At 41.2% G+C, this 64,531-nt stretch overlaps 1 protein-coding gene and 1 long non-coding RNA gene across 2 annotated transcripts; one reads left to right on the top strand and one right to left on the bottom strand.

Moving 5' to 3' along the window:
• Window positions 1-18,998: 18,998 nt before the first annotated feature.
• LOC311126746 lies at window positions 18,999-28,048 on the bottom strand. Its single transcript, XR_014613065.1, has 4 exons — window positions 27,816-28,048; window positions 27,104-27,178; window positions 20,772-20,804; window positions 18,999-20,389 (listed from the first exon to the last, which is right to left on the bottom strand). It is a non-coding gene; the product is annotated as an uncharacterized lncRNA (long non-coding RNA).
• A 415-nt stretch (window positions 28,049-28,463) lies between these two features.
• On the top strand, window positions 28,464-35,814 carry LOC311126748 (nuclear receptor subfamily 2 group F member 1-A-like). Its single transcript, XM_084200733.1, has 3 exons — window positions 28,464-29,420; window positions 30,708-31,235; window positions 34,591-35,814. Exons 1-3 carry the CDS (start codon window positions 28,994-28,996, stop codon window positions 34,863-34,865), a joined length of 1,230 nt encoding a protein of 409 aa, XP_084056859.1. The 5' UTR covers window positions 28,464-28,993; the 3' UTR covers window positions 34,866-35,814.
• The last annotated feature ends 28,717 nt before the right edge of the window (window positions 35,815-64,531 follow it).

Genomic DNA, 64,531 nt, shown 5'->3' with positions numbered 1-64,531 from the left:
AGACTTCAAGACTACTTATTGGACTGGAGTGTATGATCTAAAATCATGTTGAGTCTTAAGCTTGTGTGTTTTCTAATCTGTGGATGTGAGTGTGTGTGTGTGTGTGTGTGTGTGTGTGTGTGTGTGTGTGTGTGTGTGTGTGTGTGTGTGTGTGTGTGTGTGTGCGTGTGTGCGTGTGTGCGTGTGAGTGTGTCAGCTGTCCTCCCTCTTTAGGTGAACACAAAGCGAGCAATAGTCTTGAGTGATTATGTATAGTTTTGTGTGACCCTCTGCCCTTTGTCATGTGTGTACAGGAGCCTCTGGACTCAATACCTCTCTTATTCCCACCTCCCTCTCCTGTCTGAGCTTATCAACGGGGAGAGAAAGGGAGCGGACACGGGTTAGATTACCGCATGGCCTAACTCACTGGAAATGAACTGAGCACACAACCCCACGCCATTGTAGCTAACCGCTTACAATGATGCCATTTAAGAGTGTATTGATTCTGCCTGCACAAGGTCAATCATGGGATCAATGGTGTATGTGCTGGGTGGGGAAGGGGGGAGGTGGTGTCAGGTCTCCTGCTGTGGGATGGTCTGGTGTGAGGTGAAGTGAGGGGGCCAGCCAGGTGTTCGTGACCCTCTTTTGTGTGGGTCAAGGTGCCCAGTGAGGGTTGATGGGGTGAACTCAACGCACCCCTTGTCAGGGGAATCACATTCCTAGCCTCTGCCCAGCCAGCACGAAGCAGAGGGCAAGGTTTCCACTACCAGTCTATGATACGGTAGGGACACAGAAGCTGCTTGATTATGGATATACTGTTGTTTGTGTGACAGGAGAATGCCATTGATATTGGTGTGAGTTGGGACGCTGTTGGTGATGTACGATGTTGATTGCAACCAGCTCTCACAGTCTCACGTCAGAATTAAATGTTCATCCATGTTTCTCAAAGGTCAAATTTCAAAGTTGTTCCAAACGTCAAATTTCAAAGTGTTTAATGTTAAGTTTAGGCATTAACTCCTAATTTTTAAGGTTAGGGTTAGGTATAGGTATTATCTCCGAAATCGTAAGGGTAGGTATTAACTCTGAATGGTTAAGGTAAGGGTTAAGGTTTGGGATAGGCTTAAAACAAAAATCACGCTGGATTCAAGCATGCAACCTTTTGCACCAGATGCAGATGTTTACGCCCATCCACCATCCCTGTCCACAATGCCCTAGCAAAACCCAAACCTACTTGAAGGTAACAGAACTCACTGTTGCCCCTAGTGGCTGGTTTCCACGTCATCTCCCGACGTCCTTAGACATGGATGGACGTTGAATACTGACTTGTATCGCGGGTGACCTGGCTGGTTGATTGACCCAGATATTCTGACTTTGGCAGGGGAATATGGAGCAAAACAACACAATGCAACACACGGAGGTGAACTTGGATCCTTTACACACAAACACTGCACAACCTACTGACACACACCCGCTCACGTTGCCGAGATCAGGGGCCCATAGAGGTCGTACCTCGTGACAGAGCGAGCTCATTTAGAATTCCTTAAGAGATGTCGATTGTGCCCTGTGCATATTTCTACATCATATTTGTAAATAGATCCTTTGTAAATAGCTCCCCTCTTGCCAATCAAGCGGTAGCTCTCTGCACAGCAGCATAAAAAATGTATCCTTAGCAGCACAGGGTGAAGCTCTAACTGACTGATTAATAAGATAGACCTTTCATCTTTGCTTAAAAGTGTTTACTGCCTTGGAATGCCTTCCACCAAGCTTTACCATCTTCCAGAGCTTGGGGGGGTTGGGTGTCGTGGGGTGAGGCGTGGGGTGAGACTGGGGGGGGGGTCACTTAGGGGGAAACGGGGTCACGCTTCGACGAAGACCCCATTGTGGTAAAGTACTGGGATTCGCAGTGTACAGCTGGATTTACAATAGTTCTAACTAATCTAGAATCTGCTTTTTGTAGCCCCACCTTAACCTTAAGCGTTGGGAGGTTAAATATACAATATACAACCACCCACATGGTCAGGAGGTCAAGTGCAGTCCAGTTGACCTGGTTAGATGGAAGAGGTGGCAGATATGCAGGGTTTTTCAGGTTGCTACACAAGAGGACCGCTTCCACAGGTTTCTTCAACGGGAGAAGAAATTCCTCACCATGCAGGAATCTATGGATGCTATGTCAAAACCAGTTGAGAGCTGCACACTCTTGCTGCCTGCAGATGATATTCTGCTGAAACTAGGCTATGTGTGCGGCACGCATGTGAATATATTTCACGTGCTTTGCGATTGAGTAGGCTACGTTGTGCATGATTTCACTATTGTACTACAAAATGTATAAATCGTATACCTCCACTACACTACTTTGATACGTCAGTGGGGATTAAGAAGTGAGTATACGCAATGCCCACTGAAAAAAAAAGTGGGTATACGGCATATAGTTGCTTATACCCTCCACTGCACCACTGACCCTTTGTGGTTTACAAAAAAGTGTGCTCTCCTACATGAGTGCTCTGGTATTTCGGTTGCTGTCCTTTCAGAATCTCGAACCTGTCACACACTGAAGGCCTCGGTCCAATAGGTTAGTCACTGCGCAAACATGTCTATAATAGATATAAAGGCTGTTAAGATGTTAATGTTTCAAGAAAGAAGTGTATATATTTGGCCTGGTGAAGCGGTTATATGCGCTGACTGAATGGAAGCTGATAATTATATGTTTTTTTACTACGCTGGTCTCAGAAATTAGTAGTCCTCACTGTCCGAGACCAAGTCAAGACCGAGTACAAATGTATCCAACACCTAGACAAAACCGAGACACTCAATATGTGGTCTCCAGACCGGACTCGAGACCGGTCTCTACAACACTGGTAGCTAGTATTGAGAGAGTCAGACAGAGAGGGAGAGAGAAGGTAGAGAGAAAGAGAGGCCTAAGTGTCTGGGTTTGAAGGGAAGTCTTGACAGTGCACAGCGGAGATGCCGAAGACTGTGTGTTTTAACTGGTATTGCAGAGAGCAGAGAGGGGAATAAGAAATGTGCACTCACAGAAACCGGAGCTTCAAAGACCACTGCAACTATCCCCCACTGATGGAGCGCACAGCGAAGGAAAACAGCAGTCAAGTAAGACACACTGCCTCCTCACTTAGACACTCTTCCTCAATTGCTCACTTGAAGAGTTGAATTCCAAAATGCTATATATAAACTTAGAGGAATGTTGGTAAATTAGCTTTTATCATTTAAAGAAATTATGAAAGAGATTGGTTGTGTTTTTTCACTGTCTAATCATGTCATAGCGGATAATACAGGACAATTAAAGGTCCAGTGCACTACTTTTTGATTTTTCATGCGGTGCTGCGTCACCTTCAGCACCCCTACATCCCGCGGCTATGGTTCAATGCCATCCAGGACCTCTACATCAGGCGGTGTCAGAGGAAGGCCCGAAAAATGAACGAAGACTCCAGCCTCCCAAGCCATAGACTGTTCACTCTGCTACCATCCGGCAAACGGTACCGGAGCATCGGCTCTCGGACCAACAGGCTCCGAGACAGCTTCTACCCCCCAAGCCATAAGACTGCTAAACAGCCAGACTGCTAAATAGTCAATAAATGGTACCCGAACTATCTGCACTGACTCTGTCTTGCACTGACCCTACGCACACTCACTAGACTATCTACACAAACCATATACACACTCACTCGCACACACTACATTGACACTCCCACACAAAACCCACACACATTCACGTACAATACATACACACACATAAACCGACACAACACAAACACACATCCATACACTTTACACAAACAAACACACACTTTTACACTCATGATTTGCTGCTGCTACTCTGTTCTTTATTTTACTTTTATTATTATCTATCCTGATGCCTAGTCACTTTACCCTGCCTTCATGCACATATCTAACTCAAATACCTTGGACCTCTGCACATTGATCTGGTACTGGTACTCTCTGTATATAGCTCCATTCTTGTGGATTTTATTTATTCCTCTTGTGTTACTATTTTACGGTAAAATATACACCAATTGTATTCGGCGTATGTGACAAATACAATTTTATTTGATTTGATTTGATGACAGACATGCATTTGTTTAAATCTATCACTTGATGGTTTCATTTCAGAGAAATAAGTAGTCCTGCTAGGTTTTATACAGTCAAATGTAACAAATAACTACATTTTTAATAAAGATATGTACAAATGATACATTTATGACATAAAAAACAATCTCAAACAATTATTCAATACAGTGATATGAGATCTGTATGTAAAACATTTACATTTTACATTTTAGTCATTTAGCAGATGTTCTTATCCATAGCGACTTACAGTAAGTAAGTGCATTCATTTTAAGGTAGCTAAGTGAGACAACCAGATATCCCTGTCAAATATACAGGATATGAACATTGCATTCCAGCTAAACAATGGATATATAGCGTTTTGCAAAAAAATACTAATTTTCATACACATCTAAAATATTTTACACACAAGGTACAAATAAGCAATCATTTCTGTTGAAAAAACACAAATGTGAAAATTTGGTGGATATAGTGTTATGGAAAAATAACTTTTTTATTTTATTTTATTTCCTTCACTCACTTTTCACTCTTTGACTCCTTCCTTCAGTCCTTCCATCACTCATCCCCTCGTTCCACAATTTTTTTATATATTAATTTTTGGACCATCACTTTATTCAGTCCATCACCAAAAAAAATTTAACGAAAGGAAAATATATTAATCTCCTTCACACACACACATAGGCACGCAGAAATGCATGAATGGGCGCGCACACACACCCACACAAACATGTACAGAGACACAAACACACACACCCTCCCTCCCCATCTCCCTGTCATTCAGGTGTTTACTGTCATATTTACTAAGGGTTTTTGTCTAATCCTCTCACCTACCCTGTCTGACATACCACTGGCTTTACTCTCTCCTTTTCTTTCTCTCTCTCTCTCTCTCTCTCTCTCTCTCTCTCTCTCTCTCTCTCTCTCTCTCTCTCTCTCTCTCTCTCTCTCTCTCTCTCTCTCTCTCTCTCTCTCTCTCTCTCTCTATATATATATATATATATATTTCTCTCTCTCTCACACACACACACAAACACATTGAAACACACACATTGACACACACAGACATTGACACAGACTCTCATGCAATCACGCCAATATATTTTCATACCATTTTACATGTTTAGTTTAACATTACCATGAATTAGAAATCCTGATTTACTGTAACTCATTGACGCAATTAAGATAGACAAAGTAACATGAATAAACAAACATAATATGAAAATTAGAGAAGCAGGAAATGAAACCTACTGGAAAGCATACATGGGCCAGAATGTATTTCTGCACTACTTTCAGGAGTAAAGGCTGCATTAAGAAGTCTGTTTCCAGTGTGTGTATGTGTGTGTGTGTGTGTGTGTGTGTGTGTGTGTGTGTGTGTGTGTGTGTGTGTGTGTGTGTGTGTGTGTGTGTGTGTGTGTGTGTGTGTGTGTGTGTGTGTGTGTGTGTGTGTGTGTGTGTGTGTGTGTGTGCGTGCGTGCGAACGAGAGAGAGAGAGAGATCTGCTGAATTATTTACATTCCAAATCCCACTTAATTGGTATCAGGTTTTTAAACGGGGTCAAACATTGCGGTGCAGCCTTTCTCTTACTGCATCGCATCTGATGAGGGGCTCAGCCGAGCTCTATTGATCTGTGTCTTAGGCCTTTGACTAGGACGGCCTCTGTGCCAAACTTTGACAAAACACACCCAGCATCACAACAACGACTATAGGCTATAGCTCTCCCCATGGCTAGACTGAATCCTGGACCATTACTCCATTAAATAGAGTACATGCTAGGGGAGATTTGTTGAGTCACAACTCCATTGACATGCTGCCTGAGGCTGTGCAATGAGCGGGTATTCGATTTAAGCGCCTTAATAAATCCAATTAGAATTATACTTGCTCATGAAGGTAACCTTATCATGGCAAGGTAAACTACACCCCACCTTCTTTCGCTTACTTTATCTAGACTGTGTGTGTGTGTGTGTGCATGTGCGTGTGTGCACACTCTCTACATCCCCCAGAACCATGGCTGCAAACAGACCAAGAACCCTGCGGACCACACTGGGGTTGGACTCCACACCCGTTCTCCGGCTGCTCTGCAGTGCTCGTGGGCCCCCGGCCGGCTCGTTTGATGACCAAGGGAAACCAGGGGCCCGAGACAGAAAGCGAGAGGGGCGAGAAAGAGAGGGAGAGAGACAGGGATAAGAGAGAGGGAGACGGACCATTACATGATCCAGCGGTTGCCGGGGCGATGGCTCCATCTGAGACGGACGGGCCAGGAAATGGCTACTCATCAATCAAACGTGGAGAGAGGGATGAAAAGGAGGATGGCAGGTCCGTGGGGCCTTGAGGGGGATGGAGGAGGGGTGAGGTGGGAGAGAGGGCCAGTGTTCAGCTGTCTGGTTCCCCTGGCCAGGTCTGACGGGCCGTCTGGTCTCCACAGACCCAGTACCCTGCTCCCAGCCTCCCACTGCACACAGGACAGCGGTCCTTCAGGAGGCCTGGGGCAGAACAGGTGAGGCCTCCCTACTGACAACCAATAGAGAAGCAGGAGGACAGACACTAGGTTAGAACCAGCACTCACAGTACCTGTGTTGACACTAGTATAAATCTACACTGAGTGTACAAAACATTAAGAACACCTTCCTAATATTGAGTTGCACCCCCTTTTGCCCTCAGAACCGTCTCAATTCGTTGGTGCATGGACTCTACAAGGTGTCGAAAGCGTTCAACAGGGATGCTGGGCCATGTTGACTCCAATGCTTCCCACAGTTGTGTCAAGTTGGATGGATGTCCTTTGGGTGGGGGACCATTCTTTATACACACGGGAAACTGTTGAGCATGAAAACCCCAGCAGTGTTGCAGTTCTTGACACAAACCAGTGCGCCTGCCACCTAATAACATACCCTGTTCATAGACACTTAAATGTTTTGTCTTGCCCATTCACTCTCTGAATGGCACACATACACAATCCATGTCTCAATTGTCTCAAGGCTTAAAAATCCTTCTTTAACCTGTCTCCTCCCCTTAATCTACACTGATTGAAGTGGATTTAACAAGTGACATCAATAATGATCATAGCTTTCACCTGGATTCATCTGGTCAGTCAATGTCATGGAAATGTTGTGTACACTCAGTGTATATGCACATCAGTGTATCTTTAAGCATGTTGTTGTAATTGACTGTTGTTTGTGCATGTGTTTGTGTTTGTGAATTTCTGTGTCGTATTCCCCCTCCACAGATCCACGTGTGTGTCGGCCTGATGATGCTGAAAGGGGTGGTGATGGTAATGGTGTACTAAGCCCCAGAAGCAGAGTTGTCCGGAAGCACACTGGTCCTTAAGCCCAGCCTGGCATGGCTCCCTGTCCCAGCCACACCCACTGCCACAGACCAGGATCCAGCAACTGCAGCCCCTCATGAGTTCAGATCTTTTGTGGCCCACACCCCCATCAAAGTTGCCATTCCCTCCTCCAGAGAGAACAACATCCACAGAAGGGCAGTGTACTCCTCTGGTAGCGCCAGAAAATAAGGGGCCATAGCCACCAAAGCTGTCCTGTCACACAGACGCGGACGCCAGCTCATCCAAAAACAATGACCTCTGACCTTTCAGCAGAACTCAACTCTGTGGAATGGAGGCGGCAGCCATGTGTGGAATCCTCTGGTGTGGCCCAGTGTGAACAGCCACCTCTAGGGTCCATTGTGTTTCCAGGACCACACAGCTGGATGAGTTTTCATTGTTTTGTTTTTTTGTTCTCGTAAAACCAGCCAAAGTTGTTCCTATAGGATTGAATGTTTGTGGTTTTGAAGAAATTTGCGCCACTACAGATCTGAACCTTGCATAAGGCATTTCATGGTGAAGTCTTCTCTGTATTCCTCCATCTCAATCAGTCCCATGTGTCTGCTACAATGCTCACCTGAATGTGAAAAAATTATTTGCTGCAGAGCTAATACAACAGAACATGGTCGCCTTGCTTTCTGCGGAAACATGATTATTACACAAAACAGAGCTTTTTTGGAATCCTCAGGAATTGTTAGGATGTTTTGTTAAAACGCCCAGCTCTTTTTTCATCGTCAGAGGTCCCCCTCAAAGTACAATCTATAGACAGTATAGACTGTGTGTGCGTGTGCGTATGCCCCTTGTGCGTGTGTGTGTGAGTCTATCACTGTCTGTGTAAGTGTGTGTGCGTGCGTGCGTGTGCCCATATGCGTGTGTGAGAGAGAGTCTATCTCTGTTTGTGTAAGAGTCTGTGTGATGCTCCATGCGTGCCCTGCCAATCGATTAAAGGTGAGGCTTGTCGATTAAACAACCAGCACTGTGTTCCATGACCCACCCCAAAGCAGTCCTACCCCATACAGCCCCCCCCCCCCCCCCCCATTCCTCAACCTTACCTGCAGTCTATCAATAACCCCATCAACAGTCCTATTGATCCCCCCCCATCCCCGGCGAGACAGCACGGCGTCTGCACAGGTTTAATTTTTGACAGATTTACAATAACGGTGAAGTTATTATTTAACTCTTCCGGCTGTGGCGTGCTCTCTGATTTAGCACCATGAGAGAGGATGAGTTATAGCCGACGTGGAGAATCTGCCGGTCTAGGATGGTAGGCCTTGTTCATAACTCACTGGCTGAATGTCTAGTTAGTCAATCACTTGATCTGTAATCACAAATGCTGCCAGAAATTACATGAGTGATGAGCTGTAATAAAAGTGCTTACTTTTCCTGCTCTGTCTCTTAAGTGTTATTGGCAGACCCCTCTCTCCCAGGAGGCCGTGGCTGTGAAACAGAATCCCGACATAAACTGGCTCATTGGCTCGGCTAGTGTGTGAGTGTGTTTGTGTGTGCACATGCGTCATTCCTCTATTGTACTGTTTAACTCAAGTCTCTTTAGAGACAGTGTCTTACTCTATTTCTTGAATTGTCACGTGAGACATGAAACCCCAAACTCTCTTTCTGCACAGCCAAAGCTGCAGGTAAGTCCACACTGGATCCATCTTACATTCCCACATAACAATGGCATCCCAAAGTCTTCCACAAAGGATTCAAGACAACTGTTTATTTTCACTGTTGATCTGTTTTTCTGCCTTTCTATAGTATACGTTTTCTATTTTAACTGTAAAATGGTTGTTACATACAGAATCCCATTGATCCCATGAATATTAGACGATGTGTGCTTCTCTGTCTTATTTATGGCAGTAGAGGAAATAGAGCTCGCCTGGCTTATGAAGATGGAGGTTGTGTTTCTAAGAGGTTGACACTCAACTTCAACAGCTCATATCTCAGTCATTCACAGAGCTCTGCTATGGCCAAAAAGCTATGGGATGTAATGGTACAGTACTGATTTGACCTTCCACTCAGGGACTCCAACCCAGTACCCAACAAACCTCTGTGATTCCTCAGCCTCGCAACCTCTGGTGGGTGCATGCTGTGGGGCGTGACAGCTTTATTGATATGCCCGCCGACCATAATAATTACACAACAGCCAGCTTGCACTATCGATCACCCCTATTGATGAAATCACATTTTACTGTAAATGTCTGTTGATTTGGCGCATTACAGCGTAAATCTCTCTGCTCAAGCAGGCCAGCCATGCAGGACCTCCCACTACTGAGTGATGGATGTGAACCAAACACAGATAAATACTGTCTCGCACACAAACACATCTATTCAGATGGAGCCGCGGAATGGGGAGGAATACGGACTGTTTAAGACAGATACAGAAATAATGATATCCATATCGCTATGCTATCCTGTGGGAGTGAGCGTATAGGCATGACAAGTGGGATCTCCTATCCAGATGATGGTATGACGTGATATATACGATGTTGTTTACGGGGCGCCGGCTTCACCTTATCATGATTTGTATTGTCAGTGGTGGTTGAATCTGCATGGTGGTAATGGAGGCTGATGTGGCTCAAGTGCCACATGGTGAACGGGAATAGAGATGAATGTGATGCAACACAGCGAGAACCAGTGTATATAAACTCTGGAGCTGACGTGCTCAGACGGGAGGGAGGGAGGGCAGTAGTCTAATAGAGGGGGGTCATTTCTGGTGTTCAAATGCTCAATCCCTCACAATCCATTCCTCCAAGACACTGGAATCCACCAGCATCATATACAAGAGGGATCATTTAAAGAACAACAATAAGCATAATAGCATTTTATTGTGGTATTTTGTTTTCCCCATGCTTTAGATGGTGTTATCTGATTACTAAGGTGACATATGACAATGGCTCAGCTATAACAGCAACGAAGGGGAAAGGAGGTGCTATGTAATATAGACTCATGTAGCGCATTATCACCCTGTGATCTTCTCATGGAAAAACATAACATGGGCATTAAAAGGAAAGACCAAATTTATTGCTATTGGAGAAAAAGCAAATAGGCCTTTATTGTTCAGGTTAAAATGTGGTCCACTAGACCGTGTTTCCGCTTTGGCGCACAGTTCAAACGTATGTTTTCTTTTTCGTATTTTTCTGGCTGAGCTCTGAACCACTTGGGGGCCGTTCTAAAAGGCCATGGTACAGGCTGGTTTTCCCATTTAAGGGCCAAAAGGATGTGGAGAGCATGTTCCTCTCCTAGAGGCCTGAAAAATGCTTGAAGTCTGGGTGTAGAGTAATTCACTAGCTCAGCCTCGGCTGCCCCAAATGCAGCCACTCCAGAAAGGCAAAACCACGTTTGGCCACTGCACATACAATTCCTTCTGTGGGAGGTTGAAAAAGAGAAATAGATTTTAATCAGTAGTGAATTGTTTTACAAGCTTAGAGTACGCCATAAACTAATCTGCTTGTAACTGTCCAGGTATTTTGATGAAAGGCACAGTGGATCTGGGTCCATTTCCTTCGTTTCCTTTGCCAAGCAAAACCATGTATTCATTTCTTTGGCGTAAGGAGGTAGGACATTAACACAGAATAAAAATGCCGTCCTATGGCACATTCAAATACATTTACAGTAACATACTTTTTTGTGAAAGCTAATTTCAAACAGACTAGAAGATAGTACGTGATACGATGTGACAGTGAATTGAAAGAGTGTATCTATTTTCGATACGATCATATTTACATAGGCTACTTTTCACATTGTTGCACATAAGCTATTCTTACATTGCTATATGAGTCTGTTAATTATGTGAAACCATTGTAGAAGGGAATAACCACGCCAGTCGGTCATATCTATCGGACAATAGATCTACAGCCTCCTGTAGCCCAGTTGGTAGAGCATGGCGCTTGCAACGCCAGGGTTGTGGGTTCGATTCCCACGGGGGGGCCAGTATGAAAAATGTATGCACTCACTAACTGTAAGTCGCTATGGATAAGAGCGTCTGCTAAATGACTAAAATGTAAAAATGTAAACAATACTGCCGGCAGAAAAAAACACACACGTATCACAATTCCTGCTGGTGAAAATGCTAACGTCAAGCCATAAAATGGCTACGATACAAGTTGTCTTCCCCAATGTAGAAAGGAGCCGGTGGGATGAGACAAAGGCTGTTTCTAATCTCAGCAGGAAGCATACAGTGGCGATTCAGTGTGACACAGTGATTGATATGAGTAAGTTGTATATTTACAGAAGCTGACGTGATAGGGGAAATAGAGTGTTTTCTTCCCATCCCTACGCTTATCTCCAGCCATAAATCACTGCCAATGGCATGCATAAATGCGCCCGAGTGCCGTCATATGGCTCCAGCACAGGCAATTCCACTTTGACCTTTACATTTTGCATTGGTCACTCGTGCTTAATGCATGCCGCGACCCCCCTGACCTTGGCCATTCATATTTAATAGTCATACGGACTGATGGTTCTCCAGACAACACACACACAAACATACACATAGGCCTACTATATTACCAAATGGCGGCTAATGCCATGATTAAGATTGTCATCATAACATGGTCACATTTAAATCTATCTAATGATAAAGGTACAGGCTAATGTGAGGTTCCATCTATTGTTTCTCATTAGTCCTTGTCCCTCTAGTTACAGTCCTATGATTCCATTACGGGAGCCCAGCGGCACTTCATATAGTCGTATGGCCATCCTAACCTTTGACTTCAGCCACCGCTTGAAAGGTTTTGCTCTTTGCCCTCTCCCATTTGACCTGTCTGAAGTATACCTTAATAATTGCCGCTGACGCTATCAAATGCACATATGAGAGGGTGGCAGGGCAGGGGCCGAAGTCTGTCCAGTAACCTTTTGGCCTTTCAGTCATCCCCCCCCCCCCACAAACACACACACACACACACTATTCCATACTGTATTTGTCTGCATGTCACAGTTATTGATGGACCTTTGGAAATATTTTATTGGTCAGGGTGACCTTTGACTCAGGCCAGCCAAACTTAACCCCCTGTCCCCCTCAAGCTCCAATTGACCTGATCATATAATCAGATGGCATTTAGATTAGGGAAATACAGTGCCTTGCAAAAGTATTCATCCCCCTTGGACTTTTTCCTATTTTGTTGCATTACAAATTGTAATTTAAATTGATTTTTATTTGGATTTCATGTAATGGACATACACAAAATAGTCAAAATTGGTGAAGTGAAATAAAAAAAAAAAACTTTTTATTTACTAAATAAATAACGGAAAAGTGGTCCGTGTATATGTATTCAACCCCCTTGCTATGAAGCCCCTAAATAAGATCTGGTGCAACCAATTAACTTCAGAAGTCACATAATTAGTTAAATAAAGGCCACCTGTGTGCAATCTAAGTGTCACATAATCTCAGTATATATACACCTGTTCTGAAAGGCCCCAGAGTCTGCAACACCACTAAGCAAGGGGCACCACCAAGCAAGCAGCACCATGAAGACCAAGGAGCTCTCCAAACAGGTCAGGGACAAAGTTGTGGAGAAGTACAGATCAGGGTTCGGTTATAAAAGAATATCAGAAACGTTGAACATCCCACGGAGCACCATTAAATCCATTATTAACAAATGGAAAGAATATGGCACCACAACAAACCTGCCAAGAGAGGGCCGCCCACCAAAACTCACGGACCAGGCAAGGAGGGCATTAATCAGAGAGGCAACAAAGAGACCAAAGATAACCCTGAAGGAGCTGCAAAGCTCCACAGCGGAGATTGGAGTTTCTGTCCATAGGACCACTTTAAGCTGTACACTCCACAGAGCTGGGCTATACGGAAGAGTGGCCAGAAAAAAGCCATTGCTTTAAGAAAAAAATAAGCAAACACGTTTGATGTTCGCCAAAAGGCATGTGGGAGACTCCCCAAACATATGGAAGAAGGTACTCTGGTCAGATGAGACTAAAATTGAGCTTTTTGGCCATCAAGCAAAACGCTATGTCTGGCGCAAACCCAAAACCTCTCATCACCCCGAAAACACCATCCCCACAGTGAAGCATGCTGGTGGCAGCATCATGCTGTGGGGATGTTTTTCATTTGCAGGGACTGGAAAACTGGTCAGAATTGAAGGAATGATAGATGCCGCTAAATACAGGGAAATTATTGAGTGAAACCTGTTTCAGTCTTCCAGAGATTTGAGACTGGGACGGAGGTTCACCTTCCAGCAGGACAATGACCCTAAGCAAACTGCTAAAGCAACACTTGAGTGGTTTAAGGGGTACATTTAAATGTATTGGAATGGCCTAGTCAATGCCCAGACCTCAATCCAATTGAGAATCTGTGATATGACTTAAAGATTGCTGTACACCAGCGGAACCCATCCAACTTGAAGGAGCTGGAGCAGTTTTGCCTTGAAGAATGGGAAAAAATCCCAGTGGCTAGATGTGCCAAGCTTATAGAGACATTCCCCAAGAGACTTGCAGCTGTAATTGCTGCAAAAGGTGGCTCTACAAAATATTGACTTTGGGGGGGGAGGAGGGGGTGAATAGTTATGCACACTCAAGTTTTCAGTTTTTTTGTCTTATTTCTTGTTTGTTTCACAATAAAAAAATATTTTGCATCTTCAAAGTGGTAGGCATGTTGTGTAAATCAAATGATACAACCCCCAAAAATCTATTTTAATTCCAGGTTGTAAGGCAACAAAATAGGAAAAATGCCAAGGGGGGTGAATACTTTCGCAAGCCACTGTATACACTGCTTTCTGTTGGTAGGCTATTTGTAATCATTCGAAAATAGAATGCATACTTCATATAATTACTGTTTCCTCTGTCTTCATCTATCCTTTTCGAGGTTGTGTTGCCCATTTACATCTGGTATTTGCACCAGTTTGCACAGGTACAGGGACCAGTAAGTGAGTAGTCAGTCATTTTGATTATGCCTTAAAAACAGTGTATTATTCATGGTTAGCGACCTGTGGTGAGACTGCATTGTGTAATTTCGTTTGCTTGGGTAGTTTGCTCAATATAATACCACAGGACAACAAATAAGGGAAGGAAAGAATTTTACAAAAAAATACATATTATTCATTTTGAGCGCTTAATATCACACGTGTTAACTCTGCAGTCCAAGGTAGTATATTTTATATTTTAGTCATTTAGCAGACGCTCTTATCCAGAGTGACTTACAGTAAGTGCACTCATCTTAAGTTAGCTATGTGGGACAACCACATATCTCAGTCATAGTAAGGACATTTTCCTCAATAAAATAGCTATCAGCAGTCAGTGCTAGGAGGGGGTAGAAAAGTAAAGTGTTAGTTCACACATGTATTTCTTTATGTTAAAGTTGTGCGGCCTAAAGTTGTACGGCAAAACGTTGTTGGTCACCACGTTGATTAACTCGCATACATTCTTTTGATAACACGCAATTTCGCAATGAAAATGGAATGCCTCTGCCCTAAAATGAAGTCCCTCCCACTCGATGTGGGCACAGTTCAACTGTAAGGTAGGCTAGTCGCCATCAACAGAAATGTAGCCTTGTGTCGACATGTGTTGCAATTCATGGTTATATGTTGTTATTGTAGCTGAATGACTGACCGTCAAGATTAGTGACGTTAATGATATTGGTGGACTTTGAATACATATTCAAACAATGTGTTTGGAACAGTCAGATGATATATAAGGTACAATTATTCCAACAATGTTTTCATCCCCTACTGGCGCAGACCCCTGCATGACTGTTTCCAGGTAGATACCACCATTTGAGTTACATCATTTCTGCTCCAATAGTCTGTGTAACAGTTACATCTACAAAATAGTTAAATCACTGTTGTCATATCAGTTGTCACACCGTGGGGTCGTTGAAACCACTGTGTCAACAAAAAAGCACTGCCATACCAAAAGCACTGCCATACCAACCAACTCTCAAAACATGGTATCCCTCTCTTCACCTCTCCCATCTCCTCCTTTCACTCAAAGTAAGCCTCTTCATCACAGGAAGTATAGCTTGCGTTGAAGCGCCTGCAATTAAGATACGTCTGATCACAGCTGGACAATTACCTGCCAACTAACCTTTTCTGGAGGCACTTTAGGATGTAAGGACCCTGAGGGTAGATGTGCCCTGAGTAGAACAGGCACTTCACCAGGGCAGAGAGAGAGCGAGAGGAAGAGAGAGAGAGAGAGAGAGAGAGAGAGAGAGAGAGAGAGAGAGAGAGAGAGAGAGAGAGAGAGAGAGAGAGAGAGAGAGAGAGAGAGAGAGAGAGAGAGAGAGAGAGAGAGAGAGAGAGAGAGAGAGAGAGAGAGAGAGAGAGAGAGAGAGAGAGAGAGAGAGAGAGAGAGAGAGAGAGAGAGAGAGAGGAGAGAGAGCGAGGAGAGAGAGAGAGAGAGAGAGAGAGAGAGAGAGAGAGAGAGACGGTATCATGGTGAGATTACCTAATCCTCTGAGAGCATCCAAGTTGAAGGGCTTGTTCATGTCAGATGCAAGGGGGGCTTTGGCTAGGTTTACCCCAGAGAGGGCCACAGAGCACACAGGGATCTGTCCCCTCCACAGCACCTCGCCAGTGGCTTGGTAAACAGTGTTAAATTGGTTGCAGGGAGCAGATAATATTTCCCAGCACTTGCATTCATTAGCACAGTGGGTATTATTATTCACCCTCCCTGACAGCACGAAGGTCTACCCTGGAGGTACTGCCCTCTCAGTACACTGGATTAGGTTTCACCGTGCTTGTGTTATTTGAGAGGTAGACCTGAGGGGCAGCCACTGAGAATCAACAGCAGAATCCTGCTTTTGTTTATTGTCATCCATCAAAAAGTGATGGAGAACAATCACCTAGAAGCAGGATGCAGAATCATGCAGGTTGGGGTGAGGTTCTTTGCTTGGCACTGACAGGGCACTGAGGTCATGCCTGGTTATGCTGAGGGGCACAGGTACTTTCACATGTCATATTGAGGGAGATTGCAGATTAAGTAACTTGCATGAGTAGATGAGTGCTATGTGCCCAAAAGATTTCAGATTCCATGCTTTATATTTTCAGTTCTCTAACCACAACAATCTCCTACAGATTTCATGAGTGCAAGACGGATTATCCTTGGATCAGTGAAGAGGTCCCTTTTCTGTATCACTAAACAGGTGTGTGCATGTGCCAGAATTCAGGGGAACACTTGAATATAGAGTGTGAAATAACATGATTTAAAGGGATACTTTGGGATTTTGGCAATGAGGCCCTTAATCTACTTCCCCAGAATCAGATGAACTCATGGATACCATTTGTATGTCTCTGTGTCCAGTATGAAGGGAGTTAGAGGTAGTTACGCAAGCCAATGCTAACTAGCGTTACCGCAATGACTGGAAGTCTACAGTTATCTGATAGCATGCTCATTGCCAAAATCCTGAAGTATCTATTTAACACACTAAGCAGCATGTTGCAGTGAAGTGGTGTAGTAAGACCTTCCATAGATCATGGCGTTAGTAGTTAGCTGATGCTGCAGGTGTGTATGGATTAGGGGAAGGCTGTAAAGGCCTCCATTACAGTGAAAATAGCCCACTCCCACAGCCCCTCCAGACAGCCAGTCATTACCCATCTATTGGGAGGCCTGAGAGAGCGCTGTAAGTATGGGGGAGTATGGCTTTGTTAGAATGCGCCTGGATGTTCTCTGCGGGGTTAATACTACCGGGTCTAGCGGCCGGCGCATCTAGCGCCTCTCCCAAATGTGCTCGTGAGTAGAGTCACGGGTTATTTGGTGCTATTTTTACAAGATACGGGTTGATTTGTCTTAAGTCATTACCGTCTATTACGGCTGGAAGTCTTGGGGAAAAGGTGGGAAGCGGCAGACGCTGGCATTCTGCCTAAAGAGAAATCAATGAAACAAATTAATCCTTTGCAGGCTGCGGTGACACAGTCATCCATCATTCATGGGCGCTTTTACTCAACGAATCAGGGAGCAGGGCAGGGGGAGAGAGCCCCAGGGGACGGGGCGGACAACCACGCAACGCCCAACACTGGGGCAACGGCGAGGAATCATCTCACTCGGAGCTGAGCCCCCTTACATTACAGCTGACTGTCTGTCTACGGAGTGCAGAGCAGGGATAAATACAATCAGGAGAGCAACACCATGAACAGCCATGATTGCACACAGTGTCACTCTCTCTCTCACACACACCAGTCTCTCCTCCCTCCCCCAGCTTGTTCTGCGCCTCCAGGTTGATGGGAAGACTGATAGGTGATCTTTATCATTTATTTACACTGGGCATATAGCCCACGTATTGGTAATTAATTCTCGGACAGAGAGGGCAGAGGAGGGAGGGAGAGAGACGGGGAGAGAGGGAGCGAGAGAGGGATCAGAAAGAGAGGGATAGAGGGAGAACGCGAGCCCCACTGTGGGGGTGGGCATTGAAAACAGATTCCCCTCCAACCAGCACATTGAGCACAACCTCACTATGTGGTTTTGCATTGTTCCAATTCCGCCGCATTCTGTTGCATTGTTCCAATGATGACGCATTCTGTTGGCATTGCAGATTCCCATGGCTCAGCTCCAGTCTGATGAAAAGGCCAGGTGTCACCACCCACAGCATTACGGGGACCATATTTCCCCCGCTCGCAAGTGAAAATGCGAACCACACTACCATCCAACGGTTAGAGCCCCATGCTCGTATAGCCGCTAGATCTGCCATCTTGGTCCACCTCAATTCAGCCACTTAGAGATCTGAGATCTATGCACATGATCACATCACATGACCCACACCAGGAATCGTCAATCCCCTCATAGATACATGCAGTTCTATTCTATTGCAGCTTGTAATACCAGACAACAAAAGAATATCAATGCAAACACCAAAAAGACAAAACATTAAAATACAAGTGAAACGTCTTTGATTATTTTATTCAGACAGTTGTTTTGCTTTCTCTGACAGTAATGCTATTACACATGATCATGATTAAAACTCAGGGTATCCCAGCACATCATTGCATCAGCCTCCTGTATGGTCTGCCTGTGACATGCAATGGCTGCGCTGATGTTCACCTGTGGCGACTGCATGTGTTCTTAAAAAATGTAGCGAGTGGGCAGGACTGGGGGTGGAGGTGGTAGGATCACTCCCTGGGAAAGCATAAATAAATAATGGGGAACCGCGGGACAAGCAGCATCATTACTTGCCTTGTCATTGTAATGGGGGCTGCCACTTACCTTAACCAGCCTCAAAGAGGAATACCAATAGATTCTGTGACTGACACAGGTGGCAGGATTCTGCGGAGGAGCATTCTGGAAAGTCTGAGAGAAACAGGGGAGAGAGGGAGGGAGGGAGCAAGAGATGGAGGGAGGGAGGAAGAGGAAAGAGGAGGTAGGGCTAAAGAAATGGTGGGATATTGCAGGGGGAGGAGGATAGGATGCTACAGCCTACACATCCTGTTTAAACTCAGCACTATATTTTCTCTCAACCTCTACATCACTGATCAAGAAAAGCTTATGATATTAACATCCAAGGGGGTCACTTCTCTTTTTCTACTAACATCAGTCTCTTTTTCCTTTATTCATCTGTAAACATGGCAGAGCTTTGTAGAGCATTGCATTCAAATAGCGCTGTAATGCTTGCCTTCCTCGGAAGTTCATGTTCTGGGAGATTCCCACAACCTCTGCCATCACATACAACATGTTTATGTTTAATTGATAAGTGCATTCGTACAACCTTTGAAGAGATAGATGTTTAGAGGAGAAGTGTAGGGAGGGATAAGTAGAGGAAGGAGAGGAGGAGATGTTGAAGAGGAACATGTTGTGGAATGTTTGCTGTTCAGCCCCAGAACCCATTTGTCACAGCTTGACCTCAGCTCGGACTTCTCGTGTCAGCGGGGTCATCCGAGGTAAACTTGCCATGTGGTCTCTCACACACACACACACACACACACACACACACACACACACACACACACACACACACAGAGAATCACATACACATACACAAATAAAAAGTAAAGGACGGGCACTTGATCAAGTACGTCAAAATCATTTTTGCCCAGCATAATACAGCTAGCTTCACCTTAGATTCTGAATGTAACAATAAGAACACTGACAATAAAACACTAATGGCATCACAAATACATTTGGACTTGAGAATGTTATTATACATGATATACATCTTCATAAAACATTGATTCTGTTTCCATTGACCCTGAGGGCTGTATGGGATACTGGGTAGGGGGGACCGAGGTTAGCTGAGTGAGGAGGAAAGGAGAGCAGCGTGGTGTTAAGGTTAGTACACCCTGTAAATATGTACTCTGGGGTCCAGGCCAGGGCAGTGAGGACACAAGCAAAGGCATGTTGATCATCTCTGACACAGGCATAACTCATAGCACAGTAGATATCTTCAGCTACGGACACAGGCGAAGCTCATATATTCTTAAGGCCAAGACAGACCAGCAGGAACGTCGGCCGCGCACAGCAGGTGTACAGCGGTTGGCCATCACCGCTGACAACAGTACATCGGCCGTAATTTTCGGCTAATTTCCCAACGATTCAACATGTTGAATCGCCACCGTTCGTCGACACCCAGTAGGTGGTCCACTGAGCACAGCCGACATTCGTGTTGGTCTGTCTTGCCCTTTACCTACTGACACAGGCATAATAGCAATCCTTATCCTGTAGACAAATGCATAACTCACAGATTTATTTATTTATTTTATTTCACCTTTATTTAACCAGGTAAGCCACTTGAGAACAAGTTCTCATTTACAACTGCGACCTGGCCAAGATAAAGCACAGATGTACCTACCTAAGCTGGGAGTTCTGATAATCAGTATTTATTATTATTATTATTATTATTATTTCTGAAGACTACATTATTCAGATGTCAAAGGTCAAATAAATCCAGGTTGTGGCCATTGTGAGCCAAACCTTGTGTGACGGTGCTGATGTCATGATGTCATGGATGCTGCTGTAACTAAGCTTATATGAACAGAGACATTTATTTTACACATGACATCACAACCCTCTGTCGATTCTGACTGTGTGACAAGATGATGCTCTTTATTCCAAAGGAGGGGAACTTGCCATGACGTTCCTTTCAGTCTGAGAGAAAAAACAACACAGAGACATTGATGAGAGGGCAAACTGGAGGGAGCTGTTTAAAGACACACATCCAATGCAAGGCAAGCCAGATAAAATTACAAATTGGGTGGCCTCTTGAGGAAGCAGCACTATCATTGGCCCTGTGTGCATCACGCTGCCTTCTGATTGGCTACCTGAGTTAAAAGGAGGACTTTGGCCATGCCCTGTACGCACTATCAAGCTGATATTACGGATCTGATTGTAGGGAGTGTTAGGGTTATACCAAATACAGTAAAGGTGTATTGTTGGTTAATTATTCCATCCTTGAATCGATTAGTGGTAGACTAGCGAGATGTCTCAGTGAATTGGTGAAAGGGGCCTGCGTAGCAGCAGTGGAACTTACATGGCACGATCATGTTGCACAGTCGCTCACTCCCTGTTTGGAGGAAACACAATTACTTCATTATTGATGACGAGAACACACACAAACAAATAAACTTGCTGTATGGATATTGCCATATAGTAATAACATATTGTTTGGTTCAATGTTAAGTTTGGTTTTGAATGTAGATGTTTTCTTCATTTTGACCACCCTGGCTTTCCACCAACAAAGGTATAAATATTTTCTCTGAAGAGTTTCATGGGGAGAGGGAACAACCGACTGATAAGGTCACAATCTGTCAGCTCGAGAATAAAAAATGTGTAGCCTTGTTGCTTTTCAGTTGGTGTGTCCTGTATGTGGGCGGGGTTGGTATTTTAAGTTGCTTATAATAAGTATCCGATGCATCCTGAAGCAAAATGATTGAACCCTTTTACCCAAACTGAAAGGTAAGGAGATATTCTCTGTTTAGTTCAACAGGTGAGGTACCACAGAGGTGCGTTTATCATCATTCGGCAGGGACACCTGACATTGGTTTACTTCAGGGCAAAGGTCCTAGAGTAGCCATATCCAAGATTCAGTGTAGCTTTGATAGTCAATTGAAATAGTGGGGAATAGCTGTGGAATTATTTGATTTCACACACACACACACACACATGCCATTTCCAAATAAATAAGAAAACATTTTAAAAGGACATCTGTGGTCTTTTGTGCTTTTTCATGTATTCTTCTAACAACAAGGTATACTGAACAGTTCAAAGCACCTTACAAAGCCTATCGTGGCCAAAACATTCTCTATTTTGTGTCCTGCAAGCAATTACAGCACTTGGAAAGTGAATAGTGCAGACTCTCTTTCTTCATTTTTATGACTCATCACTGGCCCAGCACTGGTGCCATACTTATGGATGTTCATATGCAGCTAACACCTCTGATCATTTCACAAACTTTGCAGGCATTATATTTCTCTAATGATAATACCCCACCCCCCACCCCATATAAGATGCAAGTATACCGAAGCCCCTGTGTGTGTGTGTGTGTGTGTGTGTGTGTGTGTGTGTGTGTGTGTGTGTGTGTGTGTGTGTGTGTGTGTGTGTGTGTGTGTGTGTGTGTGTGTGTGTGTGTGTGTGTGTGTGTGTGTGTGTGTGTGTGTGTGTGTGTGTGTATTTAAATACTGTCATTACATTATTATTATGATTCTGATTAGTATTATTATTACACGTATCGGCATACTTGATTAGTACTAGCTGTGTAATGATAAGGGGATACAATAATGTTCCATACAGTTTGTGAATGCACTTATATTTAACAAATCTCATTTTCCTACTAGTCTGGTTAATCTTTGATTTTCTAATTAATTTGTTCAGGGATCATGCTTAAACCAGAGCTTATGGCTCACATAACTGTCCACTATTCCCTGGTTGGTAAACTGAATGTCTACATGTAAATGAGTCTATGCAAGCATTTTATCATCAGAAGCAAGTCTTGTAAAATGTGAGAAAAGATCAAAAACGAGGTTGAGAGTGATTTTTTTTTTGTCTTGATGTAACATGTTAGTCTCTGTCTAAGCGTGCTCAGTCATGTCCTATTACAGCATGGTGGCGGTTAAGCCAGACAAAATTCTAATTAAGCGCCCACTGTGTGTTGGTTTAAGAAAAACATTATGGATACTTGAAGAGATGCCACTCATTTAACTACAAAACATGCACAATGACGGGCAAGTTTACATTGGAAATGTAGCTCATATTTTAGTTCACCTCCCAGTTTCAGGGTGGACAAATGAGACAAGCCACTTCTCTGGGCTCTGTCTCTTCCATTCTCTCTTTAGTCCAGTTTTAGTTTAACACTCCTTAAATGGTTATGTGCGGGGTCGCAAATTTGCACGGGAGATAATCTTGTTCTGCCTTTTTGTCGTTGGTCTATCTACAGTGTGTTTTCGGATAATGTGGCGATGGGATGAAAAGTAATCCGCGTGCAGAAATCTAAAAGCTCCTCTATCCTTGTAGAATTTCTCAAGAATTCCACCTTTGCCCTCCGGTTTCCCCGAAATAAATTACTTTAAGGGTGAAACGCTTTCGTCCACTGCATTTGGAACCTGTGTTCATGTTACCTCGGTCCCTGTAGATAGAATCGATGTAGTCGAGAAAATGGAAAACTGTTCAAGCACTATGCGGTAAAGGGTTGTCCTCATATTAAATGGAATGAGGTGATTTAAAACGTCTCAAGACATTGAAACTATCATAATATCCTAAGCGCTTGGCCATTGGTTGCATTAACTAGGCTAATATGATGTCTTCTCCCATTCAATGATACAATTATTATTTGAGTTGTGTTTTGGTAATTGGCTTCTTTGTTAGGTATTAGGCGTAGCCTATACCATATTACGTCAGTATAGGTGTTTTGATTTGGTCGTGTTTTCTCCTTGAATTGCATGCTGCACACTTTAGAGCGTACTAAGCTAGGCCTACTTTACATGTGATTTTGATCACTAATAACAACGTAATTTATGTCATTTATGTCACGTTGCCCGTTTTGCCGGGTTAACAATTCAGAAAAAGATTTTACTTTGATGTCTCTACTGGTGCTTGAAGTTGGGTTTTTGGAGAACTACAAAATTACGGTGTTTGCACTGTAGAACCATCGGGATTTTTGTGCTAATGGATTTATGATCTCGGTCTCTGAGACCATCCAAAGTAATTAGCACATATGCTCTAAATAGATGATGGTTTTGTGAGCAATAAAGCCATTACCCATCGAGTAAACTGACAGTCCCTCTAACTAAACTCCAACCACAAGCTAATTGGAAAAGTCATTTCGGCCTCATTGTCTACAATTATAGCCTTGGCTTTCCCAGCTCGAAAATTCTAATGTGTTGTGCTTTATTCATCATGGTGTATTTAGACCCATGATTAAAACCCTGAAGAAACAAACCCAAATGAACCTTTTAGCTACTTTGACAGTCTGAGGTCGCGTTGGTCTGTCAATCGTGCATGCCACAAAGCAATAGTTGGAGTTAAATCAAGTTGTTAGCTATCTCAGATTATACTTCATCATATTTAGTTCTGAACGAAAGGTGTCACGTTCATGATATAGCTTTGAGTGTATTCTAAAATTCTAGTCCTAAGAGTTTACCTTTCAACTTCTGAAACGCATTTCACTTTATTCCGTTTAGCCATCATTTACGTCAGATAATTTTGTCCATAGGCCTACATGCTGCCTACGCTAAACATAACGATTTTAAGTGGCGAGGCTCTAAAATATTTTCCCTATTTCTCACGAATATCTTTTCCATTAAGAGCGATTAGATTATGTCTATTGAAAGTTGCTGATCCATAGAGAAAATGGCAGCGGATAAAAGGCGATTTCAAGTGACCTTCTCGTCCCTTTCACACCAATCTGAGCCCCGAATAGTTAGGGATCAGATTGGACAAAAGCCCCCTCTTCTTCTCTTTCAACTCATAACGACTCAAAGTGGAGGGGCACACAACAAAACCTCCAACTCACACATTAAAGTATAACGCACAGCTTGGGTCTACAGAAAAGCAGCAGCATTGGCCATCTTAATTTTTTCTTTATGTGGCCTAATTCACTATGCAAAATGTATTTTTCTAAATAATCTGTACATTTGGTTTAAAGATGAGAGACATTTATAACAAAACTAGGATATTAGGCTACACAGAACACACCAAAACAAATCAAAATAGTAAAATTATAACTTGTTTCAATATGCTGTATGATAGGTCTAGCCTTTATACTTCCAGTGATAAGCAATGGGGAAAGTTTTAAAAGGCGCAGAGGAAGGAATTCTTGAGCCATCTGTCTTCAGATGTTTCTCATTTTTAATTATCATAAATCACTCAACTATAGAGTTTTAGTGAAATGTAGTTGCATATGTAACATAGGCTATTACGCATATTAAGGGGGGTGCAATAATTGACAGCATCCCTCATTTGTAGCCTAAATGAAAACACTGATGCAGGCCCCATGCACTTGACACGTCTCTAATACCATTTTCTCATAGTTTTTTAGACTCATATTTTTCTTGGTTGACATATAGGCTATATATTTTTGGAACACCACACCGCAGCCTTTTCTTCATGAAAGTTGGTTCAGTTAGAGGCAGATTCTCAGGCGGGCGCGGGATGGGAACAGCGGAGATCGGATGTGTGTTACCCTCTCTCGCCGTGAAGAAACATAATACCTGTTTTTACAGGAGGCATTTCGACAGAGGCCTCTAAAGCATTAGGTAAAGAAAGCAATGAATGCTCTCTGTCAGCTTGAACGGTGTCGTGACTCATGACTAGATATTAACTGCATTGAAGCGTCTACATAACCTAAACTTAACCAATAGAGATGATATTATTAGCTATATTCCTGCAACGTTGTTAGGTGTTTAAATGATCTGAAATGTCTATATATTTGCCTCCGTGTTCACGAAGTAGGAGGTCTGGCTATCATGGCCTTTTATTGCTTTCACAACTGTTCCACAAGAGTTCATAACGCTCAGTTGACTGCTTGCAGAAGCGAAAAACATGTTTGTGAGGTGAAGTCGGTCTGCAAAATCAGATGTATTTGTTATAAAAACGGATAGAGAGAGACCACATCACTTGGAAATGAGCCTAATGTAGCCTATGTTTTAAAAAATACAGTATCTGAAGTCCACGTAGGCCTATTTATATTGACCTCACCGTAGATGCTCAGAAAACCTATGTATCTCCGGATGCATAGGCTACATGTGCAAATATACTGCACTGTGAAAAGCTTTTGGTATTTTTGGTAATAACATATAACATACCTCAATGTGTAACATATAAATGAATAGTAGGCCTATAAGTTCCTGTTATGGGGAACTTAAAAATTGCATTTATATCATCAACTTAAAATCTGAGACACAAGGGAATCGAAGTTGAATATAGTCTCACCAAACATGTATTTCATAGCCTATGCTTGTATCAATATTGCTCAATGTAAGTTGTGTTAATGGCTCAATTATCTACCGAGCAATAGCGTATTTCTTGTAAATCATTTCATTTACCTTCCCTTAATCGTAAAAATTGCTTTCAAATTGACATTATTTATTCTATTTATCTAACATTGTGTGATTGAAATTGTAACTGCAAACTTTGCAATGAAATAATGATAATTTGATGATCGTGAACCTCCTATATTTTCATATGACCAAGCAAAACAGCCGGAAAGTATTCCAGGAACTCTTCTCATGCATGGCTAGTAGCCTACTATCCCCGACCAGCTCGGTCGAACAACTGTCCTATAATCCGTTGACACTATCTCTGAGACAAACAGGCTGTTATCGATCTTTTCATTATGTGATCAAACAACAAATAGCCATGCACAGGTGAGATGCTCACGACTTGGAAAGGTTTCCCTGAATTGTGGTAACAGCCTCAACGATGCTAGTATATATTGGGAGGACAGCTTAAAACGGAGAAACGGGTCCCCAAACCAGTTAGAATGTAAAGGAAAAGATGCAAAGTACTGCGGTTCAAAAGTTTCGCCCTGGAATGTAACAGTGGTTGTTTGACATTTAGACAGATAGGCTAGATACATGGGTTTGCATGGTCGTGTTGCGAGGCTAGAATGTATTCTTAGCATTTAAAGCTACTTATGAATAGGTGAAACAGAAATTAATTGTGTACTTGCCTGGCTGGTGTTACCCAAATTCAGGTACCGATGTTTCCGGTCCACCATAGCCTAATAGTCGTCGCTAGGTGCTTCTTCTTTTAAAGTCCTGCTGTCCACTTTCTCGTTTTTCTCGCTGTTTTCGTGCTATAGCCTTATTTCCCTCTGCTCTTATTCGCTGTCCCCCCACTCTTTCTCTCTCCGTCCAGCTCTCTTCCCAATCGGTATAGTAAAATCTTAATGATACACTTACAGAATCTTCTTTGTCCGATTTAATCTTATTCGTTTCACCTTTTCAAAGAGCTGGAGACATGACCAGGAGTCTCAGTGCAGTGTCTGAGACGGGGACGGGAAGAGCTCTGTTGTTGAATAGGCTACTTAAAAACACCCATTCCTCCTATGCGTTTGCAAGGGGGGTACTTGCATAATAGCGCTCCATTATATATCTTAATAGCTGACCATACTCGGAAAGACAATAACAAATGTGTTCATAAACGATTCACTTTATTTGAAAATACCCTTTCCTCTATTTAGTGTAGGCTATTATGGATGCATAGCGACGCACCAGGCTTGTAGCCCACTGAACAAAGTTTTGGAGACTTTGGTGACTATGTAGCCTACATGTTTTTGTATCAGTTGTCATATTCACACTACCCGAGTTTGTAAGTTTTATGTCAATGTTATCTGAGCTGAGTTCCACTCATTTCAAGTGATTTTACCTTGAAGGACTTTCCTCAATTTAAAAAAGAAGCAGCAGCTGTTGCGTTTTGGAATCTTCTTCAGGAACACAGCATCTGTAAAAATATAAATAAAAAGAAAGCAATTTTCAGGAGTTTATTTCTTTTTTTATAATTTTACAAAGTTGATAACAGTACATGCATGGTCACAGTGAGTTATTCATTACTATTTGGTTGTAATTGTATACTGTACGCTAGATGGCAGACCGATCCAGACATTTTTTAGTTGGAGGCGCATGCAGGCTTCAGTATCCACATACAAAAAGACGGAATCCCCGTGCAATTTTCAAACAGCTTCACATAATTTTGAATTATTGTCATTATTAAGACATAATATGACACCCGTTTAGTGATTGTGCAGGCCTTAAAACCACAACTGTTACAGAGTATTTTTTATTTGTCGATGTAATTTTGAGATTCGTTGGCGCCATCGCACCCTATCTGTCTATTCTAACACGACTTGTCTAGGCTACTATGCATAATGTCTTACATCGTAATTTTTCCTAATTTGACCCTGCAACTTTGGACCCCAATAATTTTGTTTTTTACAATGGAAATGTAACGTTGACGCGTATCCCACAGTATTACGCATCACCAAATGCTGTAGGCTGCATGTAGCCTATAATAAAATACATCATACATCAATAATTATATCCCCCGCATTTATAATTAAGATAGCAGTCTCAAAACAAACCATTTCAAACTTTGGGGAATTCTATGCGAGTCCTTCTATGCGAGTCCCTTTCGCCTCGCACGTTTGTTTATTTCACGTGCGCAAAGCTTTGTCCCCTCTTTTACCCATCTTTTCGGCTATTCTATCCAGGGTTTCTTCCTCTTTTTGTGACAATAGACGGCCCGTAGGCTAATCAGGTTTCAAAGTAAATAGCAGCGCGAGGCGAGCTCAATGTAAATTGTGCTTGTCAGAGCCCCCAGTCGTAGGTAGCGAGGAACGAGGACTCTAACCAATGGAGAGAAAGAGGCTTGGCTAACCTTAGCCTCCCATTTTCTCTCTCCCCCCTCAATGCAGGGCTCTGGCCAGTCAGTCGCCTTTGATTATCAGTTGCCAGCAGCCCCGCTCTTGGCTCCTTGACACGAGCACCATATAAGGCGCAGCGATCTCCATAGAAACGTGTCAGTTTCAATAGTAGTGTCAAAGTTCACTATATACAGACATTCGCGAAGATCCCGGTTTCGGAAACATTGCTCTGCTGGTCTTCCCGTTTAAACGCATTCATTTTTGGGTCTCTCCGTCTTGCATATTCTATTAGTTGTTTATTTTTTATTTTGTATCTCTTCGTGTTCGTTCCATTCCTGCTGGAGAGGTGAAACTACATGGGCACTACGGCGACGCGGTCTTTTTGCTGGACGATATGAGGTTTATTTAAGAATATAGATGTAAAATCCCGCTCTTCAGTTTTTTCCTCCCCTCCAACAGCGAAGACGGGAGTAAGGAGCAAGGAAGAAAAGAGAAGGGAATTTATTTCTTGCAGCACTTTGGATCGCGTGTCTTTGAAAGATTTTATGTTCATTTCTAGGTCCATGTGAATCGCTCCTGCCTCCTTTCTGGCTATTTTATACCAAACTGCATTTTTGTTACGTCTGGCTCGCTTTTTCTTCAAGATTGGGTACCTGAATGGCTAACTGCAATTTACCTTGGAACTGGCCTCCCGATACTTGCATATCCTGATCGGGTGCTTATTCTATCGTCTCCTGTATTTTAAATGTATTGATCGTGTTCTGCTCCCTTCTTTCTCATATGAGATTGTTTGCTCCGATTTGACTTTGCACTGTCGTATTTGAGATATTTTTTCTCCCCTCGCTTTATAAATCCCAGCGATCAGTTCGCTTTATAGCACTTTTCGGGCCCGAGATATGGCAATGGTAGTTAGCGTCTGGCGAGATCCGCAGGAAGACGTGGTCGGAGGACCTCCAAGCGGCCCCAATCCAGCAACTCAGCCGGCGAGGGAGCAACAGCAGACGGCGTCGGCAGCCCCGCACACTCCGCAGACCCCCAGTCAGCCAGGACCCCCGTCAACACCTGGGACTGCTGGAGACAAGGGGAGTCAGAATTCTGGTCCACAGCATATAGAATGTGTTGTTTGCGGAGACAAATCGAGCGGCAAGCACTATGGTCAGTTCACCTGCGAGGGATGCAAAAGTTTCTTCAAGAGGAGTGTCAGAAGGAACTTAACGTATACATGTCGTGCCAATAGGAACTGTCCCATTGACCAACACCACCGAAATCAGTGCCAATACTGTCGGCTGAAGAAATGTTTGAAAGTGGGAATGCGGCGGGAAGGTGAATATCTTTTTTTAATGCCACATATGATTACGCATACTGAGTTCCATAGACGAGTAGAGCTGCCATGTTGCATAAAGGTCACATACATAAGGCTGAGCACATTGCACATCCATGTTTTTTGCAGGAATGTGCGTGTACGCGTTTAGCCTATAGAGGGTCAAATACAATGCAGCTTCAAAAGATAGGTCGCATAACAAAGCAGCTTTTTATTTGACTGACGTTTTTATGAACGTCAAAACTAAACATAACTATTTGCTATTGTTTTATAGGTTTTTAATAGCACTAGTGTGTGTGTGTGTGTGTGTGTGTGTGTGTGTGTGTGTGTGTGTGTGTGTGTGTGTGTGTGTGTGTGTGTGTGTGTGTGTGTGTGTGTGTGAAAGAGAACATTAAGTGCACTTCCTTACATGTGTAGTGATATAGAAGTGTTTGGTTTGTCTGTGCATTAAAACGAACAGATAACATAACCACATCGCCCTCCCGTTCCATATGCTTAGGCATCTTGCGTAATGCCAGAGAAGTTGTGTGGAGCACGTTGTTTTGCCTCATAATGTATGAGAGGCCGTAACTTTTCCTCTCTTTGGAGCACAAATGATAGCAATACTCGTATTTTAAATAAACCCCCAAAATTACCATACATGTTATTTAATATATCCTCAATAAATAAATAAAAACAAAAACAACTTTTGACCAATTATACTTTTTAAAGCACATTGTTAAACGATTCCTCCTTGACTAAACTATTGCTATGGTAAGAAGGGGTTGACTCTTGTTGTGGTTGATATATTTATGCTATGCCATTCTTCTTTAGTGCAGTATAACACAAGTGTAATGGCGAAATATAGCTTTATGTTGATAAATACAGTAGTAAAATGACACATGGGCTGCATCGAACAATTAGATGTAGCATAGACCTAAATGACACTATAGGCCTGTATTACTGCAATTTAGCAAATGGAAACATCCGTTATGTTCAATATTTAAATTACTGTGTGTGTCTGTGTGTGTGTGTGTTTTAATCTAGATGCATGCATAGTCAATACAAATGTAAACAGTGCAACATTGAGCATGGTGATATTGAAAATAGTATTATTTATTTAAAAAACACACAATCTTACACACTATATAATTTACAGTTTGAGCTAGATTTTGATGGGAAATGGTACTCCCTTATTTTGAGAGCAGAAAACACTAGCTTGCCTTATGCTTCTCAGCATAGGTTGCACATACAACAATGTTTATCAGTTCTGGATGCACATTTCCTCTCCTTCTCTTTCTTTTTGTCAGCGGTTCAGCGAGGACGAATGCCTCCAACCCAACCGAACCCAGGTCAGTACGCGCTGACGAACGGGGACCCTCTGAACGGCCATTGCTATCTCTCCGGATACATCTCCTTATTGCTTCGGGCCGAACCTTACCCGACGTCCCGATATGGAAGCCAGTGCATGCAGCCCAACAATATCATGGGTATCGAGAACATCTGCGAGCTGGCAGCTCGCTTGCTCTTCAGCGCTGTGGAATGGGCTAGGAACATCCCTTTCTTTCCCGATCTGCAGATCACCGACCAGGTGTCCCTTCTCAGGCTGACGTGGAGCGAGCTGTTTGTGTTAAACGCGGCTCAGTGCTCCATGCCTTTGCATGTGGCCCCTCTGCTTGCCGCGGCAGGCCTCCACGCTTCTCCAATGTCTGCAGACCGAGTCGTGGCTTTCATGGATCACATTCGAATCTTCCAGGAGCAGGTTGAGAAGCTCAAGGCCCTCCACGTTGACTCGGCAGAGTACAGCTGCATCAAGGCAATAGTACTCTTCACGTCAGGTGAGTGTTTACCATGCCTCTATGTTAAGGCCTTCTCTCATAGGCGGGCGGTGAGGAGGGAGAAAATCAGACTAGAGGCCATGGCTGTCTAGTGCAGGCTACTCCATGCTGTTTTGTATAATAATTTGCTGCATATATCCACATTTATACATTTTGTGTGTTAGTCAAAGCGAAAAAGAAGTAAACAAACCGACCCACAGACAGTGTCTAATGTATTACTTTTAAAAACGTAATTTAAATGTGTATTTTACCTCGTATAAAAAGATTGAAAGACCATATAATATTTAATAAATGTTGAGAAATTATTAAGCATTATATGTTTTATAAATCTGGAAAGCTATAGATATTTGTTTTGGTCTATGTCGCAGGCGTATTGTTTTATTACATTATATGCGTAAAGAAAAGCATACTTTGAGTATGACACTTCATGTAGGCTATTTATGTTGTGGCATATGTTTTTCATGTTTTGCGTGCACAAAGGCGTATCATTTTAAAACAGGAAATGATCCCTAGCTGCCTGATCAAAGAAAACGATGAAATAGCCTAAAATGTCATTGTATTACTTTGCTCGCGGTAGGCTATGCTTGAGATTGATTGGGAATGTAGACTATTTTGTGTCCTGATATTTCCTCTCACAATTATTGTCTTAAATAATTAGAATCCCACATTTTGAAAAGTAGTCTACATAGGACAGCTCATTACTAGCTATCTGGCTGAGGCAAGTTTACCATTGTTTACCTATAGATATTTAAAGTTTGACTGTGGACACTTGCTCTCATTACCATTTGCAAGTACCGCGTAATAGTGGAGAGTAGGCCTAGTGTATAAAAAAGCCAAAATCGACCGTGGCTCAAAATAGCTCTCATGTGGCTCTTTAAAAGTGAACAAATTCTTATTAAATTGCCTTATTTCAATCAATACATTTCACAATTACGCAACATTTCGCTAATGATTGTGTTTTTTAATATAAGGAAATGTATATATTTTTAATAAACACACTTTCACTCTCGATGTCCTCAAAAAATACTATGCTTACTGACATCACCTACAGCCTACTTTAGCCTAAAGTAACCTAGCATGAGCATCTTACTTGATCTTTATTTTTTAGATCTATATTAAACATATCCACACTACTTTAAATACTAAAATACATTCCTTGCATATTATATTAGGCATATATTATATTACATTATGTGTAGGTAATATATAATGTTATTTATTTTGTAATTATTGAAAAAAAATATGTGGATATACAGACAGGTTGAGTGTTCAGTGAACTTGTTTTGATTGGTGGCCAAAGGGGGATTCAAAGGAAGTGTTTTATTCAATGTCATTAAACCTACCCCAGTGCTCTAGTTTGCCCTCCTCGGTGACATGGAAACCTTTATCAATGCTTTATCTGCTCACAAGGACTTTTCCTGGATTTTGGGATAGTTTATGGGCATTTATGTCCTTAGCATCCAAACTTTGAGTTCTCATTTTGTAGGCCTACATGTGACTTTGCCCTTTTTGAGTCCCACCCTAATATAAAATGATTGCCATCATTGCAAAATAACATTTAAAGACAAACATATATTTATGTGCATTTATATGATCAATCAAGCCAATCTTGTCTACCTATAGACTACCTTTGCTATTGCAATCTTATTTTTGTATCTTTTTTATTAGGCATTAACATAGCATGATGACATTGAGGGCCTTGCACCAAGTTGTTGTTACATTATGATATATAATATAACATAAAATAGCCTAGAACTGAATAGTTAGTTGTTTAAGATGACTAGCTAGCTTTAACCTTGATTTTTGTCAATTTTAGCAAGAGACAACATGTAGGGCCAATGATATACGTAGAAAACTATTGTTGCAGTCCAGGTTTACTCTGTTGAACATTTTAATTGGGTTACTTTTATTTATATTTGCAAACAGGAAACTCATAGGTGGTAGCCTAGTTTAGGTGATTGTCTTCTTATGATTCATATTATGTCCAGTTATCTATTGCGTCTTCATAATTAATTAAATGTTTCTATCTGTGTTCAGATACTTGATGAATGTGAATCTAGAAAATATGTATTTTATGTTTTTTCAGAGTTAGTTCTATGTTTGGGTACTATAGGGTGCCCTTTCACAAGCTTTCTTTTGCTTTTGACTCATGCATTCACTGCTGCTCAGTCGCCGAAATGCTTTGAGCTTAATCATTGTGTTGCGTTTCACAAGTTTATATTTGAAAGAGGTTTTGAAATGTAATTAATTTCTCCCCGATTAATTGTTTTATTTATTGATTAGAGACACTCAAAATTAATCCAAACGGATTTGCATAGGCTACGTGGGGCTGGGCCGCCTATAAGGTCATATATAGTAAATCAACCCGAGATCTCCGAGTTGCCCCCACGCAGTCCGCGAGTTCATAAGGTTATTGTGTCTGGCCATAGTGAGTTATAGCCCTGAGAAATCTAGATGAGGCTTAATGTTTAATCTATTAGAGCTGGAGAATTGAGACTATCTCTCCTGTGCACTTGCTACAAGGCAATGACTTAATACAACATCGTCAGGCCTACACATAACGGTCCATAACCCAGTATGCTTGGCACAACCGTTTACAGCAGATTTTTAAGCACAGCAGTAGGCCTATGCCATGGCGATAAACAGTTTGGTTTGTACTATTCGCAAACACATCTTAAGACATGAACATTAAGTGTATGTATCTATTTAGGCCAATGCAGACTGCAATCCACAACCCCCGACTGTGTTCAAAACACATTTCACATGTGTTGTTGTGCTGGCTCCTTTTCGTATTTCTACGTGTTTTTTGCGTGACTATTGACTTCACCCCTGCTAATAAATTTGATTGCTTCCAGCGGCTTTTCCTAGGCTAAATTGAAAAGCAGGCCAAGCATGGTCTATCAAGAAAAGAGCGGGAAAATGTCATAACAGCTTATTGAGAGTAGCCTAATTAGGTCATATACAGCCATTGCAATTTCAACTTCATCAATGTCTTTTATACATTTCTATATACTTGAGTCCCCTGAGTCAGAAACCACGAGTGGGCCTATACCTTTCCCTCTGCTTCCTCAATTGGAAACGCTATAGGCTTATGCTACACACCATTTTCCATCCCCGTTAGCTGCATATTCTTTGTTTTGATTGGTTTATGAACGTGTAGAGGTATCTGCCGCTGTGTGGCGCGTTCCCCACTTGAACAGATCGCCCTTGTTTATTCTATATGACAGTCCCTCTTACTCAATGTGATGTAGCATGTTTGGGCAGTGTGTTTGTTTATTTCACTTTGTCAATAACACGTAACGCTGATGTTGAATGATAACCAGGGTGCTTTTGTGTTTCTCTTTTGCCTGCACAGACGCCTGCGGCCTGTCAGATGCGGCTCACATCGAAAGCCTGCAGGAGAAGTCTCAGTGCGCCCTGGAGGAATACGTGAGGAGCCAGTACCCTAACCAGCCCAGCCGCTTTGGCAAGCTCTTGCTGCGGCTGCCCTCTCTCCGCACCGTCTCCTCATCGGTAATTGAGCAGCTGTTCTTCGTCCGCTTGGTAGGTAAAACTCCTATTGAAACCCTCATCAGGGATATGCTATTATCCGGGAGCAGCTTCAACTGGCCTTACATGTCCATCCAATGATCCGAATGAGAGTGACAAAAAAGAGAAAAAGGACCAAAATTCAGCATCCCGTACAAGAAGACTATATATAGGACCTTTTTGAACACATTGGAAGACATGACATGCTTTTTTTTTGTCTTCTGGGACTAAGATCTGAGATGGAATACGTTATGTACAGAAAATATGGAACTGGACTTACACCTGTGTAAATCCACTCTCATCTTCAAGAACAGTACTCTTCATTTTGTAAAATACTAGTCTTTATTTTCCTTTTTTGTAAAAAAAAACTAAAAAAACATACAAATAAAATGAAAAACATCATATGCGCAGTAAGAAAAAAAAAGAATCAAGATTTAGCGGGAAAATAATGTTTCCAAGCAATTATAAGAAATGTCCTGTGTCTATGTACCTGTCTGTTTTGTATTTTTTCTGGTTCTAAACCAGCTTTTCTGTGATTCTATACTAATAATTTTTGATATAACCTTTTGCTTCTTATAATGAGTGCGATATATGTTGTCGAAGCTATGTTCTCCAAGAATTAAAATTGAAGTGAGAATTTAAAACAGAAAAATAAAGAAATTTAGACAAATAAGAAACAAGTCTAATCGCTATGACAATATCACAACTGATGGTTGAACTTTTTCCAATTGATACTATGGACCTGCAACTGCAGCATACTGACCTCGTGGACATTTTGAGGAGAGGACATCTGTGGCACCTTTTCCCTGGTCATGAGTGTGTGTGGAGTCGATCATCAGTCAAAGAGGAGAGACATGAAAATCAAAAGCACTTTTAATATATCGTTTCAAATACATTTTGTTTGTTTCGTCTTGAAATTTTCATTGTTTCTTGAATTTTATTGGTTGTTGCCTTCAATTTGCTTACTCCATGATGCAGCTTTTGCAGAAGGGTCGGTTGATGAAGTTGTGTGATGGTGACTGTACTATTAAAAAAGAAATAGGCAACAATGTCTCACTCTCAAGAATGTTCATCTGAAGATCAAGATGCGCTCGCGCTTATTGTGTGGGATAGCATAATGCCAAAACAAATAAGGGGATCCTCATTTTGTCTTTATGCCACTCTTCATACACATGTGTAGGCTACACAATAGTTTTGCCATATATATGCGTTTTCCAGTTTTGTCTTGCATAATTACACTAAAAATGCAAATACATTATTGTCATTTTGCTTCTAGTATGGCCTATTCTTCAATGGAGGGGAGCGATGGAAAAATATGAAATGTAATAGAACAGGCGTTGTTTAGATTGGTTGGCTGGTGTACTCGTTGCATAGCTAGCTATATGTTACTGTTTCACGCACTCACTCACGACTGGGTATGAACACAAAGAAGCACATGTTATGTGCCGAATTAGACCGTAGTGACGCTGCTCGCTGCCTGTGAGCGCATTAATGACTGTTTCATATTTTCACAGACAGCAATGAAAGTATGCGCGCCACCGAGGATTCTCTAACCTACCTCATATGGCTTAATCAAGGTGATTCTCAATTCACCTCACTGCAGAAACAAAACATATGCATTCGCCCCTTCAAAAATATACCGTTGAAAGTATTGTTTCAAAATTGATACGTATCTTGGCTAGGGATTGCGCTCGCTGTAAAACAGATGTGATATGCGTGATCAATCTGGAAAATGTATTTTACAGCATGTCAGCCAGTCGATAGGAACTAACATTGAATGCGGTGCATTGTGATGGAATATAGAGAGTGAATGAGAGCGCGATAAATAGAGTGCACAGTGCAGAGGCAAAGCATTGTGTTTGTGGCCTTGGCTTCCCTATAGCCTACATTTAGAATATAATGAATGCATCGACGAAGTCCTCAACGTGTTGGATTCAGATTTTTGACTGCACAGTACTCTGTGGAGTAGCTTCATGTACAGAGGCTGCATGTCTCTTGCGTGCCATTGTCTCCTTACCCTTTACAAATGGAGATTTGAGAGGAGACCTCTGAGCGTACAGAATAAATCCAGTATAATGTCCATATACCCTACTGCACATATTGTAGCTATTAGACTCAAATAGGGACATATGCCTACGGTGGGAGGAATAAAACAATGGGTCTTGTAGCCCTTGCCTCGCAGTCGAGCTTGGGATAGTAGTAGCATTATGAAAGCTAACGTGAGGATGGAAGCTGAACTAAGACTGCCACAGTAGCCTACAATGTCTTGATTTTATTTATATCTCCATGTTGGGGATGGGGGATTGGTGTGGGTATCATGGCAGTGGTTGATTTGAGTGTGTGTTCCCTGATTCATTCATATACCAGTAACTTATTGTTGCTTAAATGCTAGAGATGTTGTGAAATTTCATAGGCCTAAATGTATCTGTCGTTTCTTCTTACCCCTTGCAAAATATGAGTAGGCTAGGCCTAGTTCTCATGGCCTCATCTGGTCAAAATATGAGCAGGCCTTATTTGATCCCAGTCGACCTGTGGTCATGATTGAAGCGGTGTTCAGGCTTGACACTTTCTGCAAATATTTCAACACGGTATTTCTCAGACCAACGTAACCCTTTAATGTGCTATGTCCTTAATGTGTAATGACATGGCTACCGTTATTAACTAAAAACTGCACCGGCAGTTGGCCGGTTGGCCAGGTCAAAGCTGGAGGATGAGCCCTTGTAGTTTTGCTTTCAATTAATAAGCTTAAACACTCCTTTTAACATATCATAGTCAAGCAGTTTACAGATGACCCATTTTCTCTTATAAGAAAAAGAAAAAGGCTTATGGGCTCATTTGGAAGTTTAGCTTATATCCCAGCCTACTCCACATGTTTTCTTAGAAATACAAAGATTGTATAGCATACTCCCCCTAAACGTGTTCTTTTTAAAATCTGGTTGTATTTCTATTATTTATTTATTCGTGGCTAGTAGTTTATGATTACCCGCATAGGAAGAGATGTTGAATTTGAAAAATACATTGACTGAAAATAGTGTCATTGATGACGAGTCTCGATCAATTCTAGCCTATATTTACTGCTTTAGACTAAATTGTTTATCAGCATATTAAATGCAGCTTTCAACTGGTTGTATGTCTTCACATAATGTATTCTAAACCCCTCTAGAATTCTCACTTTCATCCTTTGCTGAGCGCATTCTGTTATACAATCGCTACACTACCGGCTAAAACAAATTAAAATAACATAATTCGAGCCATGTGTATGAAGCAGTAGGACTAACTACAAACCATAATGATAGGCTACAGTGGTGTGTTGCTTCAATTTCCTAACAATTATGACAATTGAAAGAGCTTGTTATAATCCCAGATATGCAATAATTACATCTAATCTCATAATAGTTTAGTAGTTGGCTTTCCAGTAGCCTAACCTCGTAGACCTAGTGTTTGGGATGATACGCGGTCTTTCATAATTTTAGATCACTCAACGTTCAAATATTTTAGGCTATATAAATGGTCTCTCTAGGTCTTGTATGCTAGTGGTATCTTAGCTGCCATTGTGAAGAAGAAAAACGTGTTACATGTTTGGGATGTTCTGTCATATTGTTACACTTGACTGATGATGGTGGGTAAGGGAAAGGGGTCTGTAACACACTATAGGCCCCATCTCAGTGATTTCGGAAACTCTGGTTACCAAAGTGTTATTCCTAAACGAGTTAAATAACCATTTACCTTTGTCTGGTTTCATTCATCAAACCACAAGTGAAGGACTCCTAACATGGGGCTAGCTATTTGTTTGCTTACACAAGCAGCTGGGTGCGATTTCACGTTTGAGATATCTGTCTGAAAGCGAAACATTTATTATCCGAAGTTGTCAGCGAACCTATTTCCAAAACCTCATGCAACCAATGGTTCCACACGTCTTGAGAGGTCACAAGGCAATAACAAGCTTGTATGGGGTAACACAGTTAATTTCGCCTACGTTAGGCCTAGGCACGTTAAATCACTTTTGACAAATAGTTCGAGAAAATATTTTATAATAGAAGCTTTGGGACGCATGGACGATCCTCTAGAATGGGCTATGACAATGTTATATGCTAAACTTTTATTTTAGGTATTGGTTTATGCAAATGAATACACGACAATTGACTTCAAGTTTTTCAGCATCGCTTGGGAATTCAAACACTTCTGGTGAATGGTTGAAAACAGCACAGTGGGAAATAGCCTATCATTCTAAATATAGTGCATGTCTACTGCGTTTTGTGTATTATAAAATGGCCTAGGTTGCTTTCTAGGTGAAATTGTGACCATATGTAGTCGACCTGGAATTAACAATCTCAATGATCGCAGAATAATTATGTCGTCCGCAGACCTCACACGCAAGCTTTAAGCCATGGATCAAATCCAACACTACAGGGTATAAAATATCCCCAGTTGTGAATGTAACATAAGGTGACGCCTCCGTGTGTGTGTGTGTGTGGTGCGAGCGCGAGCGCGCGTTCGTGTATGTGCAAGTGCGCGGGCGTGAGTGTGAGAGAGTGAGAAACAGAGTGAGGCGGTTGCGAGAAAGAACAGATCGCTGTGTAAGCGATCTCTTTGTGTTGATTTAGGAAGACATTTGCTGTATATAACGTTCAAGGCTGATAATATCATTGCCTGGCCAGATAAAAAAAAGCATTGGCAAAACCATCGGGTCAGCTATCGATCCGCTTCTCTCCTCGAGCGAGCGAGAGAGAGAGAGAGAGCGAGAGAGAGAGATGGAGGAGGGAGCGAGCGAGAGAGCAAGGGGTGAGAGACACAGAGAGAGACCCTTTACTCATTAGTATTCCATACCCATGGACAGGGACAAACTGGGACCAGAAATCGGCCCGGGTATTTCTATTACACCGGCCCATATTTTCCCTCAATGCGCCAACTCCGGCCCATTTTCTTTCTTGAGGTGTCTTTTTGTTGCCAAATATTTCTAATTTTTGCATGAAAACCCCAATGTAGACAGGCCCATTGGGCTAAAGATGGACCAAACCATCTGGCATTTGCCAGAATTGCCCTATGGCCAGTCCGTCCGTCCCAATGGACTAACGCCGACAACTAACAGAGATATCCAGCTCTACACCATGCACTTTCTCCTTTTGTCTCCGGACCCTTCATTTCGACTGACAGATTTCGTCACAGCGAACACACATTTTATGCATTTAACCCTACACTTGCACAGAATCCACACACACTATAACTCATTTTTAACGATAGGCATATAGAAAAAAAGACGTGAATTGTTATCTTCATCGCTCATTAATAGTGCTGAAACATTTTACATCTTTGTAGCCTATAGTTAAAGCTATACGTGACAGTATAACCATAGGCTAATTATGATAATTGTGTGCCTTTATAGTAACATGGTCAACTAAGTTGTCCAAACTCTTACATATACTACTTTTGGTGTATTTATTATAAGAAAACATATTATTCTTGATTGGCAGGTGAATCGTCAGAACGTTGAAGAACTGTGGATTCATCATAAGCTAGCTACCTCAAGGGAAGATGCTACCCAGTAAAACGCAATGTAGGACACTGAGTGGCTGTAAACATCAACCGTCATGGATGGTACTGCCCTCTGGGCAAACACTGGTTGAATCAATGTTGTTTCCCAGTCATTTCAATTAAATTATGTTGAACCAACGTGGAATAGACGTTGAATTGACGTCTGTGCCCAGGGTGGTAGAATGCACCGGGACTTTAGGCCTATATAATATTAACTCCTGCAAGCCTTATAGGCTAAATAATGTAAAATTAAGAATATCGAAGTTATTATTTATGATTTGGCGATGATAATTCTTTGACAGGGGTTTTGGGAATCTATATCTCAATAGGCGCCCAAGACCTGCCCAACAATGACAGCTGTTCATCAGATAGTAACTTCTTTCCGAGTTTTTTCCCCTCCCACCCCGAGCCCCTTCTCTATCTTGCTTTGTTGTTTTAAAATATGCATGTCTCTCCGGAATGCCAGTCACGAGTCCAAACTTTGTGTCCAACCTCCCACATGAAATTATCCTTTTAAAGCGGGCTCAATATGTCTCAATCTGCACTGCACTTCACTCTAAGCTTTTGGGTATAGTCTATGGGACAGAGCCCAAAAATATATTAACTAAAGCGAGATGTTGTGTCGAACTTAAATATTTCAGACTTTATGACTGTGAAGAGAGGCTGCTCAGAGAAGCTGAAACAGCAACGACTATGATGCTCTACGAAAAAAAGTAAGACTTTTGTTTTGATTTTGTCTTTCTTGCACAATGTGTGTGCGCGTTTGAGTGAAATGGATAAGCAAGGGGGAGAGAGGGAGAGAGCGAGAGTGAGAGAAGGGGGAGGGATATGTGAGAAAGGGAGAAAGGAAAGGATGTGCCTATACGTATGTGTATGACTCCGGCTGTCATTAACAACAAATTAATCAACATGTGGCATTCAAACTCGAGAGTGCTATTTTTCAGTGTATGTAGGAAATAAATCACAGTACCGGAAAAGAAACCCTGGAGATCGGAAAGGAAAGTTTCATTTGAAATGGAAACCGTGAAACGAGGTAACCGAGTCGAAACAAGGAGGAAAGGGGCTGGTTTTTGAGAAGATTATAGCTGTATTTCCTTTGGGAAGTTTATAAGGATGTGTGTGATTGTCAGTGGCAAATGTTGTCATTATGGCTAATGGAAATTCGACATGCAATAACAAGTAGGTTATAAGAATAATATTGTATAGCCTAATAAAATGTGTTTTGAGTTAGAGGAGAGGTAACATGTTGCTTATGGACACTTAAAACTTGAGGTGCTGTCCGAAAAATTCCACAGTGGTCCAAACATGACATAATCACCAGAGTGCTTGTGCCAACTAATTCATTCCATAATCTCTTCAGAAATGTCAGAATCACGTCAAGTCATCGGGAGATCCACACAAACAAAATGAATTTAACTACTATGTTAATTTATTCATTTAGATATGTTTTAATAGACATCCCCACAGTGTGATATGTCAATATATGGGGGGCCAGCAAGGCCGGGCTTACATACCTGATAACGTCCTGGCTTTTCAGCGATATTTACCGCTTCTCTTTCTAATACACACCAGATGGTTTGTAACTGTGCCACCGCTGCCAGTGAGCGCCTCAATTTGACTCAGCTGCATTTTGTTGCAATTACACATCATGCTGAGACCAAATTTACTGGTAACCTATTTTTTCAGCATTTTATGGGTTTTTTGAAATAAAAAAAATAAAAATAAATATTTGGCCACCACTGTATAATGTTTAACTTCAACGTCAGGACTCTCACATTACCTTTATGAAGTTCATTTTTCATATGGGAAATGTTTGCTTTAAATGCATATGTTGCCCAGCCTATGCCTGGTAAACCCACGTTCAATGGATGGTGTAATGAAAACAAGAAAACACATAGCATGTCTTCAAGGTTGACCAAACTCTGTTGATATTCCACTCACTCAATCAAACATAATGCTTATGAAGCAATTGGCCGTTTGACTAACTAGTCTGTATCTGTAGGTCTATTGGCTACATCTTCAAAACACAATACTGAAACCTAGGCCTATGTTTTTGACAAAACTTTAAAAATATATATAGGCCTATATGCAATGCACTGTAAAGGCCCTAATTTTGGTAAAGGCCAGCTGTCTCCTAGCTGAATCAATCAATTTGTTTAATTTCAAATATGTTTATGAAGAGATTATTAGGCCTTTATGTCTGAACAATAATAGCCATTATGAAAATAACAGAGCCATTCTGGCGCCGTTCCAACGTTACATATGTAGACCACAACAAAATGAATGTGAAAAATGTACATCTGTTTTCCTGCTATGAAGTGTGCTAGAATATTTGTATGATCCAGGACTGTTAGAAAATCGTTATCATTGAACTACTATACATGTGTGACGATTTAAAAGAAAAACAAACAACATATAATTAACCTTTTATTAACCTTAAACTGAATTTAGTGAGCATCTATCTATCTAATAACCTTGCTTGATAATGGGCACCCATTCGTGGTATACTTAAGCAATAAGACCCGAGGGGGTGTGGTATATGGCCAATATACCACGCTAAGGGCTGTTCCTACGCACAAGGCAACGCGAAATGCCTGGATACAGCCCTTAGCAGTGGTATATTGGCCAAATACCACTAACCCCAGGTGCCTTATTGCTATTATAAACTGGTTACCAACTTAATTAAAACAGTAAACAAGTAATTTTGCGTCATACTTTGAGCCAATCAGCATCCGGGAATTAAACTACCCGGTTTATAAAATATCTTTAGTATTTATGTTGGTCTTTATATTGTTGCAATTTAGCCTTTGTTTACGTGGTTGGCGCAGAATTGTCTGTTTTCTTGATTGACTGAAACGTTTCATAAAGGGCATTTTTTATCTATGCCATTGGGAACAGGTCTTGACAGTTGCAGGGTTTCGCAAGGTTGGTGCTGCACACACATAATCTCTCTCTCTCTCTCTCTCTCTCTCTCTCTCTCTCTCTCTCTCTCTCTCTCTCTCTCTCTCTCTCTCTCTCTCTCTCTCTCTCTCTCTCTCTCTCTCTCTCTCTCTCTCTCTCTCTCCAGCCTAGAGGAAAGGCAGACTGTTGATAAATAAATGTATTTTTTTGATCTTACACAGCATCATCCATCAAATGTGTATGTCTGTGCAGCAGCATTGGTGCGTCTAAGCGAAGAGAGGCTGCCAATAGCGATGTAACACACTGTAAAACGTCGAGGAAGGATGTAACGCGAGTGTCTTCATGTTAGACAATTACTTTAACATTTATAGGCTAATACACAGTGGCCATTATTATCTAAATGGATATCCTTTGGCATATAGGCTACTGATAATATAGGCAGGCCTCCCTTTTGAGACAGGCTACCTGCGTAAATAATCTTTTGAAATGTTCCAAATCTATTCGCTTTTAACACATCTTGTGCTTTGATGATTGTAGAGCATTCGATAGAACGTTTTTCTGCTCGCCGAAAGCGCTTGGACCGCTCCATAGAGAATCTCATCTCGCTATAGCTGCTACCACTTTGCCTAGGCTACAAGCAGCCGCTGTGATTATAGAAGTGCCTCCTCTCCTTGTTAGAGAAGCAACGCTCCAATCTACCCTCTGTGTAGCCTTAAAGTCAGCGTGATATAGTACAATTGTGTGCGCGCCCTCACGTGTGTCTGTGCTGAGAAAAGGTGGGGAGTCGGTCGGTTAGAGGGAGAGAGGGGTGTAAAGGGAGGGGGTTAACGGAGTGGCCTTTCCTTGCTGACTGACACGACCCCTCTCTCTTCAAAGGCCATGCAGAAATAAACGCATCAAATCTGAACGGCAAATGAATTTTTGGGTGGTATTTCAGAGTGCGAAATTCAGAAATTGGAATGTGTCTTTTCTCTGCAATATTGAATTCAGGATGGTTCGAACCACCACCACATTGGCGGGTATTCAATTATTCCATCTACACACGCGCATTCTCAGCTAGTGTGGTATTTATTTGTCCATGGCTACCCACCCTCCTCCTCCTCCTTCCATCCCACGTCCAAATGCATTTGCATTCGTTGATGATATCAGTAAAGAATAGCTAGCATTCTAGATGAGGTAGAGTGGGGGAAGGAGGCTTATTTGGATAAAACTGGACGGAGAGTGGACACGGCCCGAAAGGTCAGCCGCCCATTCAAGGTGGCGGGGGGCGGGCGGGCTGGGATTGCCAGAGAGGCTTATTTGAAAGCGGGAGTATTTGAGGCAGGGGAATGAAAAGGAGTGGAGCACAAAGCTCGTCATACTTCAAATACGCCCAGTCACATCTTCACTCTTTCCACTCCACGCAGAGGCTACAGGAAAATAAAAGAGATGTACCCGAAAAGAAGCTATAGAGGTGTTGGAGCAAGACTTGGAGCAGGACACTTTATCCTGAACAACAATAGGCTAGCGTAACATGCAACATTATATATATTTTTTTACTATAGCCTATATATTTATGTCGGTAGCCTATTTGACACACATAGCTGCCTTCTCCTTGGAGAGGACATGCACGCCCGTGCACGTGTCTACAACAGGTTAATCGCATTTGTGTTGTTTAGCAGGAAAGGACTCTTTAGGTCATTGTTCATATAATAAATAATTGGACTGCATGAAGCCATATGGGAAATATCTGAGTTCTATATGAAATTAATTGACACCGCTCCGGATTATTTTGATGAGAAGAGGCATACTTTCATCACTTACTGAGAGGTCGAGAATGTAGGCCTACACACACACACATACACACACACACACACACACACACACACACACACACACACACACACACACACACACACACACACACACACACCTGCATTGAGAACCATGATTAGAATGTCATAAAAACATCATGATGGGACACTTCTGCAATTACAAAAAATAAAAAGAGTAGTCTATATGCGCAAATGTTTTTATAATTATTATCAATGTGTACCAGCCAATATGCATGACACCGACATCCACATTAATATTTCGTACACCTTACTTTTAAGCTAGGATGCTATCTCTTAATTCCCTTGCAATTTGATGTTAGCGCCCACATCTCAACGAAAATTACGACAAATTGCGGTATTTGCAGAAGAAAGCAACAGCAACTGATTATGCTATGTCTCTGACATAGCCTATTGGCATATATTTATCACCATAAAAGTCGACTAATACCAAATATTCCACTTGTACATCAGGCTATATTAAAAGTAGGCTATTAGCGAAAATCATGATTAAAAATATACTTCTATTAACATATTCTGCATGTATAATATTTATAATTATGTAAAATATCCTTTCCAAATCAAAAAGGTCCGTCTCTGTAGACATTCGCATGCTTATAAATTGAACTAAGACACTATAGTCTTTGTCTCCATTTTAGATGACTTCTCTGCTGGACTATAAGATTTGATGGCCTTACATGGTTATTACATAGCCCAATGATTATTAAGACCATCTCAATTATGACGATGATATGTTATTGGTAGGCCTACTACTATATCATTATTAGCAGTAGGACTACATACATACTAGTGGTGTTAGTGATAGTGTTTGGATACGGGAGATGACTTTGGATCGTCATATTTGTTGGTGTTCGAAGTAATGGCAGTTGAGATTAAAGATGACATGGAATAGTGAGGGTGGGGACGCGCGAGCCTATGTTGACTTGTGAGCGTGGTCATTTACATCGGTTTTGTGGTGTAGCCTACTACTCATGCATTCAGTGGCTTGGCGAGAGTGCATGACAACACAGCTCACTTGCCCTCCAGAGCCTATCCCACCACAAACTACATTTCAGACATTTCAATTGATTCCAAACTACATCCGATAGAAGATGTATTGTGTGCTTGTGGTATAGTGAAGTAAAACACAGTTGTGGGGGCTTGCGGATGATATTATCGATTTTGTCAAGTTGATAGTCGCCACCTCTCCCTCAGCCAGTTTGACATAAGTTCCTAGATATTTAGCTTGAACATTGATGACAGGATGGGTTTATTTAGGATCTTAACCCTTCGAGGTTCATTCAAATTCGATCCTCTATAAAATGCACATTGCCTCGTTCTAATTAATCGATTCGTTCATTTATTAATAATTTACGAAAATTGATCTTAATCATCAATCGTGAATAGAGAGCAGTATACTGCTGAATGAAAGCAATGCAGGATGTAATGTCACCGCCGAACTGCTATAAGCGGCTTTGTTATGGTGCTTTCGTGCTTCAGTGCTCGTGCAGTGCAGTGTATGGAGGCTGTCTAGCGCTGTTTGTTTCTACTTTTGTTTGCTAGATGGCGCTCTGCGTACTGGGACCCTAAGACCGAGGAACCACACAAAACTCTCTCTGTCCACGCTCAGCCTCAACCCACAGTCCACCGCACTCTCTCTGCAGCTTTCCTGAATCGACTTACACTTTCAGCGGCTGTAAATGATCCTAATTTAATTTCGCTGGTGTGTTTATTTGAGAGGAAAGTTTTTTAATTGTTTGAGGATTTTTTTATTATTATCAAATCAGATTGATTAAACACAGCAGCCAAATTAGAGTAGGCTACTAATGCACGTTTTTTTTTATATATATATATACATAAACTGATAATAAGATATTTGTTTTGCTTATTGTGCATTGCTTAGATAGCCTAAGCCTAATAAGCTCATTAGGTTTAATCTTATTTTATTTTAGGTCTCCAGAAATGTTATATTAAATAGGCATATTCCAAATTCGAATCCTCCAAAATGAATAGTAGGCTTAACATTGTTCAAAATGAAATGTCATGGTAATTATTTCAACAACTCAAATTCGTGTATAGTGATAGATGCACTCCTATAGCTAGCCTATATTAACGAGCATTTTTGTAATAAATATAATTTAGAACCACATTTTTCAACAATGCTTTAAAAACAAAGGCTAATTCCACGAGACACGACCATTTCAACACATTGTATCCGTCCATATATTCTGTGCAATAGCCTATTGATTTTTCATGGTGTAATATTTCAACCTTTTGAGAAAAATATAAATATGCACTTTTTAAAAGCGCTTTGCAATTGAGGAAAAGGGTGCATTGTTTGCTGTGAGTGTCCCACTCTCTGTCAAGATATAGCCTACTGCTGCAGTTACACTTTCACTAAATAGCGTCGTGTCCATGTCTGACGTTGATGAATGTGCTGGAGACTTAGAGAAGCTTTTACAGCTGTATTAAAAGCGCGAGCCCAAACCAAGGCACAGGCGATCAGGTGCAGAGGCCGCAACCGCGCTAGATGACAAAGAAACACATTAGAGAGACCCAAAGAACAGGCATGTGTCCTGTTATGAATAAATACTGCCCACATGTAATGTTTTTTTGTTTGTTTTGTTACAGTATTTCATTATTTGTAATAATGACTGGTCCATGGTAAGGGAAATTGTGTTTTGTACGCAGTTTCAAACCGTTCACTTATTGACATTTATTTCTAGATTCTATTTTCTCTGTTGGTTTGGATAAAGGATTAAAATGCAATTTCAAAACACGTTTTCAATGGACCGTGTTGATTATGACATTGAACTATTAGGCACTAGATTAGTCTAATGGGAGTTGAAAACTACGATAATAGTTTCTCTTTGTATTCATTCACGGCACAGAAATATTTGATGTCCAACGCCATGCATGAGGCTATGTTGTGCAGGCGTGACAAAGAATGGTGGTCGTTATTGTGAAAGTAATCTTTCAGCAGGGATTGAGCTGTATTGTCCTCTAGTTCACGTCACCCCCTGTTGGATCCTGGGTGGTATCTCACCGCAGGTGTGCGTGTTCTTCGACCCTCCACCTGGAGCAAAATAGCTGCATCAAAGACCCACAACTAGCACGGCTAGAACTAAGAACCAGAACTCCCCTATAGCTGTATTTGCATTAGTAGCATAGGCTTGGCCAACACATTGAAGTCTACATTAAGAAAGAACGCATTTCAATTACTTGCGTTTGAGTGTTTAAATTAGGCTCTCGGTATTTGTTTTTCACTACTTAAGAAGCCATGATCTTACATATGCATATACAATGAAATGGCACACAGATCCCGCAGGCAAAGGGCGGAATAAAGGTGGAATAATGCATATGGCAAAGCTTTTAATGACCTCAAAGAAATGGATCAGAGAATATCAATTCGTTGTCACCGAAATGACATACGTTTTTATTCACTTTTTTATTGTTTCTTTATTTCATAAGGTAAACCCCAAAACACAGAAGTGCTTTCAATTTTAGAAAAAAATCTGCTTTAATTTGGTCAAAGTGAATATGTGTATTTAGTTATTAGACCACCCAACCAAGACGTATTTTCTTTCTTCACTCTTTACCTTTCTTTTTTAAGCCTAATCGAATTTGCCGCATTTTTAAACTGACATGGGTGGATTTGAGAGTATAAGAGCACTCAGTTGGACCATTTTCCTCAAATAAGACAGTGAATACATCGGTTTGTCATAGTTTCGTTAAGTAGAAAACAAGATATTTCACCGCAACAGTGGGATTTTAACGAATTAAATTATCTCACTGCTAGCCTGTGATAAAAAGGTATGGGATTGAAGAGCGAGCACAAAGCTGCCTGCACGCCTGCTTGTTAAGTAGGCATAACTTGCTGTCAGAATAGTTAGCAGTGTTCTGATATGGACGGTGGCTCCAGAGGCTCATCTCTTGGGGTTTTAATTAACAAGCTGTCTCAAAGCTGTAGAGCTCGATCAAACAGCCACTCTCTCCCCACCAGAAAATCCGCCTTCCATCAGCGCCTTCGGTTCCCTCTCCATCTTTAGACATGAGCCACACCGGCTCTCACCTAAACTTTTTCTCACATGTGCGCCTGACAAGGGTGTGGTGGCCTTCAATGTCTTTCTGTATGCATATCTGTACATTATGTGAGCATGAATATAGACTATGTACATGTATGTCTGTATCTATGCATATACTGTATGTAGGCTCCATATAACATGTCACCGAGTCCAGGCATAAGCGACATAAGCTAATGCTTATGTTGAGAGTTAGAATAGTAGAATACACAAGGTGCAAGTTCGAATTTTGTTTATTCATCAGCAGTTTTTCTCTTGTTTTGTCAGTCACTGACAGTCACTCAATTAGCCATGTCAGCTAACAATTTTAGATTGGTAAGTTAGTCTAGCCAGTTATCTAAACTTGTAATAATCATGGCCGAATACCAACAGCCATGCAGGGCATGTGCCCTGGGGCCCAGACCTCCAGAGAGCCCCATTGATTTTGTTAGTCACTCTCACTCAGATATCATTAACATGGCATAAGTAACGGCAAAATGTGTAGAATTTCAGGACATTTTGCTTTAAATTTGCAAACATTTCTCTCCACCCCATGCCAAGAATGGGTAGAATTGCAAGAAATTCGCTTTAAAACTGCAAAAACGTATCTCTGCCCTATGGCAAAATGAGTAGAATTGCATGAAATGTGTTATAAAATTGCAAAATGTTCTCTCTGCCCCATGGCAAAATGTGTAGAACTGCAGAAAAATTGCTTTAAAACGGCAACATTTTCTCTATTCCACATGGCAAAAAAAATGGAATTGCAGGAAATAAACTTTCAAATATACATTTTGCTCTCTGCTGTCAAGAGGGAGGCCACTAAAAACATTGTCCCACTTGGGCAAATCTCGCTTAGGGCCCCCAAAAGGCAAGAGCCGTGTAAGATGTATATATGGATGGAGTGTGTGTGTGTGTGTGTGTGTGCTATTTTGGCTTGGTAGGCTATTTCAATTGACTGATGAGGAACATATTTTAATGCATGACATTCAGACTTTTCAGTAGAATCTCACCATTCTATACTGGAGATGGTATTTTTGTTGTTGTTGACGGATAACACATTTATATAGTTAGAAATGGTGTCACATATTGTCTGTATAAAGGCACAATACAACTTTAAGGACAAGGCATGAGGAAGTGTATAGTTTTCTCAGCAGATAGTGCCATACTGACAGTAGAGAGAGCATGATGGAGGGGCTGTATGATCAGGATTGAGGAAAAAATAACCAATTCCCTCTCTGTCTTGCAAACTTGGTGTCTCCCATCCTGTCCCAGGCGGGGGTAATTTGATAGCAAGGCAAGGTCAAGAAAGAGCGCTATTCATGCATGTTGCTATGCGAGGGTAGCTGGATGTTATCATCAAATTAGACAGAACAAGTTTCAAATCGATGCCACCGTGAGCGTCTGGAGAGAGCCAACAGTTGGAGTTAAATTCTTAATAAGTCCCGCCTGACAGATCAACATCTCCGTACCAAAACACACACACCTGATAGCCTATAGCGTAGGCTACTACATCAGCATTGTGTTCGCTAGATAGCAACCATTCCAGCAGGTCCAAATTTAATTGCAGTGAGGTGGGTTGTATTCTGTAAAGTTTTTCATTATTTCTTCGAGTATGTGATTGACATAAATATGAACCATGAGACATTAAATAATAATATGTAATATACTTTTTTAGTTTTGTTTTAAATCCGATTATATTGAAAGCAAGTAATGTTGCATATTGCACAGATATATCGTTTATTTGGCAAACGTAATAGCAACCAGCTGATTAAGTTATGTAAAAAGTAACAGCCACAAACGACATGCTTTTCATGTCGTTGAGATCAAAGGATGTTCTGTTTATTCTGTACGACTCTTTTTCATGTAATATACTACATAAATTGCTATTATTCAGATGAAACATGTTTTAATATAAACAGTAGGCCTCCATTATAGTTTATTATATGCTTTAAATGCAAGATGTTTTCACAAATTAATCTCCACTGCATTTTCTAAATGAACCATAACCTATATCGTTTAAATATATATATATATATATATATATATATATATATATATATATATATATATATATATATATATATATATATATATATATATATATATATATATATTAGATGGAAGTTATTTTTGTAACAACAAAACAACAACACATACACACTGTATTATATATAAAAAAAAATTATTATTATATTATATATACTAGCTATATTGTTGGCTATTATTAGCCTTGAAGTTTTCATATTTTGAACTGGTCCATCTTTTGATAAAACCGTCTTATCTAAATAACATTGCACAAATATTAAACAAAATAATCAATAAAGACTTTGTATCAGTATACAATGTAGGCCTATTTAAAACGTACTTTTGATTGTAGCCTACTTAATTTATTATTTTTCAATAGCCACATAAAATATCACATGATTACTATCCTTATAGCCTATGGCGATAATTATTCGATTACCAAAAGGAATATGAACGAATGCAACCAAATTAACTCAACTTTCAAAGTATTCCTGTTGCTTAGTAATAGTGCACAGCGTAACTTTTACGGAGATAATGCGTTTGGAATCAAACTCCGATAGCTTGGTGGATGTCCAAACGAAAATGTGCTTCTGCATAATGTAGGCTATTTGAATGCCTCAATATGGGTGAGTTGAGAAAGTATCTCAGGTAGCGCAGGTTTCGATGGAAGGAGGGATGAGTGTTTATGGAGACGCTGCCAACCTGTCACTTTTATTCTGACAGGTTTGCTTTAGGGATAAACAGTAGCCTAAGAAAGTGCAGTTGGTTGCTCTGTTGTTGACTTCAAAGACTGTATTAAAAGCATCCCACCCACCAGAGCGCACATACACACAACTCCTTTCAGGCGTTCCTCCCGCCATCACCACTCTCCCCCTGTCCTGTCAACCATTCCGTTAAAACTCACCTTTCATCATCCCTGCTGACTCAGGTAGCAAACACAATAACGACTTGAGCGCCGACAAGAAGAAAGCTAGTCAACTGGACGGAGAGATTATGGACAGTAGAAGAGAGAGAGACGCGTGTCAGACAGGGAGAAAAATGGCTGATGAGAAATGACATGGGAAAGGAACAAAGTGGACCCATCAAAAAGGGAGAAAGTGAGCGGCATCAAAGAGCGCGCTAGAAGGTGCCTGCAACGCGTTTAATAGCGTCAGTGTAATAAGTACCAAGGAGATTCCAATTGGGCCCAATTTAACCAGGGGGCTATAAACCATGAAATGTACTTTAAAAAACACACCTGCCAATCCGGCCTGTTACCCCCTACCTTCCCTCTCCACCTTGTTGCCTGTCAGGGTGTTTTAAAGCGAGGCCCGTCTGACGGCCACCTCTGCGGCCTAGCTAATTTGAGTTCATTGGATGGCAATAACTTAATTTAGAGCTTCATCTTTTGGGGCGTCCGTAATGAGGATGCGCGCTGGAGCCGATGACGACTGCTCGGGAGTAATAACTTGTCTCTTACTCTGGGGGGAATGCTGGGGGGAATGGCCAACCTACCCAACTCAGCCTACCGGTGTGTTTAGTCTCGGAAGGCTGCGTCCAGCTGATGAAACTAATTTATAATGTGTGATTTAATATAACGTTGCAATATTTTTGTATACATATAAACCCAAAAGTGATGAACACGGGCCAGTGGGTTCCCCTATCCTCTCCCCGGTCGATCACGCTCCTCCTCCCATCGCTATCTTTGAGGATTTTAGGAACTACCTGAGATTAAGTTTTGTTCGGAGGGAGAAGCATCTTGTTGTGCTTGTGCACATAGATATAGACTAGCATCACCTTGTACTGTTAAATGATTGTTGGAAAACACCTGCATTTCCCTTTATATCATCCAAAAAAGAGAGGAAGTTGATGCATACGTTTGTGGTTTGATTGGACTTCATCATAGCACACAATAATAATAAAAAATGTGTACATTCAGATAAACAGTAAGACCAACATTTTTAGCTGGAAGTGGTAAGAAAAGAACAATAGGAAAAGCGTAAATGCACAATCCTGGGAGATAACACGTACATCTTTTCAGCAGTGCCATGGCAGACTTTGAAATGGTATTGAAGTTTAATCATACTTGATCACTCTAGAAAAAAAAAGTTATACAAATATTATATCGCTTGCATATGGCACCCCTATATAGAACCCCAAATGAAGCCGTTTTCTTAAAAGGGGTTCAATGTAGAGCCTTTAGGGCTGCCATATATGAAGCATGCGATAGAACCCTTTTTTTACCTAAGAGTATATATAATTAATTCCCTTATAGCACACAAAACTGAATAACCTGTAGGCCTACATTGTCGTTCCATATATCGTTATCATATTATTATTATTATTGTTGACTTACTTAGGCAATCATTACTATTATTCTTTCTAACGCGTGTATTCATGTTATTACCATGTTACTACTATGCTTAAACTAACTGGAAATCATTGGTATTGTAACAGTTAGGCTATCTATTCAACAAAACGTTCTGTTCACTAATAATTATGTAGGTAAACGAATTAAATGGCACAAAGTCCTCAAGAAGATAATAATAATAATAATAATAATAATAATAATAATAATAAAGAAAATGCCAGGGCATAGTTAAACAAATAGCCTTATTGCGTTTAAGACTAATAAATTAGCAGGTTCATATCCGTTTAGTAGTTGTATATAATTGACAGATTAGGTTCAAGCGATATTAAACTATACTGAACTATGAAATTTGTACATGTTGTGACTCCTACATGTTTTGCCTAGTACATGTTTTGCCTAGTACATGTTTTGCCTAATACATGTATTGCCTGGTACATGTTGCGCCTTTTACATGGTTTTCATAGAAACTATACCTGCCCCTTACTTGAAGATCTAATGAATATGGCATTTAAATAATACAAATATACAAACTCATTAAATATAATAGGCCTATTGTTTTAGGCAATGTAATAGTTGTTAATGTTTCAATGTTATTTTTCCACTTTGGATTAGACTATTAGCCTGTAAAACCTAATAAATCGGATTAATCCATATTGCAGCAGTATACCGTTTTAAACTCTGTTAGATCAAACATAGGTTGTACCTTTCAGACAACCTTGTTAAATGGTAACTGCCTTTGATCAATAATACATTCATAAAATGAACTATTAACTTAAGTAATGTAGTAAAATGTTGCCCATTTAATTTCCACCACAATTCTCTGTTACAGTGCATTTGAGTGGCATGGATGTTTCCAACTTAGAATTGTGGGATGTGAATTTTGTATTCCAAGTCAACTGGTTATGAAATCCTTTGAGTCATTTTTGATAGAGTGAAGTTGGTTGGACGACCAAAATTCCCTCTTATTTGCTCGTTATTTGTTCCATATCATAAGACAAACGATGTAGTTGAAATAGGTTGTGCAAAACTCCTGCACAACTATAATACTGAATTTCCACATGATTTAACATAACGTTACATCACAACTCATAAGAATAGACCATTACAGGCCCACCTGAACACGTCACATTGACTGTCATTCATTTATCATATCGAAATGAGCAATTTCCTCCAATGGGCCGTTGGTGGGCTCTTAAGCACTAAGCTAATTTAGTCTTTACTTTACTTGATCTCTATACTCGAAAAATATACAGTGCCATCACGTAATTTGTAGAAAAGTATCATCTTAAAAATCGGAGCCCATTCTTCAAATGTATTCCATTTCAGAGGCGGGCTTTTACTAGTGGAGTCTTTACGACCCAAGACTATCAGAGGGGGTGTAATTGAGGGGGCGGTAAGGGTAGGCTAAAGAGTAGCGGCCGCCTGAAAGCTAGGCTACTAATAAAGCCAAATGGACTGCACACCGTAAAACGGCTCTGCCTGCCAACAGCTGGACACAATAGGTGTATTATAGGCCAGGCTCATCCAAACACACCGCACACATAGGCTTAATAGTGACCATTGTTATGTCACATTGTCAGATAATCAGACAGGTGAGGCCCAATTAATCGGAACGTAAGGCCACTGTGTGTGTGTGTGCGCGCGCGCGTGTGTGTGCGTGCGTGTAGCTGTTTGTCACCGGGATGTAAGTATGGCTATGTTTGACCAAGGATTCTTGAGAATCGGCCTCTTGAATTTTGGGGGTTCTAGTTTAGGCCTACTTCACGTCCATATAGCCCGGACTAAACCACCTGCCCGGCTTTCTCTCAGCTGGATAAAAACACCTGTCGATGTTTTGAACAGCCAGATTGGGAACAAGGCCTACATTGTATCTAATGAGAAGTATTCTATTGGATAGGCAACGTGCCACTTCCAGTGCATGTAAAACAATACTTTGGTTTATTACCTGTTAATAACAGTTTGTTTGTGCAGTAAGATGCATGTCTCCCGAGTGGCGCAGTGCTAGCTGTGCCACTAGAGATCCTGGTTCGAATCCAGGCTCTGTCGTAGCCGGCCGCGACCGGGAGACCCATGGGGCGGCGCACAATTGGCCCAGCATCGTCCAGGGTCGGGGAGGGAATGGCTGGCAGGGATGTAGCTCAGTTGGTAGAGCATGGCGTTTGCAACGCCAGGGTTGTGGGTTCGATTCCCACGGGGGGCCAGTATGAAAAAATAATTTTAAAAAATAATGTATGCACTCACTAACTGTAAGTCGCTCTGGATAAGAGCGTCTGCTAAATGACTAAAATGTAATGTTAAGGAGGCATCTTAATGATTCCCTTGAGTCTGATGTCTTTGGTCTCTGAATAACTCTTTGATCGCACTAGTTTTGTTTCAGTGCACAAAGAGCTTTCCTGGGTAGAGAGGGTTAGTGATTGAAGTGAGGTAGCTTCCACTGGATTCATGGCTTGGTCAGTCAATGAATATGTAATGACGACGTTACATTCGAACCCAATACTGGGTAGCGCTTTCTTGGGTAGACCTATTTTGCATAGAAAGTACACAGTATACTCTGGAGAAAAAAAAAAAGAAGTGGAAAGGAGGGAGAACAAACTTGAAAACACCTCAAGCTTAAGCTACACATTCCTCTTCCGTCAATAGATGAAAAACTATTTGCTCTCCTACTTAGAGAGAGAGAGAGAGATACACTCTTGAATGGATGTTAAGATAGTTTTTTAGTATGCTATACACGATAAAACATTGATTGTTGCAGTTTGTTGACCCGTACAATTTGGGGGTTAGTTTTCTCTTCAGAGCCGAGCATATAATTATGCAAATAGAGATCTGACAGTGATCTGGTGGAGTGCTCAAGGGGCTGATGGGTGTGACATTCCAACTTTGCTTAATGCTGCCTAGTCCTTCTTTGGAAATAGTTCATATTTAGCAGTGCTGGCGAGCATGGGAGGGGATGATGAGAGTAGGCGTGACAATATGAGTCTCCTGAAAATGTGTAATAACATTTTGGGATCACATTGTCATTGACATGAGACCATGCAGGCTTTTGAAGTTTCAAGAGCGAAGACATTTTAGTAGCCCACGTGAGGGAATGATCATGTGGCCATGAATATGTAGGCCTAGGCCTGCATACTTAAAATAATTAAACAGGAGTGGGAACTGGAATTCTATTTAATGTTATTAAGTGTGACATGACTGATAAAAATTACGCAATTAGTGTAGGCAGATATTTCTGACGCTTGCTAATCAGAGTTATGTTAAACTTGTCCCCCGTTTTCAAATGTATCTTCCTTATGGTGAATAGTAATACTGTAACATGGGGCTATATCGATTTAAAACGGTCTATTTGAGCATTGGTGGTAAACTCTAGTGCCTGACAATAGAACAAATATTTGAAAAGTTTTACCTCGCATATACTTGCCTATTGAATTTGAGTGTGTTAAGACATTTTACGTGTCAGAGAAGTGAGACAAACTCTCAATGATGGGTGATTTAATGTTTTTTTTTTTAATGAGGGACCTGACATGGTGTGAGGGATCTCGGCTGGTTCCACCGGCTCGCACTTGTTGTTCAACGATTAATGGAAAGATTTCTAAAGATTTATTGAGGGGGCGTTTAATGACCTTATCGGGTTTCACCAAGTGAAAACAAATGATCCTGTAAACCGCGCTGGCATACAGCTGTCTTTGCAAAGATTAATCTCCATTTGAGGAGTTTTAATTGATATTTAACCGTCTTCATCTTTCTTTATTTTTTAAATAAGTTTAACCTGTTGTAATTGGAGATTGTAGAGCATATTTTTCTCCGCTGGACGTGCAGGCTAATAAACCATATGCAGTCTAAAACTTGAAACCAAAAAGCTTAAAGTAATATGGTTAAGGCACATTGAAGCGGGACCCGATAAAGAGAACTGTTAGGCCTAATACTAAAACAAATCGTTAAACTAGATTTAAGAAGGCATTTCACTTTGGTTAACACTAGTCCAATTTTTGAGGACTGGGCTCCTCTGTCTTCAGTGATGGATCGTCTTCCTCGGTAATGTTTCATAGCTGTTATGTGAGATGATGACTCGGATCACTTTTTTCTCGAAGCTCAACTACCCCGCTCACTTTGCAGTGAAGGCAAGCCAGCCGATGTGGGCAGCGCAACAGGCTCTAGAGAGGTACCAATAACCTTCTCTCAACTTTTTCTCAGTGTTACACTTTCTATCCTTTCCCTCTTGAGTAAGCCTGCCCCTATGACCTGGATAGCGTAGCCTACGATCATGTTATGTGTGGTAAAGCAAACTAACTATTCTATCATTGAACTATGTAGACCTAACCTATGGGTTACCGCACCGATGCCTTATGTTTGTTTCTAAAGTCATTTATAACCATAGACTAAATGAAGAACAAATACTGCAGGTTAATTGATTACGGTAGGCGTATTAGAATAAGCAGGGGCCTAGATACAACAATCTCTCACAGTCTCACGTCGGAATTAGACATTCATCCATGTTTCTCAAAAGTCACATTTGGAAGTTGATCCAGATGTCAAATGTCCAAGTGTTTAAGGTTAAGTTTAGGCATTAACTCCGAATTTTTAAGCTTAGGGTTAAGTTTAGTCATTAACGCCGATATCTTAAGGTTAGGCATTAACTCCGAATGGTTAAGGTAAGGGTTAAGGTTTTGGATAGGCTTAAAACAAAAATCTAAAAAACAACTTTCTATAGCTGTCATTGGCACCATTTTCGCTCACTGTTGCCCCTAGTGGCCGGTTTCCACGTCATCTCCCGATGACCTCAGACATGGATGTCAATATAAATTAGGCTATTTGAAACAAATACCCATATGCCATGTGTTTGTTGTAAACTCCATAAACACTAACACTTTTTAATTCAATTTCAGCAACTGACAAACATTTTAATAAATGGGAATGGTTCATGGGAAACACATGATTGAAGGGATAGCTGCAGGAAAAATGCTAATATTGGTACCATGACGAATGCGATTTGTGCCACAAATGCTAAAACGTTAGCATTTGGAAAAAGTGCCAGGGAAACTAAACCAAAGCATGGATTGCTGTTATACCTTGTCCATAGACTGCTTACAGGGTAAGGAAACCAATGTGTCATTTTGTGATTTGGGTGAACAATCCCTTTAAGATGGATGATTGGAGTTTACTTAACATAACACAATGGACATTTTAATACACAACAGCCATAATGTATCTGATTGGATAATTATTTTAACAAAAACGTTTTTCAAATGCTACATTTAAAGGGAAACTATACAATTTTTCTATGTCATATTCATCATCTCCAGTACCACCACCCCATCATCAACATATGTGAAAAAGGTGCGTTTCTATGTTTTGTAGTAAAAAGAATAGAGGAAGATAAGTGTTTCCAATGACATCATCAGTGTGCATCTTATGATTTTGACCAATTGTGAGTTGGCATTGCCTACTACTTGCCTACTATTGGTTGATGTCATTGGAAACACTTATCTTTCTCTATCTTTTTTTACTACAAAACATAGAAACCGCACCATTTTCACATACAGTTGAAGTCGGAAGTTTACATACACTTAGGTTGGAGCATTAAAACTTGTTTTTTCAACACTCCACACATTTCTTGTTAACAAACTATAGTTTTGGCAAGTTGGTTAGGACATCTACTTTGTGCATGACACAAGTAATTCTTCCAACAATTGTTTACAGACAGATTATTTCACTTATAATTCCTGTATCACAATTCCAGTGGGACAGAAGTTTACATACAGTGGGGAGAACAAGTATTTGATACACTGCCGATTTCAGGTTTTCCTACTTACAAAGCATGTAGAGGTCTGTAATTTTTATCATAGGTACACTTCAACTGTGAGAGATGGAATCTAAAACAAAATTCCAGAAAATCACATTGTATGATTTTTAAGTAATTAATTTGCATTTTATTGCATGACATAAGTATTTGATACATCAGAAAAGCAGAACTTAATATTTGGTACAGAAACCTTTGTTTGCAATTACAGAGATCATCCGTTTCCTGTAGGTCTTGACCAGGTTTGCACACACTGCAGCAGGGATTTTGGGCCACTCCTCCATACAGACCTTCTTCAGATCCTTCAGGTTTCGGGGCTGTCGCTGGGCAATACGGACTTTCAGCTCCCTACAAATATTTTCTCTTGGGTTCAGGTCTGGAGACTGGCTAGGCCACTCCAGGACCTTGAGATGCTTCTTACGGAGCCACTCCTTAGTTGCCCTGGCTGTGTGTTTCGAGTCGTTGTCATGCTGGAAGACCCAGCCACGACCCATCTTCAATGCTCTTACTGAGGGAAGGAGGTTGTTGGCCAAGATCTCGCGATACATGGCCCCATCCATCCTCCCCTCAATACGGTGCAGTCGTCCTGTCCCCTTTGCAGAAAAGCATCCCCAAGAATGATGTTTCCACCTCCATGCTTCACGGTTGGGATGGTGTTCTTGGGTTGTACTCATTCTTCTTCTTCCTCCAAACACGGCGAGTGGAGTTTAGACCAAAAAGCTCTATTTTTGTCTCATCAGACCACATGACCTTCTCCCATTCCTCCTCTGGATCATCCAGATGGTCATTGGCAACTTCAGACGGGCCTGGACATGCGCTTGCGCTGGCTTGAGCAGGGGGACCTTGCGTGCGCTGCAGGATTTTAATCCATGACGGCGTAGTGTGTTACTAATGGTTTTCTTTGAGACTGTGGTCCCAGCTCTCTTCAGGTCATGGACCAGGTCCTGCCGTGTAGTTCTGGGCTGATCCCTCACCTTCCTCATGATCATTGTTGCCCCACGAGGTGAGATCTTGCATGGAGCCCCAGACCGAGGGTGATTGACCGTCATCTTGAACTTCTTCCATTTTCTAATAATTGCGCCAACAGTTGTTGCCTTCTCACCAAGCTGCTTGCCTATTGTCCTGTAGCCCATCCCAGCCTTGTGCAGGTCTACAATTTTATCCCTGATGTCCTTACACAGCTCTCTGGTCTTGGCCATTGTGGAGAGGTTGGAGTCTGTTTGATTGAGTGTGTGGACAGGTGTCTTTTATACAGGTAACAACTTCAAACAGGTGCAGTTAATACAGGTAATGAGTGGAGAACAGGAGGGCTTCTTAAAGAAAAACTAACAGGTCTGTGAGAGCCGGAATTCTTACTGGTTGGTAGGTGATCAAATACTTATGTCATGCAATAAAATGCAAATTAATTACTTAAAAATCATACAATGTGATTTTCTGGATTTTTGTTTTAGATTCCGTCTCTCACAGTTGAAGTGTACCTATGATAAAAATTACAGACCTCTACATGCTTTGTAAGTAGGAAAACCTGAAAAATCGGCAGTGTGTCAAATACTTGTTCTCCCCACTGTACACTAAGTTGACTGTGCCTTTAAACAGCTTGGAAAATTCCAGAAAATGATGTCATGGCTTTAGAAGCTTCTGATAGGCTAATTGACATCATTTGAGTCAATTGGAGGTGTACCTGTGGATGTATTTCAAGGCCTACCTTCAAACTCAGTGCCTCTTTGCTTGACATCATGGGAAAATCTAAAGAAATCAGCCAAGACCTCAGAAAGAAAATGGTAGACCTCCACAAGTCTGGTTCATCCCTGGGAGCAATTTCCAAACGCCTGAAGGTCCCACGTTCATCTGTACAAACAATAGTACGCAAGTATAAACACCATGGGACCACGCAGCCGTCATACCGCTCAGGAAGGAGACGCGTTCTGTCTCCTAGAGATGAACGTACTTTGGTGCGAAAAGTGCAAATCAATCCCAGAACAACAGCAAAGGACCCTGTGAAGATGCTGGAGGAAACAGGTACAAAAGTATCTATATCCACAGTAAAACGAGTCCTATATCGACATAACCTGAAAGGCCGCTCAGCAAGGAAGAAGCCACTGCTCCAAAACCGCCATAAAAAATAGAACTGTTTGGCCATAATGACCATCGTTATGTTTGGAGGAAAAAGGGGGTTGCTTGGAAGCCGAAGAACACCATCCCAACCGTTAAGCACGGGGGTGGCAGCATCATGCTGTGGGGGTGCTTTGCTGCAAGAGGGACTGGTGCACTTCACAAAATACATGGCATCATGAGGAAGGAAAATTATGTGGATATATTGAAGCAACATCTCAAGACATCAGTCAGGTAGTTAAAGCTTGGTCGCAAATGGGTCTTCCAAATGGACAATGACCCCAAGCATACTTCCAAAGTTGTGGCAAAATGGCTTAAGGACAACAAAGTCAAGGTATTGGAGGAGCCATCACAAAGCCCTGACCTCAATCCTATAGAACATTTGTGGGCAGAACTGAAAAGGTGTGTGCGAGCAAGGTGGCCTACAAACCTGACTCAGTTACACCAGCTCTGTCAGGAGGAATGGGCCAAAATTCACCCAACTTATTGTGGGAAGCTTGTGGAAGGCTACCCGCAACGTTTGACCCAAGTTAAACAATTTAAAGGCAATGCTACCAAATACTAATTGAGTGTATGTAAACTTCTGACCCACTGTGAATGTGATGAAAGAAATAAAAGCTGAAATAAATCACTCTCTACTATTATTCTGACATTTCACATTCTTAAAATAAAGTGGTGATCCTAACTGACCTAAGACAGGGAATTTTTTACTAGGATGAAATGTCAGGAATTGTGAAAAACTGAGTTGAAATGTATTTGGCTAAGGTGTATGTAAACTTCCGACTTCAACTGTATGTTGATGTTGGGGTGTTGTTGGAGATGATGAATATGAAGTTGACAAATTGTGAAGTTTCCCTTTAATCAAATCACAAAGCATGAATGTCTTTAGATGACTTCTTTGATCAATAACATTTACAAAATCTCAAACAATAATATATTCAAGAGCATTTGTTAAAATTAGTCACAATGTACATATAAACCATGCTTTAGATTTGGGTTAAGGCTACACTCATTACTTTTGATCCAGTCACATATGGCTTGTTGGTCTTTTGGTTGTTCCAACAATTTGGTGCTTTTTGAGTAGTGTAACTTGGTGAATAAAAAAAAACATTTTAGTTCACTTAACGTTAACATTCTGTCATAAAGAGCACATGTTCAACTGAATAAAAAAGACCTTTTCCCATCTCACGAGGTTAAATAAAAAAAAATACTATAGTAAGTGCCTCTTAAGTGCCAAATAAAGTTACAGGTTTGACGACTTCTTAAATCAGCCATGAATCAATCCCTTTGTGATAGGGGGAATGGAATGGAGGCTTGATGTATGCAAAAGGGAGGGGCAATCGAATGCAAGCTTGATAAAAAAAAATGTAATTGTTAAAAAAATTCTAGCCCGTCTATCTATGGGGAACAGGGTTGGTGTGTTATGATCGATTTGGTCAAAAAGAGTAGAACCAGCTCACCTGCTTTTACACTATGATTTGACAATTAGATGTTCAATGTCTCTTTTGACATTAGAAATCAGATTTATATAATTCTCCATTTGGTCAACATTAAAGGGTACTTCATTTAATATAACAGGCTTTTAAAATTCAATATTTGTGCACAATATCTACTTAAAATATCAAAGGGACACAAAAGGCACTCATTTCGTGGAACGACCCCTTTATTAAAAATACCAGTGAACATAGTGTGTTGTTTATTCCTAAGGCAACAGTAAACACATAATGAAGTAAAATAGCAACTGTTAATTCCTACACGCAAAGGGAGCACACAGCATCCTGAAATGAAACTTCTCCGCCAGTCCGTATATTCCCAAATCAAACAAGTTAACTTCATGAGTGATATCCAAAGAGACATTAATAAAATTATATGAAAATTACAACAGCTCACACACTGCTTCCCTCATTACTGACAAAAACAATGAAGTGTTTAATAACCTACAAAAGCCTCAAAATATCATCCAGTGGCTGTTATTTACACAGAATTTAAAAAAGTATAATGTATACCAATACATTTCGTGTCACTCCTTATAAATACCTCGACTGAAGCCGTGGAAAGGTAAACATGTCTGGGAGGTGTATATATGGGCTGTCTCCTTTTGATGATACTAATATCTGGGCATATTAGAAGGATATTCCATTAATCTTTGAGTGATTTATAATTTACTAGAACATCGTGGAAATATATTTTTTCTCGTTTATGTCCCAGATTGAGAGTATGCGAAGCTGAGCCATGCAGGGCCCTCTTCTTTGTCACGTTTACATTTGCACTTGAGGCAAGTGTTTGTTAAATACATTTCTCCCAATATCTGAAGACACATCATCTAGGCTTAGGATAATATTGAAATCTTGGATTTCCCAACACGTGCATGGGGATATATTGAAGTTTATTACTGTGGAACTGACTGACTTGTTTCTGTTAAAATGAGATATCCCTAAAACTCATTTTGATGCTGGGCTTTAAGTGATTTAAAATCTGCTCAGTGTCTTGAATTCTCATATCTAGCACAGGTTATGGTTGTTTCATTTGTTTCCTCAAATTCAATCATCTGGGGACATCAATTTCATGGATCTCAAACAGAATCAAAAAGAGTCAAAAAAGACACATTTTTACAAATTAAAAATCATAGACAACCTCAAGTCAACATTTATGACTTGGGACTTCATTTGGTCTGATACAAAATCAAATCCAAGTTATTAGAGTGCATAAAAATCCAACTAAACATTGAGTGAAAGTAAGATAAAAATAAACTAAAAACACCACCAGTATATCAGCTGTCATAAACAGTGCAGTGCAACCCCCCATATAAATAGGACCACATTTGACAGAAAATGTCATTATCGTTTTAAAAAGTGTGTGTGTTTGTTTGTTTGGAGATGGTAAGGGAAAGGAAGGGAAGGGACTAGGGAGCCACAAAAACAACACACTCACTTTACATTAAAATGATCACATGTTAATGGAGCATGTTTACTCTATTTAAAACCCTCGTTTGGGGTGACGGTAGGGGGTTGGGTTGAGGGAGGGAGATATGCCAAGTGTACGAGTGGTGTGGGTTGAGGAGGACTGCGTCGGTAGGGCGAGCTCTAGGACCTGGGGGAGTGGTTGGGGAGGGCTGCCGGGGCATTAGCTCAGTTCAGGGCGATGTCAGGACAATTAGAGGTATACCACGGAGCACTGTGCAC

This window comes from Coregonus lavaretus (assembly GCF_964263955.1).
Source record: "Coregonus lavaretus genome assembly, contig: HAP1_SCAFFOLD_3342, whole genome shotgun sequence".
In the NCBI taxonomy this organism is placed as follows: domain Eukaryota; kingdom Metazoa; phylum Chordata; class Actinopteri; order Salmoniformes; family Salmonidae; genus Coregonus; species Coregonus lavaretus.
Note: the sequence above shows the minus strand (reverse complement) of the source record. Positions and strands in the feature narration are given on the sequence as shown.

Excerpts from the sequence above, each read along its gene's own strand:
- LOC311126748 (XM_084200733.1), top strand. The coding sequence starts at position 28,994 with ATGGCAATGGTAGTTAGCGTCTGGCGAGATCCGCAGGAAGACGTGGTC. Across the intron at positions 29,421-30,707 it reads AGTGGGAATGCGGCGGGAAG|CGGTTCAGCGAGGACGAATG; the intron begins GTGAATATCTTT and ends TCTTTTTGTCAG. Across the intron at positions 31,236-34,590 it reads AATAGTACTCTTCACGTCAG|ACGCCTGCGGCCTGTCAGAT; the intron begins GTGAGTGTTTAC and ends TTGCCTGCACAG.